The 72,089-nt window shown below is 43.6% G+C and overlaps 1 protein-coding gene across 1 annotated transcript; it reads left to right on the top strand.

Annotated features, from left to right (window-relative positions):
* Positions 1-13,648: 13,648 nt before the first annotated feature.
* LOC139382548 (prostacyclin receptor-like) lies at positions 13,649-58,623 on the top strand. Its single transcript, XM_071126652.1, has 2 exons — positions 13,649-15,187; positions 55,621-58,623. The coding sequence occupies exons 1-2, from the start codon at positions 14,360-14,362 to the stop codon at positions 55,909-55,911; spliced, it is 1,119 nt and encodes a 372-aa protein (XP_070982753.1). The 5' UTR covers positions 13,649-14,359; the 3' UTR covers positions 55,912-58,623.
* The last annotated feature ends 13,466 nt before the right edge of the window (positions 58,624-72,089 follow it).

Raw genomic sequence — 72,089 nt, 5'->3', positions numbered from 1 at the left:
CGACTGTGTGATTACACTCTCCGTAGCCGATGTGAGCAAGACCTTTAAACAGGCTGTGTGGCCAGACGGATTCTTCACTGACATTTTCAACCTGTCCCTGACCGAGTCTGTAATACCAACATGTTTCAAGCAGACCACCATAGTCCCTGTGCCCAAGAACACCAAGGTAACCTGCCTAAATGGAAACCGACCCATAGCACTTTGAGTGCTTTGAAAGGCTGGTCATGGCTCACATTAACACCCAGAAACCTAGACCCACTCCAATTTGCATACCGCCCCAACAGATCCACAGATGATGCAATCTCTATTGCACTCCACACTGCCCTTTCCCACCTGTACAAAATGAACACCTTAGTGTTTGCTATTCATTGACTACAGCTCAGCTCAGCCCTCAAACCTTATCACTAAGCTAAGGACACTGGGACTAAACACCTCCCTCTGCAACTGGATCCTGGACTTCCTGAAGGGTCACCCTCAGGTGGTAAGGGTAGGAAACAACACATCTGCCACGCTGATCCTCAACACAGGAGCCCCTCAGGGGTGCGTGCTCAGTCCCCTCGTGTATTCCCTGTTCACACATGACTGCATGGCCAAGCATGACTCCAACACCGTCATTAAGTTTTCCGACGACACAACAGCATGATCACTGACAACGATGAGACAGCCTATAGAGAGGGGGTCAGAGACCTGGCCGTGTAGTGCCAGGATAACAACCTCTCCCTCAACGTGATCAAGACAAAGGAGATGATTGTGGACTACAGAAAAAGGAGGACCAAGCACGCGCCCATTCTCATCATCAGGGCTGTAGTGGAGCAGGTTCCTCGGTGTCCACATCACCAACAAATTATCATGGTCCAAACACACCAAGTCAGTCGTGAAGAGGGCACGACAACGCCTATTCCCCCTCAGGAGTCTGAAAAGATTTGGCATGTGTCTTCAGATCCTCAAAAGGTTCTACAGCTGCACAATCGTGAGGATCCTGACTGGTTGCACTGCCTGGTATGGCAACTGCTCGGCCTCCAACCGCAAGGCACTACAGAGGGTAGTGCGTACAGCCCAGTGCATCACTGGGGCCAAGCTTCCTGCCATACAGGACCTCTATACTAGGCGGTGTCAGAGGAAGGCCCAAAAATTGCCAAGGACTCCAGCCACCCTAGTCATAGACTTCTCTCTGCTACCACACGGCAAGCGGTCCCAGAGCGCCAAGTCTAGGTCAAAAAGGCTTCTTAACAGCTTCTTAACAGCTTCAAGCCATACGACTCTTGAACAGTTGATTAAATGGCTGCTCTGACTATTTGCATTGTCCACACCCCACCCCCCATTTTTACGCTGCTGCTACTCTCTGTTTATCACCCATGCATAACCACTTTACCTCTACCTACATGTACATATTACCTCAATTACCTTGACTAACTGATGCCCCCGCACATTGACTCTGTATATAGCCTCGCTACTTAAATATATGTTATTTCTCATTTTTTAAATTGTTTATTAACTTCCTTGTTGGTTAAGGACTTGTAAGTGAGCATTTCACTGTAAGGTCTACCTGTTGTATTCGGTGCATGTGACAAATACAATTTTATTAGATTCTATTGCAAGTATTTTACTTTGTGTTGTTGCCCCGAAGATATAATGTTTTTCATGGTACATTTATGATTATCAAACAAGCCAAACCCATTAATTTAATAATAGTATCTAAATATCAGTATCTAAACATGCTGCTAATCATTCATTAGTTGAATTAGTTTGAAGAAACAAGTGTAATTATTGGCAAAAGACCAATTAGTGGAAGAAGATCAGCATTAGGATGCCTCTGTAAATGCAGCCTTATACAGTCACAGACAACCACCTGTGGTAAATCCAACTGTTCTGAACAACTTATCTTTGCTTCTCACCCCATTCCTACCTTTAGCACAAACTACTGGCACTCAATTGTTTTGTTTTTTTCTTCCCCGATTTCTTAAATCTCACTCTTTACTTCCTCAGTAATATTCAAGGATTCCAAAAATATCCGCCTCCTTCCATGTAAAATGTGAATATTTGACAATCAACCAACCAGGTCAACAGACATAGAATCCCAAAACCAGCACGCCCACTTCTCACACACCCACAGGGGGGTGCACTACTCAATATTATGAAAGTGTTCTTAATGTTTGGTATAATCAGGTGGCCCAATTCTGATCTTTTGCCCAATTATTGGCAAAATTGCTCATCTAATTTGTCAGAAGACCCATTAGTGTGTGTGTGTGTGTGTGTGTGTGTGTGTGTGTGTGTGTGTGTGTGGGGGGTCAGAATTGGGCTGCTTGTGTAAACGCATCCATTGTTTCTGGCATTTCCCTACAGTTCTTACACATCACATACCTACCTAAACCTATAAACCCTAGGGGTCATTCTGGCTACGTTAAGACAGGCAGCACATTTCTGGTCTTTTTTTTTCTCACTAATTGGTCTTTTGGCCAATCGGATCAAAAGCTCTTATGTGATTGGTCAGAAGAATATCAGAACGTGGCTGTCTGTGTAAACGCTCCCGTTTGTGAGCTCAATTTCTCAGGAAGGATCTGTTTTACATCACGTCACGCCTTCTCTCTCTCTCTATCTCTCGCTCTCTATCTCTATCTCTCTCTCTCTCTCTCTCTCCCTGGTGTTTCTAATCAGGCGAACATGGGATATGGAATCCAAGTGGTCACACTGTGCATTGTTGTCCATAACAAACTGCACTCCCATATGAGGTAATTGTTATACCCAGGGCATGTTATTTTGATTACACTTTACTCTCTGCTTGTTGGGAACACTGCATTTGTTTTTGTTTTTTAAAATTGCATTATGTTTTGCTATTGAATTAGACATGGTGAGGCTGGCCTGGCTGAATCATGCCAGTATTGTATGGAGGAACACAATATGCGTTCCATCACAGGGGTCTTCCCCTAACCAAGAGATCACTTGCTCAGTGTTCCTTTGTGTCAACCGCTGGTACATACAAGGGGCTAATGTTAAGACTTGTACAACAACCAGGTGGTAAATGAACTGGTTGATCCTCTGTGCTGCACTGCCTCTTGTGAAGTCTGGATGTTAACGCCAGTTCATCTCAAGGCACCATTAGGGTCAGGAATGAGAGAGGTGGGGGGTGGGGGGGGGTGATTTCTCAGTTACAGGAAGTTACTTCTCGTTGGGCACGGCAAGATACCACATTTGACCCCATGTCGTTTTTATACACAAACACAAACACGCAACAAGACATGCACTCGTGCATGCACACACAAACTGATTCAATCAGTAAAAGTATTTCATATTTTCATTACTTATAGCCTAAACCTGATCCTTATCTACCTAATAGCAAACTAAGCAACCAGACGGCCTTTCTTCGGGACAGCCTCAATAACAGAACAGATCTCACCACCGAAATGGGAAAGACCGTTAACAACATTTACTTCATTTTTTGATCAAATGTATTTTTGGAAGTCCATGAACAAAAATATATTAATGTCCAGAACAGTCCCACTGTAGTTCCCAGACAGACTGAAGAAAAAACACACAGTCCCTTGTGGCTTCTCCCCAACTGGAATGTCTGTCATTGGAAGATTCCATAATGCTGGAAACGTTGAGAATCTACAGTATCTCTGTGTCCCCAATAACGATCTGCTTCCAATTACAGAAGAGACACTGGGACCACATCGAAGCACATTTTCCCTCCTACCATCACGCTCTTCGCAGATGAGGTGTAACCCTTTCTTTATCCATTCTCACAACATTTGAAGTCCATCTCCATGACATTTTATCACCTATTCGTGGCATTCAGAAATGCACGATGTTAAATATATTAAGCCATGATTAAACCTCCTATATTAAACCGTGATCCTCTTTATATTACACCTTGTGCTTTTGGACATTAGCCAATCAATTGAGCTGAGGGAAGTGTCCAGTAAACCAGGGACTTTTAAAATGTCATTTTAATGCTGAGTCAGACTTGCTTGGCCACGTCATCGACAGTACATGCTGTGTACACCTCTAAAAAGAGACGTGTTGTCGACAAAAGAAGTACGTGGGAGCCGTCCTAATACACTGTGAATATGGCACAGCTCGTTGCTTTACTATGCAGTTTCCTAATCTTTCACGAAATCCACATTCGTATGCTATGAATATATGGCCACAATTTATTTTGGATAGTCAGAATTGTCCATCTGTCGATGATCTGCAGATGGGCACACCCTCTGTTGTTAAAGCAACTGCTTGCTAAGGTTAGGTTAGGGTAAGGGGTTAGGGTGAGTTAATGTTAGGGTTAGTAGATAGTTGAAATGCCCCTGATAGTCCATCTGTAGTTGCTCGACAGACTACCCAAATAAAGTGCTACCCGGATATGTTTATCAGGTAATATAACATTTCATAAGAGCCCACTTCCAGTTACATGTTACCAAAGACTGCTTGTCAAGCATAGAACCAGATCCAGACGAGCCGGTTTACTGTTGTCAATTCACAAATGGAAATCACGGAGAGGTGAAAGTCAATCCAGACCACTGACGATAGACTGAAAAACACACCGATTTCCATTCATCTCCATAAAGGAGGTTAAACTCAGGAGTTCATAGCAATGGCCATTCCTCATTCCTGTCTGTCTGTGATAGGAGGTGGTCAACATTTCATACAAGTCAATCTCATCATGTGCCACATCATCCATCTTGACTGAGGGCCCATTTTGATTTTGAGTCAGCCGAGGCAGGGAAACAATTTTTAACTCGACAGGGGAATCTATCTTAAACGCAACCCTGACCCAGATGGAACAAACACAGGGGCCAGAAACAAAGAAATTGGCTGGATGTTCATGACTTTATGATGAATAGTGATACCTTTTAGTGCTACTTGTTGGATTTATCGTCAAACTCAACTCAGATTTCCCGAAAGGTCAGGCAGTGTGGCAAACTGAGGTATTGGGACAAAAAGTTAATGAGTTTGAGAGTTTGTACGCTGAAACCACTGTAATATCCATTAGAAAGTCAATTCATCAAAACTGACTGAACGATTTCACAGAGGGACATCACCCACGTAAAGGGACCTAGGTTGATGTCACTGAAACAATATGTACATCCAATCACCGCTCTTCTTTAGAGGACTTTCAGTCCGGGGTCGAAGAAGCTACGGTCAGTCAGGTATGCACAAGGGTATAAACCACTCTGGGATCATCTGGAGCAGTTTGAGTGACATTCCCACATCCTTTCTTACATTCCTGTCTAGCCTCAATCGTTAACCTCAACATCGACTGTTAAGGACTGCTGTCCGGTGGCCTTTATGAACAATATCAGTCCAATGTTCTCCTCTTAGCCAGATAGGAGCTCGAGACGTCTAGCCGCGCAGTTGTGTCTGCATCATACCATTGATGCATCATACCACACTCCTGTTGTGGTTAATGGCTGTATGGCTCACCAACATCTGCCATTGTGTGTGTGTGTGTGTGCTCGCGGGTGTGCATGTCTGTGTGTGTGTGCTTGTGTGGGCTTGCATGAGTGAGAGACTGCACGTATCACCAGATGTCTAAAGACCTGCTCTATTTATTGCTGCTTCAAACCTTGACTAGCTTCCACTCCGATCTCTGACAAAAAGGCCACAACACACCAACCTTAGTACACGAGAGCAGATTCCAGGTGAGATGTCACCATCTCTGAGTGAGCAGAGCAGAGCACTGAGCAGGCTTCAAAGAAACAGCAGCATTCTTCTGCTCTTTCGTTTTTTCCCCCCCCAGACTAACTCCCGGGCCAGGAGCACCGTCTCTGTGCGGTCAAACCTGAGATGCTCACAAAATCCTTTTGGTGTTTAGTTTATTACCAACAGCGCTGACGTCCCAGGCCAGGGCTCTTGTTAAATCATTTCAGGGAGATATTTAACATCTGCAATATAAAAACATGTCTCTCAAAGGCTTCAATTCCACAGTTTATTTCCTCTAGTCCATTTCAAGTTTCTATTTCTGCTCTGGTCTCTGGCGAAGTATCCGGACAGGCACTGAACCCATTACAGAGTAGGTCAGCTGTAACAGTGGAACGTTACGAAATTCAAGACCAAAGTGCCTTCATAGAGGTTTGCCACTATGATGCATTGAGAAGGGGATTCAACTCAAATAATACTTCACAAGGTCACATTATGTGGGTTGGAGATTGTTATCATGCGGTACTCAGCCATTAGACCACTTACCTAACCTGTTTGTTCTTCAACCAAGCAAGCATAACAGTAAAAACGGAAGACATCAATAAATACCAATCAATGGTGTATGTTCCTGGGCGACGCACAATTGGCCTAGCGTCGTCCGGGTTAGGGAGGGTTTGGCCAGTAGGGCTATCCTTGTCTCATCGCGCACCAGTGACTCCTGTGGCGGGCCGGGCGCAGAGCGCGCTAACCAAGGTCGCCAGGTGCACGGTGTTTCCTCCGACACATTGGTGAGGCTGGCCTCCGGGTTGGATGCGCGCTGTGTTAAGAAGCAGTGCGTCTTGGTTGTGTTTCGGAAGACGCATGGCTCTCGACCTTCGCCTCTCCCGAGTCCGTGCGGGAGTTGTAGCGATGAGACAAGACAGTAGCTACTAACAAATTGGATACCACGAAATTGGAGAGAAAAAGGGGGTTAAACATTTTTTTTTTTTTAAATGGTGTATGTTCTTTAAACATGTTCATCTCAGAGAGTAAACCCTATGACCCTGGAGCAACAGGCATAGGTTTAACGTACTCTACTGTTATCCTCAGCTTACTCATAAGCTGCCGTATATTAAAGGCCCAGTACTCCAACAGACACAGAGGCTCTGCAATGAATCAACCTATAGCCCCAGCTGTCTGCAACAATCTATCTCAATATGGGGCTATGTAAATAACGTCAGAGTTGTGACATTGGTGTGGTAGTTGGTATATTAATGCTGGCCTCCCTGGTTCTGCGTGCCTATTCTCTCTGTGGCCCATGCCCTTCTCTATGTCTTTGTCTGGGTGGTGTTTATTTAAAAGATGTCACTGTGTTTTGTTTTATGGGCAGTAGACTTGAAACACTCCCAGGCATTCTCGCAGTGATAATCTGTGAGCACCCCCCCCCCCCCCCCCTCATGGTGCCAGGGGGCATGGGGGAAAGATAGTGGGACGGGAAGTACAGATCAGGGGAAAGGGGTAGAGGTCTTAGCTTTTCTTCCTTACGTGTTTGGTATGAGAAAATGGCTGACGTGATGGAAATGCTTCACATCAAATGTTTTGGTACAGTCTTGTTGCTACGACAAAAGGTACTGAGTGCGTTTTAGTATTTCAAAGTGCAAGCCATATTGTATTGTTTCACAGCATCTTTTTGGCCTGCACCTCAAGCGAAAGGGGCCAGCCCATTCAAATGACAAACCTTGAGCTACATGCAGGGACGTAGGTTTAAAGAAACAAACTCTTGCCACAACCCAACAACCATTGGCTGAAAAAATGTGTCTACCAATCAATGCATTCAATGCGTCCAGAAAGTGACTGCTTAAAAGGTGAAAGCTAAACAGAATGCTGCAGAGGCAAAACAGAGCTACCCAAGTGTTATTGCTAATTTGGCAGCGATGACGGGTTATGTTTGACTGCAGCATTCCGCGATGGAAAAGCACTTGCTATGGAGAACGGGAGCAGGTGCACTTAGTGTGAAGCTGCTGCTGATTTTTTCCTCCCCCGATTTTTCCAGATAATTCCATATGGGCATATACATATTTTATAATGAGAGCCTGTAACAAGCCTCGATAGGCAAATAGGCCGCCAGGCAGACTGATCATTCCTGGAGAGTGTGTGTGTATCCTACTGTTGGCAACATCATGTATCAGATGTTTTTAAAAATTAGCTCTGTGGGACAAACTAGTGCCTCCAGGTGCAGATGAGACAGATGTGATGAATCAGAGTAATGTTTTAATCAAACGGGTGGAGGCGGTGAAACTCAAATCTCCCGTCTGTAAGAGGAACCACAATCGAACACACACGCGCACACGCACACACACACACACACACGACCACACACACACACACACACACACACACACACACACACTCGACCACATACACATGCAGGCACCTGGAAGTGAGTCAGGCCAATAAAGACATCTCCAAACTCTCCACGTAACATCTGTTAACATCTGTCGGAGTACAATTCCTACTAAATCAATACTGGTAAGGTCAGATACGGCACATTTGGAAAGTATTCAGACCCCTTGACTTTTTCCACATTTGGTTACGTGACAGTCTTATTATAAAATGGATGAGATCGTTTTCCCCGCATCAACGTACACACAATACCCCATGATGACAAAGCAAAAACCAGGTTTTTAGAAATTTTGGCAAAAATATTTATTATAAAAAAATGCACCTGAGCTCAATTTCGAGTCTCATAGCAAAGGGTCTGAATCCTAATGTGGATGAGGTTTTGTAGTTTTTTATATTCCTACTGGTACTGCTCAATGAAAACACCTTGACTCAACGGAAAAGGAACCGTTACTCGCCAAGGAAACCATTTCTCTGACAGCCCTAGTTAGATTTTCTCTGCGCCAAATCAAATCACAATAAAGGCACATTAAACATTGGAGGTAAAATTAAATCCAACGGCCTTGCTCACACCACCACACCGTTATAAGTGATGGCACTATGATCTGTAACACCTGGGTAGTATCTAGGATACCAGCACACATCCATCTTCATTACAGACCAGTGTCACGGGGGATGTTTGGAATGGGTCATCTGGGCAGAGGAGAGCAGAGAAGAGTGTGGAGGCTATGGCTCATTTCTGCCAGGAAGCTTTACAGCTTGAATGAATCATCTTACTCCACATCTCTATGATGGGTACATGAAAACCAGTACGCACACAAGTGCGGACGCGCACACACACACACACACACGAGTGACACATTAGCAGTGGTTTACACAGGCATTAACACCAGGGAACATGTTTGACTGGCCATTAGGAAGGCAAATGCCCTGTTAAAACTGCTACACTGCACAGGGTCTGCTCTCTCTCTCTCTTGCTTTCCCTCAACCTGTGAAAAGTAATGAGGACAGATATGTCTACCGGTTGAGACAGTGCACCCTTGGGTATCTACGTTTTTGTAAAGCGCTGGTAGAACATTCTAGTGTCATAGCCTAGGGCAAACTGTAGGTCGAACAAACACGTGCACAATTCTATAAATCAATACTGGTAAGGTCAGATACAGCACATTTGGAAAGTAGTCAGACCCCTTGACTTTTTCCACATTTGGTTACATTACAGTCTTATTATTAAATGGATGAGATCGTTTTTCCCTGCATCAACGTACACACAATATCCCATGATGACAAAGCAAAAACAGGTTTTTAGACATTTTGGCAAAAATATTTATTATTAAAAAATGCACCTGAGCTCAATTTCGAGTCTCATAGCAAAGGGTCTGAATCCTAATGTAGATTAGGTTTTGTAGTTTTTTTATATGCAATGCTCCAAAAAATAAAGGGAACGCTTAAACAACACAATGTAACTCCAAGTCAATCACACTTCTGTGAAATCAAACTGTCCACTTAGGAAGAAACACTGATTGACAATAAATTTCACATGTTGTTGTGCAAATAAATAGACAACAGGTGGAAATTATAGGCAATTAGCAAGACACCCCCAATAAAGGAGTGGTTCTGCAGGTGGTGACCACAGACCACTTCTCAGTTCCTATGCTTCCTGGCTGATGTTTTGGTCACTTTTGAATGCTGGCGGTGCTTTCACTCTAGTGGTAGCATGAGACGGAGTCTACAACCCACACAAGTGGCTCAGGTAGTGCAGCTCATCCAGGATGGCACATCAATGCGAGCTGTGGCAAGAAGGTTTGCTGTGTCTGTCAGCGTAGTGTCCAAAGCATGGAGGCGCTACCAGGAGACAGGCCAGTACATCAGGAGACGTGGAGGAGGCCGTAGGAGGGCAACAACCCAGCAGCAGGATCGCTACCTCCGCATTTGTGCAAGGAGGAACAGGTGGCATTTCTTTGGGGGGGCGCCGCACAGCTCTCCATGTGCTCGCCAGAGGTAATTAAGTACCGAGATGAGATCCTCAGACCCCTTGTGAGACCATATGCCGGTGCGGTTGGCCCTGGGTTCCTCCTAATGCAAGACAATGCTAGACCTCATGTGGCTGGAGTGTGTCAGCAGTTCCTGCAAGAGGAAGGCATTGATGCTATGGACTGGCCCGCCCGTTCCCCAGACCTGAATCCAATTGAGCACATCTGGGACATCATCTCTCGCTCCATCCACCAACGCCACGTTGCACCACAGACTGTCCGGGATTTGGCAGATGCTTTATTCCAGGTCTGGGAGGAGATCCCTCAGGAGACCATCCACCACCTCATCAGGAGCATGCCCAGGCGTTGTAGGGAGGTCATACAGGCACGTGGAGGCCACACACACTACTGAGCCTCATTTTGACTTGTTTTAAGGACATTACATCAAAGTTGGATCAGTCTGTAGTGTGGTTTTCCACTTTAATTTTGAGTGTGACTCCAAATCCAGACCTCCATGGGTTGATACATTTGATTTCCATTGATAATTTTTGTGTGATTTTGTTGTCAGCACATTCAACTATGTAAAGAAAAAAGTATTTAATAAGAATATTTCATTCATTCAGATCTAGGATGTGTTATTTTAGTGTTCCCTTTATTTTTTTGAACGATTTCTAAAAACCTGTTTTCGCTTTATTATGGGGTATTGTGTGTAGATTGATGAGGATTTTTCCATTTTAGAATAAGGTTGTAACGTAACAAAATGTGGAAAAAGTCATGACAATGACAGCTGACAGTGTTGCATTCTAATATATTTTTCAGTACGCAGTCTGGGATGTACGCCATGGGATTTTCTTTGCCAAATGACTTTTTCAGCAGCTTTTCTCTTTCTTTCTCTCTCTGTTTCTTTTCGTTATAGATCCTTGCCACCTCGTCTAGGCGGGCTTTCACCCTCTCCTTGTTCTTCCTGACTTCTTCCTTACTCGCTGCTTTTCTAGCTCTGAGCAGCTCTTTCACTTTGTTCTTCTCCAACATCTCTCTTTCTTTCCTCTCCATGTTCTCCTGCTTTGCCCTGACTATCTGGGCAATTTCAATTTCCATCTGAAAGAGAAAGTCCATATATGTTAGACAGTGATCTGAGATATTATTGTTGCTCCCTCTCTAGCATGCAGACAACTTAATCCATTGAATCTGATAGTATAACCATTAGGAGGTGGCTTGTAACCTCCCTGAACTGTGACTGATTAAATGGAGCACTGTATCTGCGCCTGCTCTTGCTCTCTGAACCTCAGGACAGTCTTCATCTGGTACAGCTTTACAGTATGTAAGCCTCCTTCATCTTCTCCACCATATCTATCTTCTCTATTGCCCATCTGTCTTTCTCCATTTGCATTTTCTTAATTTCACTATTCTTTCTCTCTCGCTTCCCCGTAAGCTCCAACCTCTCCTTTTCCATCTGTCATCCCTTCTTTTCTTGTCCATGCAGGTACAGAATCCTTCTCTTTTTTTCATTCCAGAGCCTCTATTGCTCTCTCCTTTTCTCTCAGCTCAGTCATCCACACCTCTGCTGCCTGCGTGTTCCTCCTCTTAATCTTCTCCTCCTCCTCCTCCTCCTCCTCCTTCATCCATCTTTACCCCCGTTGATCCCAGAGGCTTCATAGGCCAGCCTTGGCCCGTCTCCAAACTGTCCTCCTTCCAGCCTACTAGTGTCTGATTCCTCTCCTGGTCTGCTGAGGCCAAAGCTGTCTCCAAACCATTTCTTATGAGGTTCCATCCATTCCTCTCTCTCTCTCTCTCTCACCCTCTCCTTCTCCGCCCTTTCATTCTCAGCTAACAGTATGTTGTTCTCCACTGTCACCTTCCACAACTTGACTTGGCCAAGGACATCTTCACCTTTGCTATCTTGTCCACCAACGTTTGTGTGTCGGCTGCTGCTTGTCCAACACCCTTTTCACCCTTTCATTCTCAGCTAACAGCTTCTTATTGTCCTCTACTGTCACGTTCCATAACTTGGCGAAGGACATCTTCTCCTTTGATATCTTGTCCCCCAACGTTTGTGTGTCGGCCGCTGTGCTTTCTCTCTGTTTGTCCAACACCTCTCGCTGCCTTTCATTCTCAGCTAACAGCCTCGTGTTCTCCACGGTCAACTTCCCAATCTTGGCCAAGTGCAGTATCTTCTCCATCGTCACCTTTGTCATCTTGACTTCTATATTTTCTTTGTCTGCCATTAAGCTTTCTCTCTGTTTCTTCAACATTTCTCTCTCCCTTTCGTTCTCAGCTAACAGCTTGGTACTCTCCACTGTCACCTCTCCTATCTCGGGCCAAGTTCATTATGTTCTGCACCTTCAGCTTTGCCATCTTGAGCTCCATCTTCTTTCTGTCCGACACTTCACTTTGTCTCTGTTTCTCAAGCAACTCTCTCTCTAGCTTCCATTGGTAGTGGTTTACCTCAATAGAAGCCTCCTTCTCCCTGATCTGTCAAAGCAACTCTTTAATTAGCCTTTCTCTTTCTTTCTCTGGTTCCACCCTCACCTTGTTGACTTTCTCCTTCACCTCTCTATTCCAGCTTCCATCGGTTGTGGTCTACTTTGTTTACAAGTCTCAATCTCCTTTCTCATTCTCAGCAGCCCTTCATTGTCTTTCTTTCTCTCATTCCTCCCTCATCTTGTTGCCTTTCTCCATTTCCTCACTTTCAGTAAATTATTTCTCCAGCTCACTGACCCCTCTCTGCATGGCGAAACATGTATTAGTTTTATTTATTTGATTTGTTCCTATCATTTTCTTAACTGTCTGACCATGACAGATTTTTGACTTCAGTTATCCTAAGGATAATTGGTATCAACTAGTAAATGCTAGTGAGTAAGCCTATTTTATTTTACTGATTTACTTAAGTCTGAAACATTTTAACACATTAGGCTATTTTTTTCTGACCAGAGTTGGCCAGATTTAGTCTCACCTCCGCGAATTCCGTCCAATTACAGAGTTAAAAAAGTAGTTTAGCGAATGGATGCGTTTTTTTCCGTTGTTTCTGCTGATTGTTGTAACATTCTTGGGTTCTAATGTTTAGCTAATTGTTGCATCATAATGAGATTGTAATTGTGGTTTGTATTCTGGCCAAAAATCTCTGAATTCTAAAGATATTAGAACGATATTTAAAAAAATAATGACCTAATACATAGAATTACACAATTCTAGCTCATGGATGAGGTATCAAATTAATAAATCATCAATTCCGAGGCAAAGAAATTAGGTTCAAAATAAAGATGACTTTGTAAGTAATTAAATGTCTCATATTTTTTTTTATAACAAAAAAAATAGTCATGTAAGGCTATATAGTACGGCATGGTTCGTCACTGGGTTTCTTGAAGGTGGTTAGAGAAAATTAGAGAGGAAAAATATTTTTGCCATATGCAAATTATGAAACATTTGAAAACCTAAAAATCACCTCGAATCACCTCGAAAAGCGGATAGTCTTTGGAAACATGTAGCATTTCTGATATGTTATATGACCTAGAGCAGTACATTTAACAGTCTCGGGGACTGAGAGCGAGAGAGAATGAAAGTGCGAGAGAGAGAGAGAGAGAGAGAGAGAGAGAGAGTGTAAGCAACGCGTGGGCGAAAGAGTGCGAGAGAGAGAGAGCAGAAAGTGACACATGCACTGCCCACTCTTTATCACTAGCTGTCAGACAGATGCTTGCGACAGTCGGAGAGGTAGAGTTTCGGAGAAAGACAACGGGGACTATAGAACAGACTGATCAAAAGATATGGAGTGGCAGTCGATTTTTATCGCCAATTGAGACCCGTTTGGTAAGAGTTTGTTTCGTTCCTATACACAGTGTTATTTATTACTCATGAATGCCAATATCGTTTGAACTGCTCTTGCGCAATGGATCCCTAAATAGTTGCGTGTTTTCTTTAAGAAAGAGAACCGTTTTATACCTTGGAGACTTTGGAAACTTTACAGAAGAGCAACAAGAGAAATGGAAACAATTTGGGGGAAATCCACTGAATCACAATGATTCAACAATGCCAAACCATTGGTCACAGACTTCAGTTCAATGTCTAGTTTTGAGTTGTCAACTAACGTGAATTCAAACTGAAATCAACAAAACATGTCACCATGTCATTGGATTTAGGTCAAAAGTTGGGTGAAAAAAATCGTTTTCGAGGTTGACTCAAGGACATCAAATTGACATTTTTGCTTGAAATGAGTGGAAGGAACGTTGATTCAACCGGTTTTTGCCCAGTGGAATGGGTCTTAACACTTACCATAGCCTTTTCTGCTGCCAAAAAAGGGTGACTTTAAGAGCTTGAGGGGGCCCACCACAACACTGACAGCCTGACACACAACACACACACACACACACACTGAACCTCGAGTCATGCTGTCGAACGAGAGCTGCGAGAACAGCACCCACATCCACACGGACGGGAACCCGGTGGTGAGCACGGTGATGTTCATCCTGGGGGTGATGGGGAACTTCATCGCCCTGGCTATCCTGGGGGTCCACCAGAAGGAGCGGCGCACCAAGTCCTCCGTCTTCTGCATCCTGGTGACGGGACTGGCCCTGACTGACCTGCTGGGAACCTGCTTCCTCAGCCCATTGGTGTTTGTGTGCTACGCCCGCCAGCGATCCCTGCTGGGGCTCACTGGGGACCAGGGACTCTGTGGCCTCTTTGCCTTTGCCATGACCTTCTTCGGCCTGGCCTCCATGCTCATCCTCTGTGCCATGGCCGTGGAGCGCTGCCTGGCCATCAGCCACCCCTATTTTTACTCCAAGTGCGTCCGACGCAGCTTCGCCAAGGTGGCCCTTCTGCTTATCTACGTCTTCACCTGCGCCTTCTGTGTTTTGCCATTCTTCGGCTTTGGCCGCCACAAGCAGTACTGCCCAGGCACGTGGTGCTTCATCAAGATGGAGGCTGTGGGCGAGGGGGCGGACGAAGAGAGGAAGGTTCTGGCATTCTCGCTGTCCTACGCCTCGGTCATGGCGCTGCTGATTGTGGCGGTGTTTGTGTGCAACGGCTCGGTGATCGTCAGCCTGTGCCGGATGCACCGAAGCCAGATGACACGGCGTGGTTCGGTGGGGAATGGAGGGAGGAAGAGGAAGATGAGTCTGGGCTGGTTCGGACAGGGGGAGGAGGAGATGGACCACCTGATGCTGCTGGCCTCCATGACGGTCATCTTCGTTGTCTGCTCCTTGCCGCTCACTGTGAGTTGACCTCTGACCTCTCTCTCTCTGACCCATATCCCTGTGTGTTTGTTGCTGTGTGTGTTCGATTATGTGTGTGCATATACGTGTGGCCCCAAGCTATGACTGACACACGTTCTGTGACTTATCTGCGACTCAAACTCTGTGTGACTCACTGTATTTACTCACTTTTCCCTTTGGCCGAGTGACCTTTACATATATACAAAAACAGTTGGATCATGGTTAACATTTTAAAAAATGAGCATAAACATGTATAACAATTTAGAGTTAAGAATATTTAATGTAACATTAAAACATTCAAGCATAATGCTTAATTATGCTTTTGTGTCTCTTCAATTGTCTTATCCTCTCGGTCTGGATCTCTCTGTATGTGATTCTGTCTGATACCTAAGTCATGACCCTACAGTACACTGTTATACTGTGGCTATTAGACATTCAAAACCACTTCGCTATGCTCCTGATCTCTCTCTGTACACACATTCTGTGTAAACAATGGCATGCTTTTGAGGAAGCATCCGATGTGGGAGAACTTTGTTCCAAGGAAGAAACTGTTTAAAAAAAACAAGCGGGCCTGTCTCTTCTCCTCTACTCCCAATGGGGCCGTTCCTTATGACATATCCAATGCCCAGAGAGGTTTGGTTGCGTAACCGGGCCGTCATTTGGATTGTAAAATAAACCTGACCGTTGATGTTTTGCTACTCTAATTGAGAGGTGTGTGCTAAACCTGCCAGCCCTGGAGGACTGGATCTGGCCCCTCCCTTCCCAGAGGGCTGTGGGGCGGGTCTCTGCTTGTGGGTGCTGTTCAGTGGGTTTGACACTGAGTTGGGGAGGCACCCTCCTGTCCCTGTCCCTTCTGGCTGTTACCACACACACAGACACAGACACACACACAGACACACACACAGACACAGACACACACACAGACACAGACACACACACAGACACAGACACAGACACACACACAGACACAGACACATACACAGACACACACACAGACATACATATGGAGATTTGTTGAAATACTGATATTGTGAGGGTTGAAACCAAAACAATCTATGTTTTGCTGAAATTCACTGTTTGAGTGTAAAGATATAAGCCTGCTACCCTTGATTGCATACTGAATAAGCTTGCCAGTTTCCTTTGATTTAAGTTCAACCATTGATTTGTGCTACTAAGTACAGTTGAGTAATGGCATTCCAGTTGCCAAAGTAGTTAAAGAGTAACTCCAAGGAATGAGGATAATTGACTGTAATGTCAACTGTTCCCTTTTTCTTTGAGTCATTCCATACCAATCTTCTCCCCGAGGTCTCTCTGCTGCCTGTGGGTGATACTCCATGATGAGACAGAAAGATGACAGAGCGGTTTTTAGGGAACTGTCTCGTTGCAGTCTGTCAGGAGCTGTGGTTGATACCTTGGGGGGGAAATAGGCAGGCACGTCCTGACTCCTGAGTCACTTCTTGAACCAGACGGCATCCGTGGGGGCAGAATTTCCTCCAACCTCCAGCAATGATTTGGCATACTTGTCGAAATTCAAATCCAACCAAATACTACTAAATGTGTAGATCGAGTCAGTTTGATTCACATGCAGATGGTAAGAAAGATTGCCCTGCAGGTTCGGCCTGGGCCTGTGATACCCGATACCCGCTTTAGTTGTGCATTGGCAGTTTCTCTCTTGTTTCTCTTTGACAGTCATTCAATTAGACAAACAATTGTTAGATTGGTAAGTTAGTCTAGCCCGCTATCTACACTTGTAGTAATCATGGCCAAATACCGACCAGGCATGCAGGGCCCGTTAAGGCTGTTAGTCTGCTGATGAATTGAATAGCCTGTTATTAAGGAATCGCCCAACTGACTGACTCACACACCACCTCAAACATGCCACACTGCGTGTGTGTGTGTGTGTGTGACTATGAGTGGATTAGAGTGAGGCAATAGAGGAGTGTGTATAGGATGAGATGAGTGCAGTTCAGCACAGTGCATGTCAATGCAGCAGTCTCTCTCTCCTCCCAGCTAAGCCCTGCTGCTTTGCCTTACAGCCCCAGACCTGTAGTTGAGATGCAGGTTTTTAGAGTGTAAGACTGCTGGAACATGATGGACACCTGAGCAAGAGGAGGATGGAGGAAAGAAACTACTCGCGTTTCTATGATTCCCTCTTTAATATGGTCGAGTGGCAGTGGGATAGAGAGTCCAGTTTATCTAATTCACTTACCCCTCCTGTCAATACTGAGCACACATACGTACAGTAGAGTCCACACACACTTAGACTCACAGGCGCGCCGCCGTCTCTCTGTCAAATTCTTATTAATGGAACGCAAAAAACACGTTGCTGTAACACTATACAGTAGAGCACAACGCCAGGCGCTGAAGAATAGATGCTTTTTCGTACAGCGGTCTGCTTTCAGTACCGCCACAAGCTCTTAGTGAGGCTTGGCTGGAACACGCAAATGTGAGCGAGACGGAAAGAAGAGGTGCATTTGGGCTGATAAGAGGAGGATGTGTTAGCTTTCAATCTGTCCACTCTGGAAGGAATGGATGGGGTGAGGGAGAGGGAGGGAGAGGGAGATTGAAAACCAGAAAAAGAGGAGAAGAGATGAGTAACCAGCTGGACTGGTGCTGCTTGATGCAGTGTAGGTAGGTCATATTCATGGAAAAAGCTCCGTGAAGGCATATATCAATTCTTCAAAACATTTTCCACCCTAAAAATGAGGAATAAGAAAAGGCTTTCTGGTCAAACGGATGGAAAAGGAGTACTTGCCTTCTGTAAATGTAAGAAATGTTGCCTAGTGTCTTGTCATTCTGTCACCAAAAATATTGAACGTTTACAGAAGTACCAAGTAAAGGCAGACCTACCGATTTAGTTAGTGTTTTTACTGAAAGCAATTTGGTTTATGATTTATTAAGTGATTAAAATGTGTCATTCGGTTACCAAATCGGTAACAGAATGACCAGAAAATCTGTAACAAAATGACTGCAACTGAATTGGCTACCATGGGAATTCATAGTAGTCACCAAGTCACAAGGTACAGTATAAATAAGTAGAGTATAGGACAGTACAGTAAAGCACACTAGAGTAGAGTGCAGTATTATTTAGTGTACTGTACTCTACTTAACAATACAGTACTCTACACGGCTGTGCTGTGTTCTGCTGTGCTCTACTCTACTGTGCTACTCTGTGATGTCCAAACGTCTCGACACGTCTATGATTGGTACAGATTTGGTCCATTCCGGACCAACCAAATTTTGTCTTGTTTGGGGGCGGAGCTCATTAGAATAATAGCCAATGTGTAGAATAATACCCAAGCATGAGGATATTACATTTTTTCTACCTTCGTGTACCTATTCAGGATATCACCATGAAGAGAATGACATTCATAGATATGCATTTCTGTATAGTACAGATCAGGGACCCATGGTGTCGTTCTGTTACCATCATTCTGTTATTGCAGAGTTGTTAAACTCATTCCATGGAGGGCCTAGTGTCTGCAGGTTTTTCCTTTCAAGACCTAGACAACCAGGTGAGGGGAGTTCTTTACTAGTTAGTGACCTTAATTCATCGATCAAGTACAGTCGTGGCCAAAAGTTTTGAGAATGACACAAATATTAATTTCCACAAAGTTTGCTGCTTCAGTGTCTTTAGATATTTCTGTCAGATGTTACTATGGAATACTGAAGTATAATTACAAGCATTTCATACGTGTCAAAGGCTTTTATTGACAATTACATGAAGTTGATGCAAAGAGTCAACATTTGCAGTGTTGACCCTTCTTTTTCAAGTCCTCTGCAATCTGCCCTGGCATGCTGCCAATTAACTTCTTGGAGATTCATTTCATTTGCAAGGCAAAGAGGGACTTTGCACTTAATTGCAATTCATCTGATCACTCTTCATAACATTCTGGAGTATATGCCAATTTCCATCATACAAACTGAGGCAGCAGACTTTGTAAAAATTAATATTTGTGTCATTCTCAAAACTTTTGGCCACGACTGCACAAGGGTGGAGCGGAAACCCGCAGACACTTGGTCCTCCTTGGAATGAGTTTAACAGGTTTTATCAGATGTTAAATCCACTTCACTTACTGTAGTTCATTAAAGCAAAATAGACTTTTTCGAACTCAAGGTGTCCTATCATAGCGGACATCCCCTTCTTTCTGCAGACATCTCTGAATCTTAATACTTTACAGAATTTCTGGAAAACGTTGTCACATCAAAAACTGAGGGAGATGTTAGTGTCATTCTGTAACCACACTTTACATCTGTACAGTTATGAGTGCAATTGTGGTTAGAAAAAGTTTGGTTCCCCAACACAAAATTGAATCCAGACAGAAAATGTGGTTGTTTCATTAACATCGCAGGCTCAGACCAACATTAACATCGCAGGCTCAGACCAACATTCGATGATGGAGTCTGTAGGTATTTATAACGTTTGCTTTGTGGTTTATTGAGGAGGCAATTTTTCAGCTGTGAAACGGTGAAAGGTACGACAATGTGTAACATAACAGGATTGCAGACATTGCACCAGCTGACAAAGTTCCCTTTTAGACTTCTTTTCATGTTTCAGTCTGGAACCTACTTCTCAAATCTGACTCGAGGTCAGTAGCTATGTGCAGTATTGTAATTTGTTGGTCCCTGCCAGACTGTATTTACCTAGGCCTCATAGCGCTGCCCATATGGCCTTCAATTCCTTTTCACCCTGCTTTGATTTACATCCTGCATGTGGTTGCCGAAAGCGTTTGTGACACGGAGCAGAATAGATTGGTATCGTTAAACGATCGCCCTTGACGCTCTGAGGGCTATAGTGCGTCACTGTGGCTGATCTATCACGCCGAGATGTGACTGTGTTTTGGGATGCGTTTGTGTATGTAATACATCGGTCTGATGTGTATAAGAGCGGGAGTCCTTTTTCTCTGGTGAACATTCCATGGTCTGATGCTTTTATCGATTTGATTGTAATTGTCATTGGTTATTTATAGTGCCTTGCAAAAGTATTCAGACCCTGTTAATTTATTCACACTTTGTTGTGTTACAAAGTGGAATTCAAATAGATTGAATTGTCATTTTGGTCAACAAAATACTCATGTTAAAGTGGAAGATTATTCATATTTTTTAAAGATGAATATACAATCAAATAAATCAAATATGGTTGTTGCATAAGTATTCAACCCCTTTGTTTAACCAAGCCTAAATTAGTTGAGGTGTAAAATGTGGCTTAACAAATCACATAAAAAGCTACATGGACTCACTCTATGTGAAATAATAGGGGCTGACATGGTTTTTAAGTGCTATGTGGATTTTTTTTTTTTTTAAGAAGTTTTTTTTTCTAGTTGGTTTTGAATTTTAAGACCACTTAAAATTGGCTAATTTGAAGAATCTCAGGTATATAATATATGTTTTTATATTTAATATATTATTTCATAGTTTTGATGTCTTCGCTATTATTCTACAATGTAGAAAATAGTACAATGAGTAGGTGTGTCCAAACTTTTGACTGGTACTGTATTTCCGTTCATTTTTTCCCAACTGGTACTAGGGCGACATTCAGACGAGTATTGTGAGGCCTGTGGGCGTCCTAGAGCAAAACAACATAGTGTGTAGCCCAAAAGTTTCGGACACTACAGGCAGAAGCTGGGAGATTGGCTGTACCGACTTCAGACCAGTCCCATCTTTCCATAGAGGGGTCACAATAGTTTGTAGGCCAAAAACACAGCTCTAGCTCTGTCCCCTTTCAACACAGATATCTCGTGGTCTGACAAACACCGCTCTAGCTCTGTCCCCTTTCAACACAGATGTCTCGTGGTCTGACAAACACCGCTCTAGCTCTGTCCCCTTTCAACACAGATGTCTCGTGGTCTGACAAACACCACTCTAGCTCTGTCCCCTTTCAACGCAGATGCGGAAGTGCGACATCGGCGGATGCGGTGGATTGAGACGCATCCAATGCAAAAAACTAAATGCAAAACTGCAAAAAACATCTGTAGCTGGCAGTGCATTCAGAAAGTATTCAGACCCCTTCCCTTTTTCCACATTTTGTTATGTTACAGCCATATTCTAAAATGGATTCAATTATTTGTTTTCCCCTTAATCAAGTGTTCAGATACTTTACTCAGTACTTTGTTGAAGCACCTTTGGCAGCAATTACAGCCTTCAGTCTTTTAGGTTTGACGCTACAAGCTTGGTGCACCTGTATTTGGGGAGTTTCTCCTATTCTTCCCTGCAGATCCCCTTAAGCTTTGTCAGGGTGGATGGGGAGCGTCGCTGCACAGCTATTTTCAGGTCTATCCAGAGTTGTTTGATCGGGTTCAGGTCCGGGCTTGGGCTGAGCCACTCAAGGACATTCAGAGACTTGTCCCGAAGCCACTCCTACGTTGTCTTGGCTGTGTGCCTAGGGTCATTGCCCTGTTGGAAGGAGACCTTTTGCCCCAGTCTGAGGTCTTGAGCGTTCTGGAGAAAACTCCTTCCATTTAAGAATGATGGAGGCCACTGTGTTCTTGGCAGAAATGTTTTGGTACCCTTCCCCAGAAGTGTGCCTCGATACAATCCTGTCTCGGAGCTCTACGGACAATTCCTTCCACCTCATTGCTTGGTTTTTGCTCTGAATATGCACTGTCAACGGCACTGTCAACCTTTTTTAGACAGGTGTGTGCCTTTCCAAATCATGTCCAATCAATTGAATTTACCACAGGTGGACTCCAATCAAGTTGTAGAAACATCTCAAGGATGATCAATGGAAACAGGATGCACCTGAGCTCAATTTCGAGTCTAATAGCAAAGGGTCTGAATACTTATGCGAACAAGGTATTTCTGTTTTCTATTTTTAATAGTTTTGCAATCATTTTTCCATTGGCACAAAACATGTAAAACAAAATGTCAGCAAGACCTGGGAGAAGCAATTGATGACGATGAATGGATACAGGTATGTTAGAATGCCCAGTCATGTTCATATCATCTCAGACATCAATTTATGCAGTTCAAGACCATCCATAGAGGGTAGTAACTTCCAGTGAAACTGAATAGCATGCACTCAGAAATGTTATTATCCTGCTGGAGGTGTTAAGCACAAAAGGGGACATATTTAAAAAATATATATATATATATATATTTAACCTTTATTTAACTAGCCAAGTCAGTTAAGAACAAATTCTTTTTTGTAATGACAGCCTACCTGATACCATATGTTGAGGTCTTGTGAAGGCTGGCTGAATTCTGGCAAAGAGTATGTCCGTTTATCTCAGCATGTCTACGGATACTGCCTTCTCCCCGTTTTCATTTGCTTTGAATTGTTGATACTGGAGACTGTTATCAGAAGAAACGGTGTAACCAAGCATTTAAAGTGGCTAATAAATGCATTGCCATTCATTGGAAGGTTGGTTATCCTCCCATAATGTATGGATGAAATGTCAAGTTATGTACAGTACCACTAGATTTGCTTTGAGATTGAGGGTATACTGTGCAACTGTTATAAGGTCTGGAAGCCTTATGTGGAATACTGTACGACAAAAGGTGTTTGTATTGAAAACATGTCCACGTCAGGGGAGATTTAGGCAATCCTTAGCTGCTGGGCTGCTCATTCCTGGTCCTGGGAGTCTGCTGTACTGTTGACAGTCTGAAACACTCTGAAACACCTGAAACCAATAATGAATGTTTCACTAAGATCCTAAAGCTGAGTGGGGTGTGTTGGGTTGGGGCGTTGCAGGGCCGTGGACCCATAGGGGCAGGACGAGGTGACCCAGCTATTGGCTGTCTTGAGTGGGTGAAAATAGGTTCCAATCAAAGTATCAACCAAATTGTGATGAGTGTAATTCACCCAGATGAAAAAGATACTATAGTATATACTATGGTAGAAATACTATAGTATTCACTGTAGTGTTTTTGTGGACTTTACTGTAGTATTCACTGTAGTGTTTTGAAAAGTTAAGTCTGCAAATGACATAACTGTAGTGTACTGTAGTATTTACAGTTTACTATAGTATAAATACTTACTGTAGTTTTTTTGCGAATTGTAGTATGCTGCAGTATTTACTGTATTGTTTTTGAGGAGTGTAGCAACATTTCCATAACCTGTAGGACTGAGGTCTGCATGGATAGGTCAGAGCGTCTGCTCTTTTCCACAAGCTAAGACAACCTCTTATCTCTCAGTCAGTGTGATAAGAGGTTAAGAATCATGCAAGTTGATCATAACAAACCACATTTAAGGGTGAAAGATGTGGGAGTGCAGCCGTGCATGCTCCATTGTTTTGGTCTGTGTGCTATTGCTCAAGGGCACATTAACAGATTTTTCACCTAGTCGGCTCGGGGACCTTTCGGGTTACTGGCCCAACGCTGTTAACCACTAGGCTACCTGCTTCCCCTGCTTGCATACCTTATCCTGCTGTTGTCACAGTTCCGCATATCTAGTTTGGAGTCTTCCGGAGAGTAGATGTGCTCTGTGAAAGAGATAACAAACCCACTTCCATGACCTCTCCTCCTGTTATTTCCTTACTATATATGGTTAACACATGCCCATTCATCTGACAAGGCCAGACTAATAGCCTGCCTGTAGCGTGCCTTTCAGCTCATTGACCCTCACCCCTCTCCGTCCCCCGTACGTCCCCTAATCGCCCTCTAGGGAACTACCCACATGGAAAAAAATACTATAGAATAATACAGTACTTACTATAGAATTCTATAGTAAACTGCAGTATACTGTAGAATACCAAACTACACTGTAGTATCCCTCGATCATGTGTACTTACTATAGAATGTTGTAGTATACTGTAGAGTACTAAAGTAAATACTACAGTGTTATCTGGAGACAAAAAAAACTACTAGTAAATACTACAGTAATGTCTGAAAAAAATACTATAGAATAATACAGTACTTACTATAGAATTCTATAGTAAACTGCAGTATACTGTAGAATACCAAACTACACTGTAGTATCCCTCGATCATGTGTACTTACTATAGAATGTTGTAGTATACTGTAGAGTACTAAAGTAAATACTACAGTGTTATCTGGAGACAAAAAAAAACTACTAGTAAATACTACAGTAATGTCTGAAAAAAATACTACAGACCCCAAAAATACTACACTTTTGAAAATGATAGTAAATACTACAGTATTTGATTTGCATATACCCTGCCCATTCCCCTCCACCATATCGCAGTTTGTGACACCATAAGTAGGACATCTACATGCCAAGTGAAGGCCATATTGATTTCCCTACAGGTTATTGAAAACGTGGTCTTTTACTATTTCTCCAGTAGGTTTCCTGAAGGAAAACGCCTCCACTTCTGTGTCAAAAATGTTTAAAAAAAGACTATAGTATATACTACGATCTGCAAAAACACAATTCATTACTATAGTATAAACTACAGTTTTCTTTTACTACAGTATTTATACTAGAGTTAACTATAAATACACTATACTATAATCTACAAAGACACTACATTAATTACTACAGTTTTCTTTTACTACAGTATTTATACTAGAGTTAACTGTATATTTTTTATTTTTTTTAAATTTAAACAGGCAAGTCATTTAAGAACAAATTCTTATTTACAACGACGGCCTAGGAACAGTGGGTTTAACTGCCTTGTTCAGGGGCAGAACCCGCTTGTCAGCTCAGGGATTCGATTTAGCAGCCTTTCGGTTACTGGCCCAACGCTCTAACCACTAGGCTTCCTGCCGCCCCTAAATATACTACAGTCAATACCACAGTAAAGTCAGCAAAAACACCACAGTGAATACTATAGTATTTATACCATGGTATACTATGGTATTTTTTTTCTCGTGCAGGTGAAGCATCAGCACTTCAGGTTACTCATCAATACAGAGAGCAATAGAGGGCAGGGTTGAAATGAGGAAAGAGGGATATGGGATCAGAATACTTTAGTGTACAGTAAGCACAAAAGTGTTGAAATGTTCACATTGGCGCCTACATACGCAAAACCACTATCAACATCGGTCCAAACCACTATTTAGGGCCCAGCCAAAAGATGCTTTGGTTGAATGACTCAGGTTCTAGATTGACGTTTCGTACTGGGCCTTGCTCAGCAGTACAATATTGACCTGTTCTTCTGCAATTATGTGTCTGTGACCACCGTAACGTTCAAAGGGTCATTTGTTAATGTCTTTTGCAATGTTCCAATGAATGTTCCGTTGACTATATGTTGTACAGCCGTTGAGGCTTAACGTGCCTTGGTCGTGGGTGCCAGCCTGAGAAATGTCCTTCTCCTTCAGTCTGGAAATTCAAATGTAATCACATGAACTGAGCAGATCCCGACTGTGGGATCTGTCACGCCTGCTCCCGCTCCCCCTCCCTGGCGCTCGAGGGCGCCAAGCTACCCGTCTTTACACGCACCTGGCACCATCATTACGTTTGTTGGATTCACCTGGACTCCTTCACGTGGCTGATTGCCCCCGTATATATCTGTCTGGTCCTCGGTGGTGTTCTCTGTGTCCGCGTTAAATGCTTGTGTTCCTGTCCAGACGCTGTTCCTGTTCCGTTTCATGTCCGTCGGCTATTAAACCTTCACTCCCTGTACCTGCTCCTCATCTCCTGCGTCGATCCTTTTCAGGATCTGAGTGGGAAAGAAGACAGAATCCCAGTGTGACGCCGAGGCTACTTTGAGCAAAGATTAGCTTGTAAGGTAAGGAGAGCTGTTTGCTGTTCTCTGGTAATGTGATGCCAACTTGGCCTTTAGAAAAGGCATTCGCCGGCTCAATAATAGCTAGTGTTGCATGTGTGGGGAGACGTCATCCAATCACCGATCCGTATGAAAGTTCAGGCCTTACTGGATTGTGAGAATCCTGTAACGGGGAGGGTGAGTGAAACACTTAGACAAGCCAGAGCCTCCATTTAGTCCCAGGTGCTCTAGGCAGGGTTTAAAGAAATCGAGAACCCTATTGTCAGGCTCACCCAGGTCTCTGGTGCAAAGGTCACCGCTGTGTCGTGATAAAAAGCTAGCCTTTGTGACCCGAACAAAAATAACTCCACCTCTGAATGAATTAGCATTCACACACACACCAGTGCAGCAGGCTCTCTGTGTATGTCTCCACCCTCTAGATCCAGTAGTAATTGCTGTGTCCACAGGCTCCCAGGCACAGCTTTAAATGCTGTTACGTTACGTCTCAGTGAAACACAATGTTCTGTTTAGTCTAAATAACTAATTGTTAACCGACAACTGGTTCAGATGGGTTTGGCAGTGGACAGCCTCGGCCACCACAGACGGGGTGACGTTTGGTGCGTCACACTTTCCACCTGCCCCTGTACCCACACATCCGACGTGTGGCACAGAGAGGGGTTAACGTAAATGCATCACAGGAGCAGAAAGGATATATCCTGCAGGGTAAATGTCTACCCGCCCACCCTTTCTCGTTGGCATCAAGAGAATGATTGGCAGTGGTGAGCTGTTGCGGGGAGATCTTGAACAGATATGGCACAGAGAGAGAGAGAGAGAGAGTGGAACTGAGGTATGGGGAGGGAGAAGAAGAGAGAGAGAGAGACTATTATTGCTATTGAGAAAGGCCGCCGTAGGCAGACCTGGCTCTCAAGAGTAGACAGGCTATGTGCTCACTGCCCACAGAATGAGGTGTAAAACTGAGCTGCACTTCCTAACCTCCTGCCAAATGGATGACAATATTAGAGACACATATTTCCCTCAGATTAGATTTTGATAAACGTCACCATGAGCCATCGCCTCATAGCAGCCGGCAACATGATGCAAACCCTATTAGTCCTTAATGACCTCTGGCAGCCCGGCTTCTTCGCTAAGAGGTGGGGCAATCGGCAGAAATTCTGCATATGCTGATGGATGGATGGCTCGGGACTCATTTGTTAGTTTATTTCCTAACAGGAGGTCCTGACCATCTGGTGGTGTGTTTTGGGGTAGAGATTGATTTGTTGGTCTGATGGACGATGGGACTGGTAGATACATTGCTGTTTTTACAGAGGTTGTGGTGGGCAGTAATATTTGATATGCGAATATACAGTACATTGTACATACATTACATGCGACTCGTAATAAGACCAAGCGGTTGGCCTATTAAAATGCTTTTCTGACTCCATAAAGATAATTAGCAATATGCAAGAGACTATGGTTGTGTTACGGTAATAGGCAATAAATAAATGTCTGACAATGGAATTCTAAATACAAGTGTATTTAATTACTTTGTAAAAATGAATGGATTCACATACAAGGCATAAAGCTTGAGTTACAAAGCATTAGAGAGAGAGAGAGAGAGAGAGAGAGAGAGAGAGAGAGAGAGAGAGAGAGAGAGAGAGAGAGAGAGAGAGAGAGAGAGAGAGAGAGAGAGAGAGAGAGAGAGAGAGAGAGAGAGAGAGAGAGAGAGAGAGAGAGAGAGAGAGAGAGAGAGAGATAGACCAACCACAGCAGTTCAGGAACAAAAAAGAGTTAGAACAATGAAGCTAAGACCCTTTAGTGTCTGAGTTTTCTGGATTCATAATCTGAGTTGTTGTGCAATAGTATTGGTTTAAAGTTAACCTCCAATCGGGTGTCAGTCCTACGTGATGCGACCTCTCCTAACCCAGAGGTGAGACAGTGGGAGATCAACACACAGAGTGCTGAATTAAGAGTCGGGCCCTACAAGGTTAAGCATAGAGAGAGGAGTGATGCACTGACATGAACCTTTACAGAACTCATTTCAAAATGTACATGTACAAAATGTCTGTCTGTCTCTGTCTGTCTCTCTCTGTCTGTCTCTCTCTGTCTCTCGCTCTCTTTGTCTGTCTCTCTCTGTGAATCTGTCTGTTTCTCTCTGTCTCTCTTTGTCTCTCTGTCTGTCTCTCTCTCTCTCTCTCTCTCTCTGTGTCTCTGTCTGTGTCTGTCTCTCTCTCTCTCTGTGTGTCTCTGTCTCTCTCTCTCTGTCTCTCTCTCTCTGTGTCTCTGTCTCTCTCTGTCTGTCTCTCTCTGTCTCTCTGTCTGTCGCTCTCTGTCTCTGTCTCTGTCTCTCTCTCTCTGTCTGTCTCTGACTCTCTCTCTCTCTGTCTCTGTCTCTCTCTGTCTGTCTCTCTGTGTCTCTCTGTCTGTCTCTCTCTGTCTCTCTCTCTCTCTCTCTCTCTCTGTGTCTCTCTGTCTGTGTCTGTCTCTCTCTCTCGGTCTGTCTCTCTCTGTCTCTCTCTGTCTCTCTTTGTCTGTCTCTGTCTCTCTCTCTGTCTCTGTCTCTCTCTGTGTCTGTCTCTGTCTCTGTCTCTCTCTCCGTGTCTCTGTCTGTGTCTGTGTCTGTCTTCTCTCTCTCTCTCTCTCTCTCTCTCTCTCTCTCTCTGTCTCTGTCTCTGTCTCTCTCTGTCTCTGTCTCTGTCTCTCTCTCTCTGTCTCTCTCTCCGTGTCTCTGTCTGTGTCTGTGTCTGTCTCTCTCTGTCTCTCTCTGTCTCTCTCGCTGTCTCTCTCTCTCTGTCTCTCGCTGTCTCTCACTGTCTCTCTCTCTCGGTCTCTCGCTGTCTCTCTCTCTCTCTGTCTCAATTCAATTCTATTCAAGGGCTTTATTGGCAAGGGAAACATGTGTTAACATTGCCAAAGCAAGTGAGGTAGATAATATATAAAGTGAATATATAAAGTGAAATAAACAATAAAAATTAACAGTAAACATTACACATACAGACGTTTCAAAACAATAAAGACATTACAAATGTCATATTATATATATATACAGTGTTTTAACAATGTACAAATGGTTAAAGGACACAAGATAAAATAAATAAGCATAAATATGGGTTGTATTTACAATGGTGTTTGTTCTTCACTGGTTGCCCTTTTCTTGTGGCAACAGGTCACAAATCTTGCTGCTGTGATGGCACACTGTGGTATTTCACCCAGTAGATATGGGAGTTTATCAACATTGGATTTGTTTTCGAATTCTTTGTGGATCTGTGTAATCTGAGGGAAATATGTCTCTCTAAAATGGTCATACATTGGGCAGGAGGTTAGGAAGTGCAGCTCAGTTTCCACCTCATTTTGTGGGCAGTGAGCACATAGCCTGTCTTCTCTTGAGAGTCATGTCTGCCTACGGCGGCCTTTCTCAATAGCAAGGCTATGCTCACTGAGTCTGTACATAGTCAAAGCTTTCCTTAATTTTGGGTCAGTCACAGTGGTCAGGTATTCTGCCGCTGTGTACTCTCTGTGTAGGGCCAAATAGCATTCTAGTTTGCTCTGTTTTTTGTTAATTCTTTCCAATGTATCAAGTAATTATCTTTTTGTTTTCTCATGATTTGGTTGGGTCTAATTGTGCTGCTGTCCTGGGGCTCTGTAGGGTGTGTTTGTGTTTGTGAACAGAGCCCCAGGACCAGCTTGCTTAGGGGACTCTTCTCCAGGTTCATCTCTCTGTAGGTGATGGCTTTGTTATGGAAGGTTTGGGAATCGCTTCCTTTTAGGTGGTTATAGAATTTAACTGCTCTTTTCTGGATTTTGATAATTAGTGGGTATCGGCCTAATTCTGCTCTGCATGCATTATTTGGTGTTCTACGTTGTACACGGAGGATATTTTTGCAGAATTCTGCGTGCAGAGTCTCAATTTGGTGTTTGTCCCATTTTGTGAAGTCTTGGTTGGTGAGCGGACCCCAGACCTCCCAACCATAAAGGGCAATGGGCTCTATGACTGATTCAAGTATTTTTAGCCAAATCCTAATTGTTATGTTGAAATTTATGTTTATTTTGATGACATAGAATGCCCTTCTTGCCTTGTCTCTCAGATCGTTCACAGCTTTGTGGAAGTTACCTGTGGCGCTGATGTTTAGGCCAAGGTATGTATAGTTTTTTGTGTGCTCTAGGGCAACAGTGTCTAGATGGAATTTGTATTTGTGGTCCTGGTGACTGGACCTTTTTTGGAACACCATTATTTTGGTCTTATTGAGATTTACTGTCAGGGCACAGGTCTGACAGAATCTGTGCAGAATATCTAGGTGCTGCTTGTAGGCCCTCCTTGGTTGGTGACAGAAGCACCAGATCATCAGCAAACAGCAGACATTTGACTCTGTCTCTGTCTGCCTCTCTGTCTGTGTCTGTGTCTCTGTCTGTCTGTCTCTGTCTGTGTCTCTGTCTGTCTGTCTCTGTGTCTCTCTCTCTGCATGGGAAACATATGTTAACATTGCCAAAGCAAGTGAAGTAGATAATAAACAAAAGTTAAATAAACATTACACACACACAGAAGTCCCGAAAGTATACATACAGTGTTGTAACGATGTACAAAAAGTACAAAAGGGAAAATAAATAAACATAAATATGGGTTGTATTTACAATGGTGTTTGTTCTTCACTGGTTGCCCTTTTCTTGTGGCAACAGATCACAAATCTTGCCTCTGTGATGACACACTGTGGCACACTTCCTTAAGTTTGGATCAGTCACAGGCGTCAGTTATTCTGTCACTGTGTACTCTCTGTTTAGGGTCAAATAGCATTCTAGTTTGCTCTGTATTTTTGTTAATTACTTGACAGATTAGAAATAATAATATTTTAGTTTTCTCATGATTTGGTTGGGTCTAATTGTGTTGCTGTCCTGGGGCTCTGTAGGGTCTGTTTGTGTTTGTGAACAGAGCCCCAGGACCAGCTTGCTTAGGGGACTCTTCTCCAGGTTCATCTCTCTGTAGGTGATGGCTTTGTTATGGACGGTTTGGGAATCGATTCCTTTTAGGTGGTTGTAGAATTTAACGTCTCTTTTCTGGATTTTGATCATTAGCGGGTATCTGCTCTGCGTGCATTTTTCCCTGTCACTCTCTCTGTGCCATATATGTTCAGGATCTTCCTACACCTTCTCACCACTGCCAATCATTATCTTGATGCCAACGACAATGGGAGGGTGGATGGATATTTGTTTTCCATTAGCCTCTACCTGTGTGTGTGTGTGTGCGTGCGTGCGTGCGTACACAGTCAGGTCCCAAATGATCGGCATCCTTTATAAAAGACTGCATGAAATGTATAATGCAATATTTTATACCCATGTTTTTTTTTTGTACTAATACAATTGCTCTGATTTTGATTAACAAGTCATACAAAAAAACATGTAAAAAAGATAGCTGTCAAAATGATTGTTTTCAATACTCTGGCAGCCTCCCCTTGTAAGGAAGGATAAGACCTATTGGAAAACGCATTGGGAGGGACCTTAGAACAGAGTTGTCAAACGTTTTGGGTCCGGGGATGCCTATTGTGGTAGTACATTCATCAGCGACCCCCCCCTCCCTCATAATCAGAACACCACTCGAGTGAGTTCAAAATAGCATACAAGGAGTTTTACTCTTACTTTGGCAGTACATGGCCGGACGAACCAAGTCTCGGGCCCTGGGAAGAAAATGTTGTCTGCAGTTTTCAAGCTAATTTTCCTGATATTCTACACATTTTGTCATGGGGCAGAGAGAGAGAGAAAAACATATGTTTTTAAAGCTTAAATTACAGTGCATTTATGTTTAAAAAAAAGGGAATTTTAAGGGAATTCAAGAAGTATTGAATTGAAAAATGTATCATTGGCGGTCTACTGTGGATACCGATATCCCGGTGAGCCTCCAAGTCCATTGTTGCCCAGGGTTAAGAACATACATTGTAGATTGAAGGAGATACAGTGCCTTCAGAAAGTATTCACACCCCCATTTTTCCCCCACATTTTGTTGTGTTACGGCCTGAATTTTAAAATTGGGTTAAATTGAGATGTGTCGTCACTGGCCTACATACAATACTCCATAAAGTCCAAGTGGAATTATGCAATTTGACATTTTAACTCATTTAAAATGAAATGTGGCAAGTCTAAATAGTAGAAACGTGCTTAACAAGTCACATAATGAGTTGCATGGACAAATTGCTTTGCCACGTTCTTTTAACGTATTACCACCGAGTTTCTAAACCCGGAGGCACGACATCGTGAGACATTTCGGAAACACTTCTGAAACAGACCAAACAGACTAGGCCTGGGGGTTTCGAGGTTTGAGAAGTCAATGAGAGAAGTGAACATTTCTTCCTTTAGTCGTTCATTATCTCCAACACAACCTACATTCGGGGGCCCAATGTCTTATGTGATTGAACATGTTATTACTCTAACCGTGTGATAGTGACAAACTGACACGTTTTCCTGTTGTTGTTGTTGTTGTCAAAAACGACTTTATATCAAAGGAGTGACTTTTGATTTGACAGCCTGCACATGTGCAGTTCAGCTCTACACTCTGAGAACAAAAGGTGTTATCTAGAACCCAAAAAAAAGGTTATTCGGCTGTCCCCATAGGAGAACCCTTTGAATAACTATTTTGATTCCAGGTAGAACCCTTTCTGTTCCAGGTAGAACCCTTTTGGGTTCTGTATAGAACCCTCTCCACAGAGGGTTCTACCTGGAATCCAAAATATTTCTACCTGGAACCAAAAAGAGTTCTACCTGGAACCAAAAAAAAGGTTATCCTATGGGGATGGCCGAAGAACCCTTTTGGAACCCTTTTTTCTAAGAGTGTAGATGACTGTTAAACTCAATGACATGTTGCTACTCATGATCTTAGCTAGCCAACGTCGCCCACAAGTGTGATCAGGGATTTCTATTGGAGAAGCAGTTTTATCTTCAATACCAAAGTTCAAACTTGTACTTTGGTATTACTTTATTGCCTTGTTGCAAACAGGATGCATGGAATAACTAACTCTGTCAGTTAGGTTTGTATTGTGGAGTAACTACCACATTGTTGATCCATCCTCAATTCTCTCCTATCACAGCCATTCAACTCTGTAACTGTTTTAAAGTCAATATTGGCCTCATGTTGAAATCCATGAGCTTCCTTTCCAGCAACTAAGCTAGGAAGGGCGCCTGTATCTTTGTAGTGACTGGGTGTATTGATACTCGCTACTCAAGCTAAAGCTCTTCAGAGACCCGTCCCTGCTGTGTGTGACGCAAGACCAGTTCTGTGTTGCAGGCTGGTGTATTTGTTATGGATCCCCATTAGCTGCTGCCTTGGCATCAGCTACTATTCCTGGGGTCTGGCAAAATTAAGGCAGTTATACAATTTTAAAAACATTAGAATACATTCATTACAGAATCCACAACACACTTAAGTGCGTGCCCTCAGGCCCATACTCCACTACCACACATCTACAATGCAAAATCCATGTGTACGTGTGTGTATTGTGTGTACGTTATCATGCGTTTGTATGCGTGTCTGTGTCTGTTTGTGTTACTTCACAGTCCCCGCTGTTCCATAAGGTGTATTTTTACCTGCTTTTTAAATCTGATTCTACTGCTTGCATCAGTTACCTGATGTGGAATAGAGTTCCATGTAGTCATGGCTCTCTGTAGTACTGTGCGCCTCCCATAGTCCGTTCTGGACTTGGGGACTGTGAAGAGACCTATGGTGGCATGTCTTGTTGGGTATGCATGGGTGTCAAAGCTGTGTGATAAAATTTTAAACAGACAACTTGGTACCTTCAGCTTGTCAACACCTCTGACTTCCTCATTACCTGTTTTTGTAAATCTCTATTCCACTTTGAGCCAGGAGAGATTGACATGCATGTCATCAATGTTAGCTCTCCATGTACTTTTAAGGGCCAGCTGTGCTGCCCTGTTCTGAGCCAACTGCAATTTTCCCAAGTCCCTCTTTGTGGCACTTGACCACACAACTGAACAGTAGTCCAGGTGCGACAAAACCAGGGCCTGTAGGACCTGCCTTGTTGATAGTGGTGTTAAAAAGGCAGAGTAGCGCTTTATTATGGACATCTTAGCTAATGTTGTATCAATATGTTTTGACCAGGACAGTTTACAATCCAAGGTTACTCCAAGCAGTTTAGTCACCTCAACTTGCTCAATTTCCACATTTATTCATTATGAGATGTAGTTGAGGTTTAAGGTTTAGTGAATGATTTGTCCCAAATACAATGCTTTTAGTTTCGGAAATATTTAGGACTAACTTATTTTTTCGTACCCATTCCGAAACTACCTGCAGCTTTTGTTAAGTGTTGCAGTTATTTCAGACGCTGTAGTAGCTGATGTGTATAGTGTTGAGTCATCCGCATACATAGACACACTGGCCTTACTCAAAGCCAGTGGCATGTCGTTAGTAAAGATTGAAAAAAGCAAGGGGCCTAAAGAGCTACCCTGGGGAATTCCTGCTTCTACCTGGATTATGTTTGAAAGGCTTCCATTAAAGATCACCCTCTGTGTTCTGTTAGACAAGTAACTCTTTATCCACATTATAGCAGGGGGTGTAAAGTCATAACACAAACGTTTTTCCAGCAGCAGAATATGATCGATATTGTCAAAAGCTGCACTGAAGTCTAACAAGACAATAATTTTATCAGCAATTTCTCTCAGCCAGTAATTTGTGTATGTGGCGTGCTTGTTGAGTGTCCTTCCCTATATGCGTGCTGAAAGTCTGTTGTCAATTTGTTTACTGGGAAATAGCATTGTATCTGGTCAAACACAATTTTTTCCAGAAGTTTACTAAGGGTTGGTAACAGGCTGATTGGTCGGCTATTTGAGCCAGGGCTTTATTATTCTTGGATAGCGGAATGCCTTTAGCTTCCCTCCAGGCCCGAGGGCACACACTTTCTAGTAGGCTTAAATTGAAGATGTGGCAAATAGGAGTGGCAATATTGTTCGCTATTATCCTCAGTAAATTTCCATCCAGGTTGTCAGACCCCGGTGGCTTATATTTTATTCACCTCTTCTACACTGACAATTATTTTCTTTCAGAATTTGGTCAGATATACATGGATGTGTAGTGTCAGTGTCCCTAAGTTTGTTTATCTTACCAATGAAAAAGTCATTAAAGTAGTTGACAATTCTAGACGGTTGATACACAGTGGGTTTTGTGATAAATTAGCCAACTGATTCAATGAATGATCGAGCCGCGTTGGCTTTTTTCCCCAAAAAATGTATTTAAGGTGCTCCAAAGCGTTTTATTCTCATTCTTTATATCGTTTATCTTTGCCTCATAGCATAGTTTATTTTTTATTTAGTTTAGCCACATGATTTCTTAATTTGCAGTACGTTTGCCAATCGGTTGGGCTGCCAGACTTATTTGCCATACCTTTAGCCTCATCCCTCTCAACCATACAATTTTTCAATTCCTCATCAATCCAAGGGGATTTTACAGTCATTTTCGTAATGAGTACATGCTTATTAGTAACTGGAATAAGCAATTTCATAAATGTGTCAAGTGTAGGGTCTGGTTGCTCCTCATTACACACCACAGACCAGCAAATACATCATCAACATATGAATCACTAAACAAACGTATTGTATGACGATGATACACTATATTGGGCCCAGCCTTTGGAACTTTGGTTTTCCTAGATATGGCTATTATATTGTGATCACTACATCCTATGGATTTGGATACTGCTTTAAAGCAAATTTCTGCAGCATTAGTAAAGATGTGATCAATACATGTTGAGGATTTCATTAGACCACCAAGTGCTAACAGTGCTGTTTGTAACTACCCTGGTAGGTTGACTGATAGCCTGATCCAGGTTGTAGGCACTGGTTAGAGTTTGACGTTTTTTCTTGAGTGGGCAGCTTGATGAGAGCCAGTCAATATTTAAATCACTGAGAAAATATACTTCTCTGTTAATATCACATACATTATCATACATTTCACACATGTTATCCAGATACTGACTGTTAGCACTTGGTGGTCCATAGCAGCTTCCCACAACAATGGGCTTTAGGTGAGGCAGATGAACCTGTAGCCATATTACTTCAACAGTATTTAACATTAGATCGTCTCTAAGCTTTACAGGAATGTGGTTCTTTATGTAGACCACAACACCGCCCCTGTTGGCATTTGTCTTTTTGGTAGCTGTTATGACCATGTATTGCTACCACTGTATCATCAACGGTGTTATCTAAGTGAGTTTCGGAGATAGTCAGATTATGAATGTCATCTGTTACAAGGTGTGGTAGGTGAAGTGTGGCTGCAATGGGTGAGATTAGGGGAGATTTTATGACAGGGGAGTTTCATAGCTCTTAATCTAAATATGCTGCTCAACTGATTGAGAATGTGAAATCTCCCTCCTACTCGTTTCTTTCCCACGCATACTACACCACACACAAACCCATCACTCAATTTCTGTCCTCCTTTTATTCTCCTTTGGCTCGTTTACATTTTCCCAGAGCCTTTTGTTCATCGGTCAAAACCGAGGTCGTTGGCACGGTCTCGTCTGCACCTTTGAAGCACCACAACTTTGAGGATATGTCCCTGTGTTCACCTTTACTGGTGTTTGACTCTAATAAGACGTCCGGATCCTGGTTCAAACTATTGTTTGAGGAGAGGAGGGTGCAGCAGGGCAGTAGACGGTTCATTTGGTCAGAGTGAGGGACAAAGACTGTTAGAGGCTTTAGAAGAGATATGGCATACAGAGAGCGAGCGAGAAAAGATTGCGGGAGAAAGTCAAGTTAGAGGGAATCAGAGGTTAGAGGGAGAGAGCGCAAGATGGCAACTGTTAATTAGGAGCACAGCTGGTTCGTGTCGAGTCCACTGTGGCAGCTACTGGTACAAAGTGATGACCTCACAGTCTCATCCAGGACGCAGCCATCAATCAGATCTGACACTGAATACCATCACCCGTTTCCCCCGACTCTGAGGGGGAAAAAAGCATGAGCATCTGTTTGGCCACCACCAAGGGCTTCTATTTGATGCTGCACTTTGTTGTGGCTGTAGACTTGTGCAGCCATTTTAACTTTTGTGGGAACTCAACTCATCACAGGTGGGAGGACATTTTGACAGCGTTCAAAAGTAAGATTCACCTTGGTGCAAACAAGAGCAGTCAGTGTTTACAGTAATTACTTTGGCGTCATTTTCACAAGTATCGGGTACATTTTCACAAGTCTAAGCACAAATTTAAAGAGATCGTCAAAATGGCTCATGTTCCAAAACTCTAAGCACATTTTCAGTTGACCGAGTACAACAAACTATTCAATATCTGCTTTTCAAAATGCAATATTCACTTTACTTTCCATATGATTTTCTTGTAATTCGTTAGCCATACAATTAACTCAATGGTCACTTAAATGGGAAGAGGTCTGTCGATGGTAAGGCGTTGCTCTGCTTTCTTGATATCTCAGTCAACCAGACAGGTCCTACAGGGCCTAGCTTTGTCACACCTGGACAACTGTCCAGTTGATTGGTCAGGTTCGGCAAATAAGGACATATGCAAATTGCAGTTGGTCCAGAACAGAGCAGCACGTATTGCACTTAGATGTACACGGAGGGAAGTGTCAGTAACATGCACGTCAATCTCTCCTGGCTCAACATCGATTGGAGATGAACTGCATCACTAGTGGTCTTTGTGCGAGTCGTTGATGTGTTGAAGGTACCGAACTGTCTGTTCAAGCAGTTGGCATGACAACTATCCAGAGGTCTCGCCAAGACATGTATCCAGAGGTCTCGCCACAGTCCCCGTGTCCAGAGCAGAGGCTGGGACACGCACAGTATTGAATAGAGACATGACTAAATGGAACTCTCTGCCACCCCAGGTAACTCAAGCTAGCAAAAAAAATAGATTTTTAAAAACAGATAAATGAACACCTTATGGCACAACGGGGACTGTGAAGAGACACACAGACATTTTGTATTGTGTGTTGTATTGTATTTTGCATTGTATAATGTATGTGAAACATGGTTGAGATACGACTGTGGTGTGTGGTCGTCTCACCTGTCTATCTTAAGATGAATACACTTGCTGTGGGTCATAAAAATACTGTAAAATACAATGTGTGATGTTATTTGCATATTGCATCCTGATTGGCCATAAAATGCTAAAGAGGGGAATGTAGGGGTTCATGAGGAAAGCCTCTCCCTCTCTCACGTGGCCTGTAAATGTGAAGCAACGTCAAGTAATAGCAACACATTTGCCTCCGTAGAGATGCACCATGAGTAGTTATCTTACTCACTTACAGACAAGTCGGATTTACACGCCACGATTACAATACAGCTGGAAGATGTATGATTGCCATCCCCATGAGCGTACCACCCTGCTTCTGACCACGGATGAGGCATGAAATGACATCAATCCAGACCTATTGTATGTCAGGCTTGGATTCATGCCATGCCAAAAAGTTTTTTTTCCCCAAGGTGCACTAGTATTGACGACATGCGATTTCGATGAGAACCTATGGCCAAATGCAGGCTTGATGCAAACTAGTACCTGCTAAACATTGTTCATTTCATTTGTTTCATTTCATTACATTGTGAAAGATGTCTTCAATGATCACACCTTTTGATCACACACAGGATAGAAATGATGGAAATTTGTTGTTCAGTCAATTTTTTTAAGTGTTTTGTAAATTTTTAAACATGTAGCTTGTGTTTTTTGCTCTATGATTAACTGGTTGTTAAAATAACTAAATTAAGAAGATATCGTTATGTTGTGTTTGATTAAACCAATGAATGTACTCATTATAGTTCACGGTAAACATATATTTTGAATCAATGGTTGTGTGGTGAAAGATTTCTACAAACATAATTAATGCACAATGAAAGGTTTTGAATGTAAGACTGGCTGCTATGTTTGAAAAAAATATATTTTTTACCTCATAAATGTATCCATTTGACATCAGTTTATGTTGGAAGGTTAAAAAAAAATCATATATGGATGTGGCTGTAAATTCTAATCATTCTAATTCAATTGGACGAAGTGGAACGAGTCACTCTGTGTGCTCCCATTTGAAAATATAGTGTAGTGTACAATGCACTGCTGGGTTGTATATAAGTATATATTCCACTCATTATCTGAATTTCCTAGATACACTGTAAGCTGATACATTATCACCTGTCTCTCTGCTCAAAATGCATCAGCTGACAAGTCTCATAAGAAAGGGTGATCTTGTACTATGTTGCATTGGGCAGAAATGGCTTACAACACTGTACTATATTTTTCCACTAGACAACTGCTTTACAATACCAATATTTCTGTTGATTTCGCCCACATACAGTGCATTCGGAAAGTATTCAGACTCCTTGACTTTGCCCATATTTTGTTATGTTTCAGCCTTATTCTAAAATGGATACATTTTTTGTTTTTCTCATCAATTTACACACAATACCCCATAATGACAAAGCAAAGACAGGTTTAGAAAATGCAACTGAAATGTCACATTTGCATAAGCATTCAGACCCTTTACTCAGTACTTTGTTGAAACACCTAGGGCAGCAACTACAGCCTGGAGTCTTTCTGGGTATGAGGCTACAAGCTTGACACACCTGTATTTGGGGAGTTTCTCCCATTCTTCTCTGCAGATCCTCTTAAGCTCTGTCAGGTTGGATGGGGAGCGTTGCTGCACAGATATTTTCAGGTCTCTCCAGAGATGTTCAATTGTGTTCAAGTCCGGCCTCTGGCTGGGCCACTGAAGGACATTCAGAGACTTGTCCTGAAGCCACTCCTGCCTTGTCTTGGCTGTGTGCTTAGGATAGTTATCCTGTTGGATGGTGAACCTTTGCCCCAGTCTGAGCTCTGTCAGAGTGACCAACGGGTTCTTGGTCACCTTCTTGTCCAAGGCCCTTCTCCCCTGATTGCTCAATTTGGCCGGGCGGCCAGCTCTAGGCAGCATCTTGGTCGTTCCAAACCTCTTCCATTTAAGAATGATGGAGGCCACTCTGTTTTTGGGGACCTTCAATGCTGCAGAAATATGTTGGTACCCTTCCCCAGAGCTGTGCCTTGACACAATCCTGTCATGGAGCTCTACAGACAATTTATTTGCCCTCATGGCTTGGTTTTTGCTCTGACATGCACTGTCAACTGTGGGACCTTATATTGACAGGCGTGTGCCTTTCCAAATCATATCCAATCAATTGAATTTACCACAGGTGAACTCTAATCAAGTTGTAGAAACAGCTCAAGGATGATCAATGGAAAAAAGGATGTACATGAGCTCAATTTCGAGTTTCATAGCAAAGGGTCTGAATACTTATGTAAATAAGGTATTTTTTAAATATTTTTTTTAATACATTTGCAACATTTCTAAAAACCTGTTTTGCTTTTTCATTATGGGGTATTTATTGTGTGTAGATTGATGAGGGGAAAAAATAATGTAATCCATTTTAGAACAAGGCTAAGGCCACAAAATGTGGAAAAGAATCAAAGGGCTGAATACTTTCCGACTGCACTGTATGTACTGTGTAAGGATAATGAGACTAAGACTGACATACTTCTCAACATGCTCACAACCTGCCATTGGATCAAACTTTCTTTTTTTTATTGCATGTGAAATTATAGTCAAATACTGTATAGAAAAGTATATTTACCATCTACGGTCCTTTCTATTCAGCAATTCAAAAATAACAGTTTTGAAATGTGTGTCTTGTCATTAAAAAATAAATAAATAAATATATATATATATATATATATGGAAGTTAAAATGACTAAAATGGCAAAATCGTGAGCCTGATTTATTGGTGTCTAAACTAAAGGTGCTCATGGTATTTCACAGAATACTTTGAATGACTGAATGACTCAATAACTGAATGACTCAATGACTGAATGACAGACGGGTGAAAGATGTGTGAACGCCTAATGAATGCACAATCAAAGGCTCTGAACATAAGATTGGGGACCATTACAAGTGTTATTAGTTCAGAGTTTTGTTCTTAGTTTTGAAAATATATCACTTACATCTGAAAAAATGTGCCAAAGTGATACAAGAAAAATTGCAAGAAAGCAGAGTTAAAATTGCTAATACTGTATGTAACGACCAAATCAGAATGAATGTATCCCTCATTACCAACGATTTGGTTTCTATTACAAATATTGATTAAGCAGCTGAAGAACACAGTTGTTCAGCATGGTTGTGTCAATATTGCAGAGAAAAGCCCTATGACAGGATTTAGAGGTGTAGGTGTAGAACAATAGGCCACTTGTATGAGGCGTTGGTTCACCCTCCTTATCCCAGGACATGATCTAATGAAGTCTGCCAATACACACATTGAAGTGAAATACTGCACACACACATCAGGACAAACCCTATTTCTAACCCAGGAGTCATGTGACTAAATCACCTGAACCGCTGCTATAAAGCAGCATGCAAGAATGTCTGATATACACAACTTCTGGGTTTTGAGTTGACTGCACTGCAGACCCTGTTGCAGTTAGCTTTTTTTTTTTTTAACTGAGTTATTGCGAGCTTTTCTCTGTTAGGAAAAAATCCAAGTTTTTCTGAATTATTGGCGAAAGTTTGGTGGATTCCTTGGATTCACTTTACATCCCTTTAAAGGGAAATGGGAATTCCAACAGTCGGAGTCATAATGATTCACCATGTGAAGAGTTTATTTGCGAAACGCAATTTTCCAAAAATAATAAATGTCACATTTATTTATTTTTTTCATCAGAAATGTTTGCTAATGGGTACCTTCATGTGTGGAAAAATATTACTGTTAATATTACTGATTTTTTAAATATATATTTTTACCTGGAATGGAATGTACGTATCCTGTACATTTGACTGTGAAATGAGGTAGTCTAAACTAGATATCTTAAGATGAATGCACCTACTGTAAGTCACTCTGGATAAGAGCATCTGCTAAGTGACTAAAATGTCAAATGCAAATGTAATATTGATGTCACAAATGTATAATCTGTCAATTTCTTCATAAAAATGTAGTTATTTGTTACATTTGACTGTGTAAAACCAAGCAGTACTACTTATTTTTCTGCGAGTGAGGCGGATATATATATAGCATTTTGCAAAAAAAACATGATTATTTGTCTCTGAAAGGGAAAGATTTGAAACAAATGCATGTCTGTCATTGAACAACCCCATGCCACGATTAGATAGTTTTTCACTAACAAAATCCCTTTCATAATTTCTTTAAACAATAGAAGCTAATTTACCAACATTTCTGAAAATGGATATATAGTGTTTTTGAATTAAACTTTTCATATCCTATTGGAATATCGAGTCAAATCCCTCCATCAGACACACTTACACCCTTGTTAAAAAGACATGGGAATTCCAACAGTCAAGCAGTCATAATGATTCACCATGGCGTGTTCTATTGGAATATTAAATGAAATTCCCCAGCTACAAATACTATGTCATTTCTGAGTTCACGGTCAGGTTTGAAGTTTCCCTGCAGTTTATCAAATAAGCGTACCGTGAAAACATGATCCTACATTGTAAAACCAGCAGGCAATATTGTGTCCTTTGTTTTCATCTCTTACATTGTACATTCAGATTTATTCACGGGCTGTTTAGGGAGCATTTTTCTCAAATGAAATCTCTGTTTATTAAATATCTCTCTGATCATTCTAGAAGTCTCGGTTCCTGTGGAGAACACATGTTCCGCCAGGCAGAACGCTCAGAGCTAGAGAATGCGGACAGCGGGGACTGCACCATTTCTAATAATTGAAACCATGCATCCAGGAACCCCATCTCGGAATCTGTGGCTTTGTGTTTTAGTGACCACTGACCCATAGTTAGGGTTACTGCTACACTCCAGCTAAAAGCCCTCTCACCCCCTTACATATCTCTTTACAGGCCTTGCCAAAACTGCTACTATGTGCCCCCTGCACCTAAAAGTGCCAAGGTGAGCATCATTCTGTTCCCCTGAAATTCAACTTAGTTATGAGACACTCATTTTAATGTTGCTAAATACATAGCAATACACAAATATATAGCAATAAACAACCAAGCATAGTTGCTCTAACATGGGACTGTTGGTTTCAACCTAAATCCCGTCAGGGATGTGTGTGGCTGCGGCTGTATTGTATTTAAAGGGAAGGTTTAGTGACACCATCAGTAATATAGAGGTCCAGAGGTTAATGGGTGGGCATGGCAGAGGACATGTCCCTGAAGTGGGAATTGAGAGAGTTCGCTGGAGTTCTCAACAATTCCTTTCATAGCCATCCACGCAGGGCATACACTGGATGGATCCACGTTGAATCGACGTCTGTGCCCAGCGAGATGTCCTCTATGTGACGGATGGAGACTGTGATCAGGTTTTGTTCATGTGCACCTACTTGTGTGTTAATCAGTAACTGTGTTTGGATCACACTTTATGTCCCTGATCAATCACCTCGGGTGTCCGCTGTGTCAAATCAAATCACATTTTGTATTGGTCCCATGCACAGGGTTAGCAGATGTTATTGCGAGTGTAGCGAAATGCTTATAGAAAAATAAAAAAAAACATTTTTAAACACAGAAAAAAAAGAAAAAAATACTGCACAGTTTCCTAAGGACTTCAAGCAAAGCGGCACCATCTTGCACTTATAGGTCATATTTCATAGAAATATGTGCATGTGTGTGTTTGTGTGAAGGAGGAAAGTTTTAGGTCTGTGTGTTTTTGTTTCAGTGTGTATCCTTCTGGTCCACACTCCCCCTGGTCCACACTCCCCCCGCTGCCCTCTATCTGTCGTCATTATACGGCATGTGTGTGTGTGTGTGTGTGTGTGTGTGAGTTCACCTGATATGCCCCAGTACTCCAGCACAGCACCTGTGTGCTGCCAGCTCCACCCAGCCGACAAGCCTTGCACGAGGCTTGGCTTGTGCAATCAAGAAGGGCTCATAGGAGCAGGAGCCTGTTTCTCCTGTTTCTCCTGTTTCTGTCGTGTGAGGCAACTTTAGACTGGTACTGTACGGTGAAAGCACACCCCCCTGGACAGGACGCTAGTCTATCACATGGCCTTACCCCCACATGGTCTCTTCTAAAGTAACTGTCCAGGGTTTCCATATTTCTATGTAATATGACCTATAAGTGAAATAGTTTTCCTTCCACAAAATGGTAGTTAAAACTTTTTACTGCAGTGGGTTAAATCAGGGTCACACAGTGTTTTTTTGGTAGTCTTCAACAATTCTACTTTGAAACAAAAGTATACACCTCATGGTTATGGGCTTAAAAAAAGAAGACACCTGTACCAGGCAAGATAAAGAGTTGTATTACACTTTGAGTTTGCATCCCAATATTACACTTTATGTACATCACAGAAGACTGACATATATATATATATATATATTTAACTTTTGACATAGAAACACCAGATTTTCTTGAAATAATGTTGATTAATTATGACCAATATTAATAACATTCCACCCATGAGGCCACTGGAGTTGGATTTGATCTTTTGGCAGCAGGACTATGCATGTTCAAAGCAGCATTTCTGTGTTGGATGGTGTGGGCGTACCCCAACAACAGAATGAGGTGGGCGTATACCGGTCATTAAAAATACTCAAGTGAGTAGACCGCTGATTGGCCAGCTCATCCTCCTCAGAAGTTTGGCATCATGAGGAAATAGCAAGCTTTTTTGAAATGGTCTGTTTGAGATACAAGTTTGAGGTGGGGTTTTTTAAGTGTTTTTTTTTTTCTCTCTCTACAATTTATGCTTTGACAACATACAAGGTCAACAACAGGTCAACAACATTGTTTGAGAATAAATTAACAGAATATAAACATTGTGCCAATAAAGTAATGAGTTTAGTTCGTCCCATCTGGATTAAAGAAACTGCCCACTGGGCAGACACTGGTTGAATCAACGTTGTTTCAATGTCTTCTCAATTACATGACTTTCAACTAACAGTGGAAACTCGTTGAATTGACATCTGTGCCAAGTGGGTGGAAGCATTCCTCCCTTTTACCGGATGAAATTCTGACTTGTTTTTCTTTGAATACAGAGTACACATACTGTATAAGACATTAGTCAACTTTCAGATATGTGCATCCTCTTAGTGTTGATAAGACAGCAAGGGCATGGAGTAGTAGAGGTAAGTGGATATGACCATGAAACCAAAAGCACAGAGACAATACAGTATATCGCTGAAGTAGAAGCAGTCTACCACATATGGTTCTTTTTCATGCTCTCTCCCTAGTCAACGCGCCCTGCCAAATTATTGAGTCGATCATGTATTCTGCATACCACAACAAATGGCCTGCCAAGCCCTGAAGCCTTGCTCTGTCTGTTTCTCTCTCTCACTCGTCCTTTCACTCTTCATAGGGTTTTTTGGTTTGTTTACATTTGTAGCTGTCTCTAATTTGAGCGAACATGTGAAACGGCTGTAAAGTTTACTCATCAATTAGTTGTAGGGAAAACTCTCTGACGACCAGCCCAATGCCAACAACTCTAGCACATGTTTTGGAGCAGCCCTGTCACTGAGTCTGTCAGTGGGTGGCTGTTGCAGTTGCTATACTGAAGAGGCCTAAAGATAACCCTGGTTTGTGTTCAGTAGGGAGAAAACGTTTGGAGACTGCGTGAAACGGGGACATGCTACCGAAACTACTCAAATAAGAAACAACCATTTTCATTTCCTGTTGCAGAGCATTTCAAAACATTTTGCTATGGTGTGTCCTACTTCACACGCCCCTGTATTACCCCAGGTTTGTAGTAGTGTGTTGAGGTTATGTGCAGGAAGGTCGTTTGGTGTGTTCTGGAAGCCATTCGTCACAGAGAATCCTAACGAGAGTCTGCATGTCAGGGCTTGTGAAGTGGCTACAGTGACAGCTCGTGCTGTCTCTGTGGTGTAACATAAACCCATCGCATGCTACCTGCCTCTCTCACGTGCCAACAGTTTTAATAGTAAAAGACATGCAAAGACATGTACTTGCGAGGTAATCACAGTTGTACATCAGAGTGACAGTCAGAAATCCTCACCACAGGGTTTACTATCTTTAGAGATTCTATGCTACAGAGGAAGGGACTCTGGGGAAAGGTCTAGTGTTCCTCTGTGACCCTACAAACATTCTGCTATTTCTGCTATTTCCTGTCAGGTTTCTTCTGGTCTAATTTGGGCACAAAACGGGAGAAAGCATTTTCAGTCACAAAACAAATATGAGCGTTTTTATTGGACAAGCTTCCTCCGAGTGTTAAATTTTTTTAAAATCGCGTTTTGCCCTCTGTTGAGGGTGTCCTGGTCACTCCTGGTCTGTTCTTGTCCCTTCCGTTCTCTGTCTGTCGGTCCCAGTCCCACCATGTATAGCTGGAGAAGATGAGCTATGATCTCTGCCCCATTTCCCTCATCCTCTGTCACTCAGTCACACATCCTTCCTTCTGGATGTGATTTGTGCCTCCTCGTTCTCCAATTATCGTCGTCCCGTGAGTGAAGGAGTCTTTCAGGAAAACAATAGACACCGGTTCTTAGAGGGGGGGGGGGGGAGCCCAGAGAAGATCCAGCGGTAAACGCCTACTCAGCCTATTGCTGAAACCTTCTATTGACATTGCAACATGGCTAGATGTGCTTTCAGCCTATCCAGTCGTCTTCTTTCGCCGTCTGAGAGTGGGGACTCCAGCACAGTGACACAGTGGCTACAGTTTGACTTCCTCTTTAATATGGCCTCTATATTAGCAGGTTCTGGGCTGGCTGCTACACAGCAAATGCAGCACTTTTCAGTTTCTATTTGTCTGTTTTATGGGTCAGACGGTGTTTGTGCTGTGTATCGGGCCACATGCTGCTTCACGTGAACAGCCTTTTTTTTTTTTACAACACCTGCCCTCAGTTCCCCTTAGTGGTAACGAAAGAGGACATGGTACCGGAACAGGAGCATTCTGGCTTTCTGAAGGGGAGAGTGCAAGCAGACCGAGGTGCAAGTGAGAGAGAACGTGGGAGTGGAAGGAGAGGAGAGAGGGTTTAGTTTGATCATGATCATGATAATAGCAACAATGGAAAAACAGGAGATGACAAGAGAGGATGGAGAGACTTGTAAAGGAGGGGAGAGATGGGGAATGAAACAGAGTGCGGGTGGGTGGATGAGGGGAGAAGAAAGAGAGAGGGACCTGAAAGAAGAGGACCACAATTAGAGAGGGGTTAGTCTGAGCGGATGGAAAGATGTCAAAGCCAAGCTGCCACCACCACTCCTTAACTCACTGAGTGTGACGTCACGTTCGTGTGTGGCTGTGTGTGTACGTGTGTGAGTGTGAGTGCGGATGCATGCATACAAGTTCTCAGGGCTCGAAAAACAAGACTTAAGTAGATGTTTTCAAAAACATTGTGGTGGGACAAAACATGGGTGTGTGTGTGTGTGAGTGTGTGTGTAAAGTCAGTGAAAGTGTCATATTTCCTGGCACACATCTGTTCTTTGTTACTTCAGTAGTCATCTGTTAGAAAGACTGCGTAACAATGATTAACATACAAGGGTAATTATGAGATAATGATGAACAACACGCAGATAGTTACCAAGAAAAGCACAGGATGACAATGGAGCTCGATTGCTGGGGTGAGGCATCACCATTTGAGGATGAGCTGAAGGAGAACGCTCTCCCTCCCTCTCCCTCAATCTCCCGCTCTCTCCCTCTCTCTTTCTGAAGTTGCCCTCTGACAGAAGAGATATCAATCTTGTGTTAGCTCTGGTCTGCGATGCCCAGTATCTCTTATGGTTGCCAGGCTCGGTATGAGTTATGAACAGACCACAGGCCCTGATGGGCTGTGTCTCATGGTGCCTGCCTGGTCAACATTGTGCTTGCCTCTAGAACTGATGCACCCCTCCTCAGAGCATAATACTCTTTCCAGTAAGGGTACATTAGAGGCTTTATACAACCGCTTGAACAGGTCACCTATGTATCGTGTAGTTGGATACTTTGATAAAAGCTTTGTTTCCTTGCCGGCGCGTACGCAGCAGGTCCAGTCACCGCCTGGGGATTGAGCCTTCCGGGTAAATAACTCTCCTATTGTTACCAGTCAATACACAGAAGCTTGCTGAGCACTTGTACAGTCTTAATGGCTGCATTGAAGTCTCTCTGTAGCCCTTTTGGGCTTTCTTAGTGCACACGCACGCACGTACGCACGCACACGCACACGCACACGCACACGCACGCACACACACACGCGCACGCACACACACACACACACACACACACACACACACACACACACACACACACACACACACACACACACACACACACACACACACACACACACACACACACACACACACACACACACACACAATGATTCCCCAGACAGATGACAAAAGGATTGTGTGGACTGGTTCTAATTTTGGTGGACAGACGGAAGATATTGACAGACCGAGTGATTCCACAGATAGAATTCCCACGCGCACGCAGACGGCACACGCACATTGTCTGAGAGCTAGACATCTAGATGTTTTTTCTCCATAATGGTTTGGCTGTGGGGAATAGGGTTCAAATGGGTGTTGATCATACAAAGTCCAGCTACCTTACACACACTATTTTCTCAGTGCTAAGTTGATGATAAAACTCTCAGGCAATCGGGCTTCCTAGAGTAGGGTATAGAATGACCTCCATGGACCACCATAGATTAACGTTCACTGTACAGGAATGACTCCCCTGGATGAGTCATCCGGGGGGGGGGGGGGGCGCCTGCATTGATGCAAAAGTTCTTTGTGACCTTTCATGGCGGCAGGTAGCCTAGTGGTTAGAGTGTTGGGCCAGCACGAAAAAAATACTATAGTATTCACTGTAGTGATTTGCTGACTGTACTGTGGTATTCACTGTAGTATATTTAGGGGATGGCAGGAAGCCTTGTGGTTAGAGCATTGGGCAAGTAACCGAAAGGTTGCTAAATCGAATCCCTGAACTGACAAGATAAAAATCTGTTGTTCTGCCCCCGAACAAGGCAGTTAACCCACTGTTCCTAGGCCGTCATTGTAAATAAGAATTTGTTCTTAACTGACTTGCCTAGTTAAATAAAGGTTAAATCAATTAAATTCAGCCTGTGTTCAGAGGATGGACTGTAGTGTTCAGAGGATGGACTGTAATAACAGGCTGAGGGAAGGAGGAGGAAAACACAGGAACGTTACTTTGTGTTCTCATTCTCAGGAACAACTGAAGTCATTATTGGACTGCGAACTAACACCGTATCATCAAGACTCTGTTCACAGAATGTTTGTATGAGAACAGGAAGTGGTACTCTATGTGGTTGTTTTCACATGGAGTTGCATGTCAAACAAAAAGTAAGAATGATGCGGTCTCTCTCGCTCTCTCTCTCTCTCTCTCTCGCTCTCTGTCTCGCTCTCTCTCTCTCGCTCTCTCTCTGTCTCTCTCTCTCGCTCTCTGTCTCGCTCTCTCTCTCGCTCTCTCTCGCTCTCTCTCGCTCTCTCTCTCTCTCTCGCTCTCTCTCGCTCTCTCTCGCTCTCTCTCGCTCTCTCTCGCTCTCTCTCGCTCTCTCTCTCTCTGGGATCCACTGCTTTGCTATCTCTGGGGTGTGCAGACGCAGAACTTTATCCTCCCATTGAAACAGGATCTGAGGGGAAGGGGAGAAACAGTCCTCCAGGAGCCAAGATGGAGACTAATAGGCCGCTATGGACGTCCATTATGGGGCCTATTTCCTGATAGCAAAGACCAGCACTAAATGGCCTATAATGTATCCATGCCTCTCTGATCCACACCCGCACAGACAGACTGTACCCAGGTAGATACACCCTTAGGTGTGCGCGTGTGTGTTTTATTATTCTTGTATATGCCTTTTCCTACTGATGGAACACCCCCCCCCCCCCCCCCCCCGACTGCCCTGCTGCTGCAGCCTGTCACAGAGCCTTATATACCACACACATTCATCAGTATGGAGCATGTTTAACCAACGGCTGATGCCTCACATCTATCCTGCGTTCTAAACCCACACTCGGTGGCAGCGCCCGTGATTTGTGTCTCTTTTAAAGGATACCAGGTCTGCCCAGAGAGCCATATGTGGCTGGGTGGCAAGGAGAAGGTGGTAGCTAAAGCAGTGTTGTTTGTGAGACGCTTTGGCAGCGCGTAGCAACAAACATCAGATTAAGCTTTCTTTCACAGTACACATCCAAATCACATTTCCTGCGTTTTTTTTTCTTTTTGATGTTTCTTTTGCGGTCTGTTCTTCTTTGTGTGTTTCCTAGGTTTGTGCCTTGAATGTAGAATTGCTTGGTCTTACAACGCAGGGCTCCTTTAAAAAAAAAAAAGAGACCTCAGTGGGACTCCCCTACCTAAATAAAGGTTACAAATAAATCTAAATGTGAGTTGACAATCACTAGGTGTGTGTCAGTGTGCCTGATGTGTGACATCCCACCCAGACACTGTCACCATAAAACAGTTTTTTTTATTTTTTATTATGTATTCATCTATCACTGTTAAACAGGCTCCTAGTTTGTAACCATCATTCTTAGAGGCCTTGTAATGCCAACAATGGAGAGGCTGTAATATATTAGTCTGGCTGTCACCAGCTCACTGAGAAATCACCTGGGTCGTGCGTCTGCCCGGGTAGTAATATATGACATGTAGCAGACACTTTTATCCTAAGTGACTTACAGTCCTGCGTGCATATATACACTGCTCAAAAAAATAAAGGGAACACTTAAACAACACAATGTAACTTCAAGTCAATCACACTTCTGTGAAAACAAACTGTCCACTTAGGAAGCAACAATGATTGACAATAAATTTCACATGCTGTTGTGCAAATGGAATAGACAACAGGTGGAAATTATAGGCAATTAGCAAGACACCCCCAATAAAGGAGTGGTTCTGCAGGTAGTGACCAGACCACTTCTCAGTTCCTATGCTTCCTGGCTGATGTTTTGGTCACTTTTGAATGCTGGCAGGGCTTTCACTTTAGTGGTAGCATGAGACGTCCACAACCCACACAAGTGGCTCAGGTAGTGCAGCTCATCCAGGATGGCACATCAATGCGAGCTGTGGCAAGAAGGTTTGCTGTGTCTGTCAGCGTAGTGTCCAGAGCATGGAGGCGCTACAAGGAGACAGGCCAGTACATCAAGAGACGTGGAGGAGGCCGTAGGAGGGCAACAACCCAGCAGCAAGACCGCTACCTTCGCCTTTGTGCAAGGAGGAGCAGGAGGAGCACTGCCAGAGCCCTGCAAAATTTCCTCCAGCAGGCCACAAATGTGCATGTGTCTGCTCAAACGGTCAGAAACAGACTCCATGAGGGTGGTATGAGGGCCCGACGTCCAAATCTGGGGGTTGTGCTTACAGCCCAACACCGTGCAGGACGTTTGGCATTTGCCAGAGAACACCAAGATTGGCAAATTCGCCACTGGCGCCCTGTGCTCTTCACAGATGAAAGCAGGTTCACACTGAGCACATGTGACAGACGTGACAGAGTCTGGAGACGCCGTGGAGAACGTTCTGCTGCCTGCACATCCTCCAGCATGACCGGTTTGGCGGTGGGTCAGTCATGGTGTGGGGTGGCATTTCTTTGGGGGGCCGCACAGCCCTCCATGTGCTCGCCAGAGGTAGCCTGACTGCCATTAGGTACCGAGATGAGATACTCAGACCCCTTGTGAGACCATATGCTGGTGCGGTTGGCCCTGGGTTCCTCCTAATGCAAGACAATGCTAGACCTCATGTGGCTGGAGTGTGTCAGCAGTTCCTGCAAGAGGAAGGCATTGATGCTATGGACTGGCCCGCCCGTTCCCCAGACCTGAATCCAATTGAGCACATCTGGGACATCATGTCTCGCTCCATCCACCAATGCCACGTTGCACCACAGACTGTCCAGGAGTTGGCAGATGCTTTAGTCCAGGTCTGGGAGGAGATCCCTCAGGAGACCATCCACCACCTCATCAGGAGCATGCCCAGGCGTTGTAGGGAGGTCATACAGGCACATGGAGGCCACACACACAACTGAGCCTCATTTTGACTTTTAAGGACATTATATCAAAGTTGGATCAGCCTGTAGTGTGGTTTTCCACTTTAATTTTGAGTGTGACTACAAATCCAGACCTCCATGGGTTAATAAATTAGATTTCCATTGATCATTTTTGTGTGATTTTGTTATCAGCACATTCAACTATGTAAAGAAAAAAGTATTTAATAAGAATATTTCATTCATTCAGATCTAGGATGTGTTATTTTAGTGTTGCCTTTATTTTTTTGAGTAGTGTATATATATCTTTTTACATATGGGTAGTCCCGGGAATCAAACCTACTATCCTGGCCTAGCATCGTGCCATGCTCTACCAACTGAACTACAGAGGACCACAATTGTCAGCCTGTACAGTATAGGGCCTCTTAACTTCTCTACTGCCTTGGGAGCTATGTGTCTGACCCTTAACCTTACTGCCGCTGTTCAGACTCAGAGAACAACCCATATAACATATACCTCCTCTAACTCAGCCTGGGGCTACAGTAATGGCAGTAATGGTAGATTTACTTCACTATCCCGCAGCGTGCTCCAATGGATGACACATATTTCACCCCTACAGTAGGCCACCCTTTCACTGTGAATGAATAAATGACAGTGCAGCCCAGAACCAAGCCATGGGACCAACAATTGAATCAGGGAAAACCTGCTGCATTTATAATTGATCCTCCACTTCCATGAATGTAATGAATTACATGAGCTGTGGTCCCATGTAGCCATCGTTAGTCCTTAAATTAGGAAGCTTTCCTGCAACAGTGAGGTTTGTCAGCTTTGAAGAGGAAATAAGGGTCCTCGTGAGAGGGAAGAGAGGCTATGCTCTCTCTCTCTCTGTGTGTGTGTGTGTGTGTGTGTGTGTGTGTGTGTGTGTGTGTGTGTGTGTGTGTGTGTGTGTGTGTGTGTGTGTGTGTGTGTGTGTGTGTAATGTGTGTGTGTGTGTGTGTGTAATGTGTGTGTGTGTGTGTGTGTGTGTGTGCGTGCCTGTGTGCGCGTTGGTTCTTCTATCCTTGTTGGGACCTAAAATCCCCAACGTTCCCCACAAGGATAGTAAAATAGAAAGGCTATTTTAAGCTTATGTGTTAGGTTTAGGGTTAGGTCTACAATTCGGTTTAGGGTAAAGGGTGAGTGGTTAGGTTTAGGGTTAGGGTATGGGTTAGTGGTTAGGTTTCGGGTCTGGGTTAGGGTATGGTTTAGTGGTTAGGGTATGGTTTAGTGGTTAGGGTATGGGTTAGTGGTTAGGGATTGGGTTAGTGGTTAGGTTTAGAGTATGGGTTAGTGGTTAGGTTTAGGGTTAGGGTATGGGTTAGTGGTTAGGGATTTGATTAGTGGTTAGGTTTAGGGTCTGGGTTAGGGTATGGGTTAGTGGTTAGGTTTAGGGCCTGGGTTAGGGTATGGGTTAGTGGTTAGGTTTAGGGCCTGGGTTACGGTATGGGTTAGTGGTTAGGATTAGGGCCTGGGTTAGGGTATGGGTTAGTGGTTAGGTTTAGGGCCTGGGTTAGGGTATGGGTTAGTGGTTAGGTTTAGGGCCTGGGTTAGGGTATGGGTTAGTGATTAGGTTTAGGGTCTGTGTTAGGGTAAGGGTTAGTGGTTAGGTTTAGGGCCTGGGTTAGGGTATGGGTTAGTGTTAGGTTTAGGACTAATTTTGAATGGAAATACATGTTTGGTCCCCACAAGGATAGAAAAACATAATGTGTGCGTGTGCGTGTGTGCGTGTGCGCGTGTGTGTGTGTGTGTGTGACAAGTGACTCTTGCGCTAAAGTCATTTTGTGCAATTTGGGGATTCCCTTCCCTCCAAAAGGCACTACTACATTTCTACAGAAACATCAGTTCATTTTGTCATGTGTCTGTAGTAGAGGTCGACCGATTATGATTTTTCAATGCCGATACCGATTATTGGAGGACCAAAAAAGCCGATACAGATTAATCGGCCGATTTAAAAAATAATAATAAAAAAATAATAAATAAATAAATATTTGTAATATTGACAATTACAACAATACTGAATTAACACTTATTTTAACTTAATATAATACATAAATAAAATCAATTTAGCCTCAAGTAGATAATGAAACATGTTCAATTTGGTTTAAATAATGCAAAAACAAAGTGTTGGAGAAGAACGTAAAAGTGCAATATGTGCTATGTAAGAAAGCTAAGGTTTCAGTTCCTTGCTCAGTACATGAGAACATATGAAAGCTGGTGGTTCCTTTTAACATGAGTCTTCAATATTCCCAGGTAAGAAGTTTTAGGTTGTAGTTTTTATAGGACTATTTCCCTCTATACCATTTGTATTTCATTAACCTTTGACTATTGGATGTTCTTATAGGCACTTTAGTATTGCCAGTGTAACAGTATAGTTTCCGTCCCTCTCCTCGCTCCTCCCTGGGCTCGAACCAGCAATACAAAGACAATAGCCACCACATCGAAGCAGCGTTACCCATGCAGAGCAAGGGGAACAACCACCCCAAGGCTCAGAGCGAGTGAAGTTTGAAACGCTATTAGCGCGCGCTAACTAGCCAGCCATTTCACTTCGGTCACACCAGCCTCATCTCGGGAGTTGATAGGTTTGAAGTCATAAACAGCGCAATGCTTGACGCACAATGAAGAGCTGCTGGCAAAACGCACGAAAGTGCTGTTTGAATGAATGTTTACGCGCCTGCTTCTGCCTACCACCGCAGAGTCAGATACTTAGATACTTGTATGCTTGTATGCTCAGTCAGATTATATGCAACACAGGACACACTAGATAATATCTAGTAATATCATCAACCATGTGTAATTAACTAGTGATTATGATTGATTGTTTTTTATAAGATAAGTTTAATGCTAGCTAGCAACTTACCTTGGCTTACTGCATTTGCATAACAGGCAGTCTCCTTGTGGAGTGCAACGAGAGAGAGAGAGGTCGTTATTGCATTGAACTAGTTAACTGTAAGGTTGCAAGATTGGGTCCCCCGAGATGACAAGGTGAAAATCTGTCTTTCTGCCCCTGAACGAGGCAGTTAACCCACCGACCCACTAGGCCGTCATTGAAAATAAGAATGTTCTTAACTGACTTGCCTAGTTAAATAAAGGTGTAAAAAATAATAAGAAAACATTTGGCAAATCGGCGCCCAAAAATACAGATTTCCGATTGTTATGAAAACTTGAAATCGGCCCTAATTAATCGGCCATTCCGATTAATTGGTCGACCTCTAGTCTGTAGTTGTGGCGACATGGCAACGCAAATACAGTGTCTGCACAATGTTCTCTGCCTTTTGATCCTCTCCCATGTCTGTTAGTGCATTACAGGACATCGTGTCTGTTCTGGCTAGTTTAGCCCATGGTGGGGAGGAGAGAGCGCTGTTCCTGCTCCCTCGTGCATGGGGATTTGGCACAGCTCAGGCCTGTAATAGTCCCTGGGCTGCTCCCATTCCGTCTTTTGGGTTATTACTTTTCACTCCCAGGCCTTAGCAACAGGGAAACATTTGACACTGTGACACAATAACACTCCACCAGGCCACGTAATCAATTATGAGACTGTTTGTTGAATACATCACAGGAAATAAGGGGATTGGAATGGGGCGGCTGAGATGCTTTTTAGCCAGCTGCTCTCTGTGGGCAGGATGTCTGTCTGTCTGTCTGTCTGTCTGTCTGTCTGTCTGTCTGTCTGTCTCATTCTGTCTGTCTCATTCTGTCTGTCTGTCTGTCTCATTCTGTCTGTCTGTCTGTCTCATTCTGTCTGTCTGTCTGTCTCATTCTGTCCTGTCATATATACCTTTTTATACACGGTCTTGTCCTTACTCCTCCCTCGCTCTTGTTGCCTTCCCCTTATTACTCTCTTCCCCACCCCCAGAACTCTATTTTTTCTGTATCTCTCCCTACACATAAAATGTATGTAACATTTTATGTTGACCAATAAGAGTAGCTACTGAGGATCCTAATAAACTGAACTCTTTCGTATTTAACTCTCCTCAGATTACCGGTTTCGCCAATGCCATCGAGCCGGTGGGTGACGACCAGGAGAACCTGCTGGCGTTCCGTTTCCAGGCCCTCAACCCCATCGTGGACCCCTGGGTCTTCATCATCTTCCGCAAGTCCGTGTTCCGCCACCTCCGCTCGCTGCTGCGCTGCCGCTTCACGGGGGGAGCGGTGAAGAACACGGCCCACTGCACCTTCTCCTTACCCCCTGACGACCACAGGGAGTCTCCCAAACCCTCGCCCTCCGTCTCCCTGCAACCCAAACTATACTCCAGCCGGCCCCTCTGATGTGAGGGGTGGGACCCGGCGCGGGAAAGAGGATGGGCGTTATGGATGTATGTATGTGGGAGAGCAGACAATAGGGGAAGGGGTTCTGGATAGAGGATTTGGAGAATTCGCTTTGTGGACCACCAGCTCTTACAGGAGGTACCTTATCCGCTATTGACTAGAATGCATATGCGTATACTGATGCATGAGCTACATATTTCATACATGGCCGTGCTGTACAAAAAGACTGCAGAGGAGTGAATAAAGTGATTGATTGTGCCTTTAACCTCACTGAAAACTTAACTCAAAGCAACTGAAAATGACAGAAACTCTTGCTCCGTACTGAATGTATGCAGGAGAGGACCACTAAGAGGGATTTATTATGGACAACCAGCCCTGGAGGGGAGTAACTACAATGTTGTTGATCCATCCTCAGTTTTCTCCCATCACAGCCATTAAACTGTGTAACTGTTTTAAAGTCAGCATTCATGGTGAAATCCCTGAGCGGTTTCCTTCCTCTCCGTCAACTGAGTTAGGAAGGACGCCTGTATCTTTGTAGAGACAGGGTGTATTGATACACCATCCAGAGTGTAATTAATAACTTCACCGTGCTCAAAGGGATATTTAATGTCTGCTTTTTTTTACCCATCTTTCCATTGCCCTTCTTTGTGAGGCATCGGAAAACCCTGGTCTTTGTGGTTCAATCTGTGTTTGAAATTCACTGCTCGACTAAGGGACCTTACAGATAATTGTGTGTGGGGTAAAAATCATGTTAAACCCTATTATTGCACACAGAGTGAGTCCATGCAACTTATTATGTTAAGCAAATTTGTTAAGACTTGTGAAGCAAATTTTTACTCCCGAATGTATTTAGGCTTGCCATATAACAAAGCGGTTGAATACTTATTGACTCAAGACATTTCAGCTTTTAATCTGAAACGTTTTCAAAAATCATCATCCATTTTAAATTCAGGCTGAAACACAACAAAATGTGGAAAAAGTCAAGGGGTGTGAATAGTTTCTGAAGGCGCTGTATATAACCACCCGGTGAAACCCGGGATTTTTTTTTGCACTAGGTCTTCTGTCCAGGTATCACTGGACACCATTTCCAAACTGGGCGAGAATGTTCCTGTTAAAAAATCTACTAATCATTCTGTTTGCTTACCAAAGATGGTATGGTCGTGTGCACGATTACGACCTGATGGAATTTAGATTTCCTCACTTCCTGAATTATTTCACATCTTGTAAATGTAAAACACGATACATCAAAAACAGACAATATGCCCGTGCGTATGCCCAAGGAAATCAGGTCATTAACTTCATGTGACATCAACAACAGTGTAGTACATCAACATGCACGAACGAGTAACATGTGATTTGTTATGCTGTGTTTCATCGACAGCCCCTTTGCCCTCTTAAACCCTTAGCTCTTCACATGGCTGTCTGATCTGTCACATCATTGAAGTGTGGGATGCAGCTTACGCTCTGTTTCGCTGCACTGGTCCGTGTAGCGAAAACAGAATGTAGGCCTGCGAGGTCAAGTACGAGGTCACAGCAGGTCACATTCATACAGCGTGACGGCCTCTCTCTCTGTATGCATGTCCCCTGGATCTAGAGTCAAGTTTTAATGCAGGCCAATCTCTTTATCTTCTTGAAAGGCTGAATGGATCATGGATCCTATGCATGTGCACGTGACATGTCTTATTAAACCCACATCTCAGTTTCCAGACCTTTGCGTCCAACACTTCGTCAATGCGCTGTCGTAGGCAATCAAAGCTGGGGTGTATTATGGGCTCATTGAGAAAGACCTGTGTCTATGGCGCTATTCTGTTGTACAATATATCGTATGAACATTCCTTTGTGTACTCACGCAAGATGGTACCTCTCTTTCTTCTCAAGCTAATTCATTCGACCTATATTGTCACACCAAAAATAATCCTGCAGCCACAGGATTTGAACGTTTAGTCCATAATGTTGCTTGATCGGTGGTTAGTCTATTAGCTGGCCAAAAGTAGGCTACATGAAAAGTGCAATACTGTTAATATAACCGCGTGGCAGTGTGGGTTGTCAGTGAATTTATGCAAATCACGAAGCTCATCTGCATTTAACGCGGTGCAGTGATCAAATTAAGATCCGACATTTGTATGAGTTTGTTTGAATGTAGTTCTGTGTCGGTAGTTCCTTCGTTGAAAAAGCTCACCAAACGATGTTTGAAGTTGTTGCTTTTTTTTGTCCTCTTTCTCTTCCATCACTATGGCTGTGGTCCCACAGGCAGCTCAATTCTGTTATTTCCACATCAGATATTTTTCAGAGCTAAACTGATTACCAAAAAAATACCAGAATTGGGCTGCCTGTGTAAACTCAGATTCTGAAAGTGATTGCGTGAAGAGTGCTGGGTTTATGTTTGCAGGTGGTAAGTGCTTTTTTTGTGTACGTTTCTATGTGTTCCCTCAGTTGTGTTGTATGGATGGTTGTGTGGTGTTGTGTTTGTGTATGTGAGTGTGTTGTGTTGTGGTGGTTTTGTTTCCGGAGCTATAATGTGACTCGTGCCCAGCGTGTGTTCCAGTGTGGTTTCTTGCACTTGAGAATATACGGTATCAGATATGTTCTTCAGTATTGGGATCAATTGTAACAAATGTTTAAGTGAATACATGTTACAGACGTGTTATGTGTAGGTTGCTGTACATGTTCCTATGTAAAAATATTCAAATGCCAAATAAAGATTGAAACTATGTGGTGTGAGTACCTTTCCACATGTACAGTTGAAGTCAGAAGTTTACATACACCTGAGCCAAATACATTTAAATTAAGTTTTTCATCATTCCTGACATTTAATTATTATTTTTTTTAATCTATTTTTGTTTCATCAGACCAGAGGACATTTCTCCAAAAAGTATGATCTTTATCCCCATGTGCCGTAGTCTGGCTTTTTTATGTTGGTTTTGGAGCAGTGGCTTCTTCCTTGCTGAGTGGCTTTTCAGGTTATGTTGATATAGGACTCGTTTTTACTGTGAATATATATACTTTTGAACCTGTTTCCTCCAGCATCTTCACAAGGTCCTTTGCTGCTGTTCTGGGATTGATTTGCACTTTTCGCACCAAAGTACATTTATCTCTAGGAGACAGAACACGTTTCCTTCCTGAGCGGTATGATGGCTGTGTGGTCCCATGGTGTTTATACTTGCATACTATTGTTTGTACAGATGAACGTGGTACCTTCAGGCGTTTGGAAATTGCTCCCAAGGATGAACCAGATTTGTGGAGGTCTACAATCTTTTTTCTGAGGTCCTAGCTGATTTATTTTGATTTCCCCATGATGTCAAGCAAAGAGACACTGAGTTTGAAGGTAGGCCTTGAAATACATCCACAGGTACACCTCCAATTGACATAAATGATGATGTCATCAGAAGCTTCTAAAGCCATGACACCATTTTCGGGAATTTTCCAAGCTGTTTAAAGGCACAGTCAACTTAGTGTATGTAAACTTCTGACCCACTGGAATTGTGATACAGTGAATTATAAGTGAAATAATCTGTCTGTAAACAATTGTTGGAATAATGACTTGTGTCATGCACAAAGGAGATGTCCTAACCGACTTGCCAAAACTATAGTTTGTTAACAAGACATTTGTGGAGTGGTTGAAAAACGAGTTTTAATGACTACTACCTAAGTGTATGTAAACTTTCGACTTCAACTGTATGTCTTAATCTGTGATGGGCAAGTGTTTTTATTGTGTGACCATACTGTAACGGTGTTCGTCTATAGGAGGAGAAGAAGCGGACCAAAGCGCAGCGTGGTGGTTACTCATGTTCTTTAATTAATGGAAACTGAACGATACATGAAATAACTTAACTCTACAAAACAACAAACGGAACGTGAAAACCTATACAGCCTATCCTGTGACAACAAACACAGTGACAGGAACAATCACCCACCAACAAACAGTGAAACCCAGGCTACCTAAGTATGATTCTCAATCAGAGACAACTAAAGACACCTGCCTCTGATTGAGAACCATACTAGGCCGAAAACATAGAACTGACCCAAAACATAGAAAAACGAACATAGACTGCCCACCCAACTCACGCCCTGACCATACTAAATAAATACACAAACAAAGGAAATAGAGGTCAGAACGTGACAGTACCCCCCCCCAAAGGTGCGGACTCCGGCCGCAAAACCTTGACCTATAGGGGAGGGTCTGGGTGGGCGTCTGTCCGCGGTGGCGGCTCTGGCGCGGGACGCGGACCCCACTTCGCCATTGTCTTAGTCCGCCGTATTGTCCGCCTCCGTGGCTTACTCCCCATGCCCACCCCTCTCAATGACCCCACTGGACAGAGGGGCTGCTTGGGACAGAGGGGCAGCTCGGGACAGAGGTGAAGCAGCAGCTCGGGACAGAGGGGCAGCTGCTCGGGACAGAGGGGCAGCTGCTCGGGACAGAGGGGCAGCTGCTCGGGACAGAGGGGCAGCTGCTCGGGACAGAGGGGCAGCTGCTCGGGACAGAGGGGCAGCTGCTCGGGACAGAGGGGCAGCTGCTCGGGACAGAGGGGCAGCTGCTCGGGACAGAGGGGCAGCTGCTCGGGACAGAGGGGCAGCTGCTCGGGACAGAGGGACAGCTGCTCGGGACAGAGGGGCAGCTGCTCCGGGCGGAGGGGCTCTAGCGGCCCCTGGCTGACTGGCGGCACTGGCGGCCCCTGGCTGACTGGCGGCACTGGCGGCCCCTGGTTGACTGGCGGCACTGGCGGCCCCTGGCTGACTGGCGGCACTGGCGGCCCCTGGCTGACGGGCGGCACTGGCGGCCCCTGGCTGACGGGCGGCACTGGCGGCCCCTGGCTGACGGGCGGCACTGGCGGCCCCTGGCTGACGGGCGGCACTGGCGGCCCCTGGCTGACGGGCGGCACTGGCGGCCCCTGGCTGACGGGCGGCACTGGCGGCTCCTGGCAGACGGGCGGCACTGGCGGCGCTGGGCAGACGGGCGGCACTGGCGGCGCTGGGCAGACGGGCGGCACTGGCGGCGCTGGGCAGACGGGCGGCGCTGGCGGCGCTGGGCAGACGGGCGGCGCTGGCGGCGTTGGGCAGACGGGCGGCGCTGGCGGCGTTGGGCAGACGGGCGGCGCTGGCGGCGCTGGGCAGACGGGCGGCGCTGGCGGCGTTGGGCAGACGGGCGGCGCTGGGCAGACGGGAGGCTCCGGCAGAGGCGCCGGACAGGCGGGAGGCTCCGGCAGAGGCGCCGGACAGGCGGGAGGCTCCGGCAGAGGCGCCGGACAGGCGGGAGGCTCCGGCAGAGGCGCCGGACAGGCGGGAGGCTCCGGCAGAGGCGCCGGACAGGCGGGAGGCTCCGGCAGAGGCGCCGGACAGGCGGGAGGCTCCGGCAGAGGCGCCGGACAGACGGGAGGCTCCGGCAGAGGCGCCGGACAGACGGGAGGCTCCGGCAGAGGCGCCGGACAGACGGGAGGCTCCGGCAGCGGCGCCGGACAGGCGGGAGGCTCCGGCAGCGGCGCCGGACAGGCGGGAGGCTCCTGCAGCGGCGCCGGACAGGCGGGAGGCTCCGGCAGAGGTGGAGAGGAGAGAGCCCCTGCAAGGATGGGCCGGAGAGACAGCCTGGTACGGGGAGCTGCCACCGGAGGGCTGGTGCGTGGAGGTGGTGATGGATAGACCGGGCCGTGCAGGCGCACTGGAGCTCTTGAGCACCGAGCCTGCCCAACCTTACCCGGTTGAATGGTCCCGGTCGCCCTGCCAGTGCGGCGAGGTGGAATAGCCCGCACTGGGCTATGCAGGCGAACCGGGGACACCGTGCGCAAGGCTGGTGCCATGTAAGCCGGCCCAAGGAGACGCACTGGAGACCAGATGCGTAGAGCCGGCTTCATGGCACTTGGCTCGATGCCCACTCTAGCCCGGCCGATACGCGGAGCTGGAATGTACCGCACCGGGCTGTGCACCCGCACTGGGGACACCGTGCGCTCCACAGCATAACACGGTGCCTGCCCGGTCTCTCTAGCCCCCCGGTAACCACAGGAAGTTGGCTCAGGTCTCCTACCTGGCGTAGCCATACTCCCTGTTAGCCCCCCCCCAAGAAATTTTTGGGGCTGACTCCCGGGCTTCCTTGCCAACCGTGTTCCCTCATATCGCCGGCTCCTCTCTCCGGCTGCCTCTGCTCTCCTCGCTGCCTCCACCTGTTCCCATGGAAGGCGATCCTTTCCCACCAGGATCTCCTCCCATGTGTAGCAACCCTTGCCGTCCAATACATCATCCCAAGTCCATTCCTCCTTGTGCCGCTGTTGCCCGTTACCACGCCGCTTGGTCCTGTTGCGGTGGGTGATTCTGTAACGGTGTTCGTCTATAGGAGGAGAAGAAGCGGACCAAAGCGCAGCGTGGTGGTTACTCATGTTCTTTAATTAATGGAAACTGAACGATACATGAAATAACTTAACTCTACAAAACAACAAACGGAACGTGAAAACCTATACAGCCTATCCTGTGACAACAAACACAGTGACAGGAACAATCACCCACCAACAAACAGTGAAACCCAGGCTACCTAAGTATGATTCTCAATCAGAGACAACTAAAGACACCTGCCTCTGATTGAGAACCATACTAGGCCGAAAACATAGAACTGACCCAAAACATAGAAAAACGAACATAGACTGCCCACCCAACTCACGCCCTGACCATACTAAATAAATACACAAACAAAGGAAATAGAGGTCAGAACGTGACACATACAGTATATTTTCCATGTTTAATTTCTGTATGTCTTGTAGAATTCACAAAGCTTAAAGACATTGCCTATGTGTTTACAGATGAAGGAAAACAGAACAAGACAAGAGAAACAGGATTTTGGTTTAGTTGGGGTTTAGACAATACAACTGCTTGGACCTTGCCAGTCAGTCGCACACACAAAAAAATGGCCTCTGGGGACAATGACATGAACGTTTACGATTCTTAGAAATATAGAGAAATAAACCTCATTGGCAAGAGAAATGCCACTCCTATGGTTTACAGTAAGTATAAATATGCAGTCATAAAGTATTCATAAAACTTCACTTCCCCATATGCCATCTCAAAAGATCATTTCAGAAGCAGGCAGAGCATGTAGGAAAGGTAGTTGCAGTACAACAACGATGCAGTATATTCTAGAGGTCGACCGATTATGATTTTTCAACGCCGCTACCGATTATTGGAGGACCAAAAAAGCCGATACCGATAAATCGGCCGATTTAAAAAAATATATATATATTTGTAATATTGACAATTACAACAATACTGAATGATATAATAATATAATACATCAATAAAATCAATTTAGCCTCAAGTAAATAATGAAACATGTTCAATTTGGTTTAAATAATGCAAAAACAAAGTGTTGGAGAAGAAAGTAAAAGTGCAATATGTGCTATGTAAGAAAGCTAACGTTCCATTTCCTTGCTCAGAACATGAGAACGTATGAAAGCTGGTGGTTCCTTTTAACATGAGTTTTCAAATATTCCCAGGTAAGAAGTTTTAGGTTGTAGTTATTATAGGAATTATACGACTATTTCCCTCTATACCATTTGTATTTCATTAACCTTCGACTATCAGATGTTCTAATAGGCACTTTAGTATTGCCAGTGTAACAGTATAGCTTCCGTCCCTCTCCTCGCTCCTCCCTGGGCTCGAACCAGCAACACAACGACAACAGCCACCCTCGAAGCAGCGTTACCCATGCAGAGCAAGGGGAACAACTACTAGGAGGCTCAGAGCGAGTGATGTATGAAACGCTATTAGCGCGCGCTAACTAGCTAGCTATTTCACTTCGGTTACACCAGCCTCATCTCGGGAGTTGATAGGCTTGAAGTCATAAACAGCGCAATGCTTGAAGCACAACAAAGAGCTGCTGGCAAAACGCACGAAAGTGCTGTTTGGATGAATGTTTACGCGCCTGCTTCTGCCTACCACCGCTCAGTCAGATACTTAGATACTTGTATGCTTGTATGCTCAGTCAGATTATATGCAACACAGGACACGCTAGATAATATCTAGTAATATCATCAACCATGTGTATTAACTAGTGATTATGATTGATTGTTTTTTATAAGATAAGTTTAATGCTAGCTAGCAACTTACCTTGGCTTACTGCATTCGCGTAACAGGCAGTCTCCTTGTGGAGTGCAACGAGAGAGAGCCAGGTCGTTATTGCGTTGGACTAGTTAACTGTAAGGTTGCAAGATTGGATCCCCTGAGCTGACAAGGTGAAAATCTGTCGAGGCAGTTAACCCACCGTTCCTAGGCCGTCATTGAAAATAAGAATGTGTTCTTAACTGACTTGCCTAGTTAAATAAAGGTATAAAAAATTACACTTTCTTTTTTTTTCATCGGCAATTCGGCGCCCAAAAATACCAATTTACGATTGTCATGAAAACTTGAAATCGTCCCTAATTAATCGGCCATTCCAATTAATCGGTCGACCTCTAGTATATACCCTACTAAAAAAAAGAGGTTAGTGAAAGACCGAATTGACAGTATAGAGTTGGCACAGACCACAGCATGCCTCACCAGAGGGACTGTCATCTGAACGAGGACATGAAACCATAACCAACAGATTCTGCCACCACAAAGCCTACTCCTTTACCAAAGCCTTAAGCAACAAAAAAAAATCTAGTAGGAAGTAGAGCAGCTTTACTGACACATTAAACTGATATAGATGCTTCACTTCCCAGCATTGTTCGTGTGTGTGCGTAAGAGAGAGAGAGCTACTTACAAGCCAAAAACACTTTATGCTCATTCATAATAAAGAAACCCGTTCCCTATATCATATTCCCCGGTAATGTGATTCCACTAAGTGGTTGAGGATGGCCCTTCAATTGCAAGAGGATTTCTCATGGTCAAACGATAGCTATGTTTATTTACCACTAAGAGCCAACACAGAAACAGGCAAAGCCCTCTCCCTGTCTTCATGGCCTTTCATCATCACCATTATCGCAAAGACGTTGTCGAGCAAATTCTACCTGAGTAATGGGAGTGTTATTTGTGCAGGCTATTTGCGTAGATGCTTTTTCATGTAACCACTCTGGTTTAGTGGTGTGTTGTGTGCTCAAGACTGTCGAACCAGCAGGCCTGTCCTTTGAGACACAAGCATTCCAGATACACATTTGGCGCAGGTCTCTACAGCTGATTAGGTCTTGCGATATTTTCAAAATGCATCCTTACTCCCTTCAGTGGCGACATCACTGATGTATCACAATACTTTTGTTCGTGACTAAATAAGTCCATGATTAATGATGTACGGTGCATTCGGAGAAAGTATTCAGACCCCTTGACTTTTTCCAGATTTTGTTACGTTACAGCCTTATTCTAAATTTAAATTAATTGTTTTTTCCCCCCTCATCAATCTACACACAATACCCCATAATGACAAAGCAAAAACAGGTAAAAAAAAAAAAAAAAAAATGAAATTTCACATTTACATAAGTATTCAGTATTCTTCTTGGGTATGACACTACAAGCTTGGCACGCCTGTATTTGGGGAGTTTATCCCCTTTTTTTCTGCAGATCTGCTCAAGCACTGTCAGGTTGAATGGGGAGCATTGCTGCACAGCTATTTTCAGTTCTCTCCAGAGATGTTCAAACCGGTTCAAGTCCGGGCTCTGGCTGGGCCACTCAAGGACATTCAGAGACTTATCCCGAAGCCACTCACTGCTTTGTCTTGGCTGTGTGCTTCGGGTTGTTGTCCTGTTGGAAGGTGAACCTTTGCCCCAGTTTGAGGTCCTGAGCGCTCTGGAGCAGGTTTTCATCAAGGATCTATCTGTACTTTGCTCCGTTCATCTTTCCCTCGATCTTGACTAGTCTACCAGTCCCTGCCGCTAAAAAACATCCCCACAGCATGATCCTGCCAGTACTATGCCTCACTGTAAGGATGGTGCCAGGTTTCCTCCAGGCGTGACGCTTGGCATTCAGGCCAAAGAGTTCAATCTCAAGTTCATCAGACCAGAAAATCTTGTTTCTCATGGTCTGAGAGTCCTTTAGGTTTCTTTTGGCAGACTCCAAGCAGGCTGTCGTGTGCCTTTTACTGAGGAGTGGCTTCCGTCGGTCCACTCTACCATAAAGGCCTGATTGGTGGAGTGCTGCAGAGATGGGAGAACCTTCCAGAATGACAACCATCTCCACAGAGGAACCATCAGATTCTTTGTCATCTCCCTGACCAAGGCCTTTTATAATTTATTTGTATTTTTTATTTAACCTTTATTTAACTAGGCAAGTCAGTTAAGAATAAATTCTTATTTACAATGACGGCCTACCCTTCTCCCCAGATTGCTCAGTTTAGCCGGGCGTCCAGCTCTAGGAAGAATCTTGTTGGTTCCAAACTTCTTCCATTTAAGAATGATGGAGGCCACGGTCTTCTTGGGGACCTTCAATGCTGCATTTTTTTGTACCCTTCCCCAGATCTGTGCCTCGACACTCCTGTCTCAGAGCTCTATGGACAAATGCTTCAACCTCATGGCTCATGGCTTGGTTTTTACTCTGACATGCACTGTCAACTGTGGGACCTTATATAGACAGATGTTTGCCTTTCCAAATCATGTCCAAACTATTTAATTTAACACCGGTGGACTCCAATCAAGTTGTAGAAAAATCTAAATGATGATCAATAGAAGCAAGTCTTATGTAGCAAAGGTTCTGAATAAATAAGGTATTTCTGTTTTTTTTATTTTTTATTCATTTGGAAAATGTTCTAAAAACCTGTTTTTGCTTTGTCATAATGGGGTATTGCGTGTGGATTGATGAGTTTTTTTTATCAATGCATTTTAGAATAATGATATAACGTAACAAAATGTGGAAAAATCACTGTATGCCATCTAGCAGACACATTTATCCACATCGACTTACATTATAGGTGGTCTCAGGAATTAAACCCACTGTCTTGGCATTGCAAGCACCGTGCTTTACCATCTGGGCTACAGAGGATCAGAAGGACGGAATGATGATTTGCTCTAGTTTTGGAACAGCAGCCTGGTCTGTTGTACAGACAGGAAGCCCATCACTCTGGTTATCTGTGATTCACCAGAGTCTTGACAGTGAGGAATCTTATCTGAAGCAGAACACTAATGAACAGCAGTCCTGGGCCTCACTGAGGTTGTAATTAAAAGTGTTCATTGATTAACCAGATGGAAATAGAATGGATGAACAGAACAGGGATTGATGAACTGAGATGAACCAGACTGATACGTACAGTTGAAGTCGGAAGTTTACATACACCTTAGCCAAATATATTTCAACTCAGTTTTTCATCATTTCTGCCATTTAATCCAAGTAAAAATTCCCTGTTTTAAGCCAGTTAGGATCATCAGTTTATTTTAAGAATGTGAAATGTCAGAATAATATTAGATTTATTTATTTCAGCTTTTATTTCTTTCATCACATTCCCAGTGGGTCAGAAGTTTACATACGCTCAATTAGTAATTGGTAGCATTGCCTTTACATTTTTTAACTTGGGTCAAACTTTGTGGGTAGCCTTCCACCCATTTGATACCAAGCTTTAACTGATGTCTTGAGATGTTGTGTCAATATAGCCACATCTTTTTCCTCCCTCATGATGCCATCTATTTTATGAAGTGCACCAGCCCCTCCTGCAGCAAAGCACCCCCACAACATGATGCTGCCACCCTCATGCTTAACGGTTGGGATGGTGTTCTTCAGCTTGCAAGCATCCCCCTTTTTCCTCCAAACATAATGATGGTCATTATGGCCAAACATTTCTATTTTTGCTTCATCAGACCAAAGGACATTTCTCCAAAATTACGATCTTTGTCCCCATGTGCAGTTGCAACCGTAGTCTAGCTTTTGTAACGACGGTGTTGGATCAAGTGCTTCTTCCTTGCAGAGCGGCCTCTCAGGTTATGTCGCTCTAGGACTCGTTTTACTGTGGATATAGATACTTTTGAACCGGTTTCCTCCAACATCTTCACAAGGTACTTTGCTGTTATTCTGGGATTGATTTGCACCTTTTGCACCAAAGTACATCCATCTCTAGAAGACAGAACACTTCTCCTTCCTGAGAGGTATGATGGCTGCGGGGTCCCTTGGTGTATATAGTTGCGTACTATTGTTTGTACAGATGAACGTGGTACCTTCAGGCGTTTGGAAATTGCTCCCTATGATGAACCAGACTTGTGGAGGTATACAATTGTTTTTCTGAGATCTTGGCTGAATTCTTTTGATTTTCCCATGATGTCAAGCAAGGAGGCACTGAGATTGAAGGTAGGCCTTGAAATACATCCAAAGGTACATCTCCAATTGACTCTAATGATGTCAATTAGCCTATCAGAAGCTTCTAAAGCCATGCCATAATTTTCTGGATTTTTCCAAGTTGTTTAAATTCAAACAGTTTTAGAAACTTCAGAGTGTTTTCTATCCAAATCTATGAATAATATGCATATCTTATATTCTTGGCATGAGTAGCAGGAAGTTGAAATTGGGCACGCTATTTATCCAAAAGTGAAAATTCCCCTAGCCCCAAGAGGTTAATTAATGCAACCGCTGTCAGATTTTTTAAAAACGTTACGGAAAAAGCCTAACATTGCAATAATCTGAGACGGCGCTCAGACGTAACCGCCATGTTGGAGTCAACAGAAATACGAAATTACAACATAAATATTCCCTTACCTTTGATGATCTTTCATCAGAATGTAGTGCAAGGAGTCCTAGTTCCACAATAAATCATTGTTTTGTTCCATAATGTCCAATACTAGTGTCCAAGTAGCTGCATTTGCTATCACTTTCAGCTCACGTGCCCAAAAACTGACTGCTGGTCCAAGATAACTTGCACGAAAACTTCCAAAATATACATTCCAGGTCGAATAAACTGGTCAAACTAAGTAGAGAATCAATCTTCAGGATGTTATTATCATATATATGCAATAACGTTCCAACCGGATCATACGTTTTCATCTGGAGCCGAATGGAACAGCGGTAGCACCCACAGAGAAATGCACCACAGGAAAATGGCATTCTGTCGGGACACTGACTATTTTCCCTCCCATTAGGTCAAAGTTCACAGCAAATGCTCCATTATACTTTCTACTGAATGAGGACATCTAGTGGAAGGCGTAAGAAGTGCTTCCAGATCCATATCTTGTTGGGAAAGGAGGGGGGCGATGATGTCAAAGTTGCCCCACATCTTGTTTGGAAGATTGCCTGCCCTATGAGTTCTGTTATACTCACAGACATAATTCAAACAGTTTTAGAAACTTCAGAGTGTTTCCTATCCAATAGTAATAATAATATGCATATATTAGCAATCTAGGACAGAGTTTGATGCAGTTCACTATGGGCACGCAATTCATCCAAAGTGAAAATACTGCCCCCTATCCTCAACAAGTTATTAAAACTCTTTTTTCAACCACTCCACACATTTCTTGTTATTAACTACAGTTTTGGCAAGTCGGTTAGGACATCTACTTTGTGCATGACACAAGTCATTTTTTCCAAAAAGTGTTTACATGCGGATTATTTCACTGTATCACAATTCCAGTGGGTCAGAAGTTTACATACACTAAGTTGACTGTGCCTTTAAAATGACTCCAACCTAAGTGTGTGTAAACTTCTGACTTCAACTGTAGCAGTATACATACACTTTGACATTAGTATTTTCTTGTTCTTTCATTGTCTTTCGGTCTTTCTTCATCAGAACTCACAGTATTTTTCACATTCTAATTACAGTGGCCAACCTAATCTGTCCGTTACCCTGACCCTCACCTGACACCCTCAGTCTACATCTTTCCCTTTCCTCCTGATAAATTATACTGTGGAACAGTGATCATACTTTGACCTCTGACCTCCTCAGCTTGGGGGTGTGTTGAGAGATACAAAGACTAAGGGCTTGATTCCATCCGTAGCACTGACATTTAAAGACAATGTTTCCGCATTCGCGGAGACTGCATTCATTGTAAACGCTGCATATTTCGGGTCAATTGGAAATTACCTTTAAATTTCAAGCATGCTATAGCGCTGAATTGCGCCCTATTGGGTCATTGTGTGACATCGCAAAGTCTTTGAGAAGGGTCTTAAGCACAATGTTAGATTCTATGGAGAATTCTCGTCTGAAACCACTCCATTGACTTATTGACTAACAGGGAATTCATGTTGAAAGAACATTAACCAAAGTGTGATTTTCAAACAGCAGTTTTCTAAGTGTTTTACATGGGGAGCCCCTTGTCTATGTCTTTTAATGATCTAAAGGCTATGATCCTCCGAGTATGAATCACTTTTCATCTGATTTCAAATGATCCTCATTTTCAGAGTGAACAGAGTTATTGTTATACAGTACTTTATCACGTTGCCTATTTCCAGATTGATTTTTACAGGAATGAGAATCACACTAGTTTTCTACTTTTACACATAGAGTGGCAAGAAAATGTATGTGAACCCTTTGGAATTATTAGGATTTCTGTTTTGACATAAAACTGTATCTGATCTTCATCTAAGTCACAACAATAGACAAAGATGGTGTGCCTAAACTAATAGTACACAAATGATTAGGTTTTTCATGTCTATATTGAATACATCATTAAACGTTCACAGTGTAGGTTGGAAAAATGATGTCAACCCCTAGGCTAATGACTTCTCCAAAAGCTAATTGGAGTCAGGAGTCAACTAACCTGGAGTCGAATCAATGAGACGAGATTGGTGATTTTGGTTAGAGCTGCCCTGCCCCATAAAAAAACACTCATTAAATGTGAGTTTCTAAGAATTTTATAAGAACCATTGCCTGAGAAGAACATGCCCCGAACAAAAGAGATCTCAGAAGACCCAAGATTAAGAATTGTTGTCCTGCATAAAGCTGGAAAGGGTTACAAAAGTCAGTCCACAGTAAGACCAATTGTCTATGAATGGAGAAATTTCAGCACTGTTGCTACTCTCCCTAGGAGTGACCGTCCTGCAAAGATAACTGCAAGAGCACAGTGTAGAATGCTCAATGAGGTTAAGAAGAATCCTAGAATGTCAGCAAAAGACTTACAGAAATCTCTGGAAGATGCTAACATTTCTGTTGACGAGTCTACAATATGTAAAACCCCCAAAAAGAATGGTGTTTATGGGAGGACACCAAAAAAATTGAAGTTCTTCCTCGATGTTCCACAGCGCTACTGGCAAAATATTCTGTGGACAGATGACTAAAGTTGTGTTGTTTGGAAGGAACACACAACACTATTTGTGGAGAAAAAAAGGCACAGCACACCAACATCACAAAACCTCATCACAACTGTAAACTATGATGGAGGGAACATCATGGTTTGGGCTGCTTTGCTGCCTCAGGGCCTGGACAGCTTGCTATCATCGACGGAAAAATGAATTCCCAAGTTTATCAAAACATTTTGCAGGAGAATCTGTCCGCCAATTGAAGCTCAACAGAAGTTAGGTGTTGCAACAGGACAACAACCCAAAAGACAGAAGTAAATCGACAACAGAATGGCTTGAACAGGGCTTGAACAGAATAAAATATGCCTTCTGGAGTGGCCCAGTCAGTCCTGAACTCAACCCGATTGAGATGCTGTGGCATGACCACAAGAGAGGGGTTCACACCAGACATCCCAAGAATATTGTATAACTGAAACCTGTTTTGAAAAGAGGAATGGTCCAAAATTCCTCCTGACCGTTTTGCATGTCTGATCCACAACTACAGAAAACATTTGAGGTTATTGCTGCCAAAGGAGGGTCAACCTGTTATTAAATCCAAGGGTTCACATACTTTTCCTTCCCACTGTAGATATCATACCTCAATGCTGAATGCACACTTTCGATCGAGAACACAAAGAAAAATCCAAGACTGATATCCTGACTTGAGGACAATACAGTCTTGCTGTCTGCGCAGCATACGACTTGTTACCTAGTTTACCAAAGGCGATGTGTTTAACAGAGATGGTGTTCCATTTCAGGACATTGCAGTTCCGGCAATGACTCCCCATGGCGTAATTATAATGACCATCAGCGATAATAAGTCAACCTCCAGTGAAAGGTAGGAATCTGTTTTCTGTAACTTGGAACAGAGGACATCACTCCTTTCGGTGCGTAGAGGCTAGACACATAACTTTTTGCTTAAAGGGCAAGTGACTGTGCAGATGAATTGTGCCTTCATCTGACTACAGCTATCCCACTTTTCCAGAAATGCATGTCTGTCCAGTTGGGGCTGTTCTTTACTGCAGGACAGAATCAAACACCTCATT

The sequence above is a fragment of the Oncorhynchus clarkii genome, chromosome 24 (assembly GCF_045791955.1).
Source record: "Oncorhynchus clarkii lewisi isolate Uvic-CL-2024 chromosome 24, UVic_Ocla_1.0, whole genome shotgun sequence".
Lineage (NCBI taxonomy): Eukaryota > Metazoa > Chordata > Actinopteri > Salmoniformes > Salmonidae > Oncorhynchus > Oncorhynchus clarkii.
Note: the sequence above shows the minus strand (reverse complement) of the source record. Positions and strands in the feature narration are given on the sequence as shown.

What these genes read in the sequence shown, in the direction of transcription:
- LOC139382548 (XM_071126652.1), top strand. Translation starts at nt 14,360, where the DNA reads ATGCTGTCGAACGAGAGCTGCGAGAACAGCACCCACATCCACACGGAC. An exon ending in TCTGCTCCTTGCCGCTCACT is followed by an intron (nt 15,188 to 55,620) that starts GTGAGTTGACCT and finishes AACTCTCCTCAG; the next exon opens with ATTACCGGTTTCGCCAATGC.